At 39.9% G+C, this 72,089-nt stretch overlaps 1 non-coding gene across 1 annotated transcript; it reads right to left on the minus strand.

Annotated features, from left to right (window-relative positions):
* Window positions 1-43,248: 43,248 nt before the first annotated feature.
* TRNAC-GCA (transfer RNA cysteine (anticodon GCA)) lies at window positions 43,249-43,320 on the minus strand. Its single transcript has one exon. It is a non-coding gene; the product is annotated as a tRNA-Cys (tRNA).
* Between the last annotated feature and the right edge of the window lie 28,769 nt (window positions 43,321-72,089).

Raw genomic sequence — 72,089 nt, forward strand, 5'->3', positions numbered from 1 at the left:
TACTGTATAGCATAGGGAACTATATCTAATCTCCTGAGATAAATCATAATGGAAAACAGAAAATAATATTTTAAAAGGGTGTATATATACATGCATATACATATATATGTAAAACTGAATCACTTTGCTGTACAACAGAGATTGGCACAACATTGTAAACCAAATATATGTCAATAAAATTTTAAAAAGTTACAACAACAAAAAAGAAGAAAAATTTGCTAAAAGTCTCTTAAAATCAGAAATGCACCTACTGTTTATTATCAACTCCACGTTTAGAAATGCTTACCAGACATAACCATCCAAGTGCACAAATATGCATTTCAAAGATACTAACTTAGCTTGAATTAGCAAAAAGCTGTGAAAAAATGATTACTAAAAATGACTGATTCAGTGACATTAGTCATTTAATAGACTAATGACAACAGACATTAGTCTATGAGGCAGCTATTTTTAAATGAGGTCATTCAATACAGCCTGCTATGTTTTGCTTACCAAGATACATTGTTAGGTGAAAGCAGAAAGCTGCAAAATAATGTGATTAGGAAGTTACAGATTGTCTAAAACTGACTGTTTAAAACTTACAGATTGTCTAAGTGACTGACTGGGTGGAAGGAAGACTTACTTTTCAATGTTACCCTCTTCTATCTTTAGCAATTTAAACCATGTTTATATATTGTATCTTTTTTAAAAATATATTTATGAAAATATAAAATATTTCTGTATTCCTACCACACTATTTTTTCTTAAATCAAGAATGAATATTAAATTTCTTAAAATTGCTTTTTTAGCATCTATACTTACATATGCAGTGGGGGCTCAGTCATTTCAGTCTTGTCCAACTCTGAGACCCCAAGGACTTGTAGCCTGCCAGGCTCCTCTGTCCATGGGATTCTTCAGGCAAGAATACTGGAGTGGGTTGCCATGTCTTCCTCTAGGGTATCTTCCTGACCCGGGGACTGAACCCATGTCTCTTATGTCTCCTGCTTTGGTAGGCAGGTCCTTGACTACTAGCACCACCTTTAATTCATCATTTCCCCTTTAATTCATCATTTAAGACTGAATTAACTAAGACCCTGGATTATATTATTACATTTTCCAGTATTGAACTATTCTAGTATTTTCTGAATAAAGTTATTTGGTAACATTGAATTGTTTTAACAGGCTGCTAGAATTTCATCGTCCTTCTTTACTTATAATTTTTACATTAATATTCAAAATGAAATTAATCTAAAATCTAATGTTGAGAGTACATTCTTATATTTTAGAATTCGGGTTGTCCTTCAAAGATGAGGTTAAGAACATTTCTAATTTTCCCTGCAGTACAAAAATTTAACTAATATGAAAGTTATCTGTATTCTGAAGCTTTTATTCTAATCCAGCTAATAATAAACCTCCCTCTAATAATTTCTTCTATTAGTTGTGTCTTTCAGAGTGTTTGGGGTATTTTGGCAATTAACATTTTTCTTAAAAAAGCATTTATATTAGCCAATATAATATTATATATTTTAGGTATTATTTGTCTATTAATTTATGAAATGAACAAACTTTGAGTTTATAGCTCAATAAATGTATCTGTGTATACACTCATGTAACAGCATCCAGATAAAAATAAAGAATGTTTCCACCACTCCAAAACTCAGTTTCTTTTCCAGTCAATAGCCACCCACCACATGGGGTATAACCAAATTTTCAAATTTCTATCATCAACAGATAATTTATCAGGATTCACTATTATTGTGAGTGGTGGGGAAAGGCAAACATTCAGACAGGCTTCCCTTTGTGATTCTATACCTGAAGTAGGCTAGAAATTCACATCACAACCCTTTATCAAAAGCACTGGTTGTGAGATTTCCCTGTATAAAAAGAAAAAAGCCCAAACTTCCCCTGGGTGCCATCAGACCCAAAGGAAACCTGAGGTTTCATAGTAGCCACCTGTCTCATGTTCAGGCTTTGACGAAGTTCCCAAGGTCCTTTCCTGTGTCCCCTTCTCAAAGATTCCTCTAGCTGTGGCTTGGCATCTAAAAATGACTGGATCTTATGAAAGAACTAGCAGCCTGTGGAAAGTATCAAAGCAGATACACGGAGTAAAAAGGTCTTCAGGAACTTGCCTGCATTGTCTGATTTTGCGTGCTTTGTTTTGCCATTATTGTTTAACATTTAAGTGTAGACCTGTGCCTTCTTTCTTTGGACCTATTGACAATGTTGAAAGGGCTATAGGAAAAATACCTCATTTGCTTATCAAGACTTGTGCCCAGTGAGCAAGAGATTTAAGGCTACTGGCAACCAATCCGAGGTGTGTGTGTGTATGTTGGGAAATGCAGGGAGAGAGCAGTGCTGACAGTTTTCTCAGCGATATTCCCTCCAAACAATGCCCTAGTCCTTCTTGCTCCAAACTGTTTTTCTGAAACTCACTTGGGGAAATCCATCAACTGTTTCTTTTTTGCTGGTACAGATCTACAGGCTTTGTAAGCGTGGATTGACTTCTCTATTAGCTTTGACCAATCTGTTTTCTAATTTTCAGAAATTCTCCAAAGTTTCTGGTCTATATATGGTACTCTGCACCATGTTCTCAGCTCATAGAAATTTTGTTTATTTGTTTGATTTGGGGTTTTTTTTCCCCTTTGTTCTTGCATTTCAATATCCTTATAGAATTTTGACAGTGAAGAGAAGAAAGGTACCTGTTGATTCAGTTTACCAACTGGAACCTGGAAGTTTGTCATAAATAGACTTAAAATAAATAACCTAATAAGAGCAATTAGTTTGATATATTCAAACCTTTCCAGAAAACTCTCGGCTCTTGGTTCTTTTGAACTTAGGGAAGAGAATCAAATTAGATCTCATCTGATCAAAGCAATCAACTAATTCTTAGAAGAAGAAATAAGAAATTTATCATTATTTATCATTAAATTTATCATTATTTGTCATACTTTTGGAATCTTTAAGAACTCTCCAAAGGAAGAAGGCTTGATTCAAACCTTCATTTTCATCTCCTAAAACTCACCGAAATAAGCAGTCTCTTACCTTGTATCAAGTTTCAAGTTGTCCTTGATTTTCACACCATAAAAGATTAAAGATAATGCCACTAATTATAATATTTAAAAAGAGCCCTTCCTGAGAATGATCTGCCACTGGTATTGTGCTATATAAAGACTTTGAGAAATAGCTTTGATAATTTACACTCATTAAGAGGAGAATGCAGGAGATTAAAGGTAGCAAGGGTGAATATCCTCTTATTTTTGCAAAACTTGTGCAACCTTTTATTCACCTACTAAAGCTGTCATTATGTAACAATAAAAACAGAGGTGTGCTGCATATATGAACTCAGAGAGGGAATAAAGACACAAGGAGCTATTTTCTGTCAAGAGAACTATAGTGTCATAGATTAAAGGTGGAAAGGCAGCCATCATTTAACACAGCTCACATCTCCAAAGGATATTTATTCACAAATTGATTAGAGTTGGAAATGAAAATGATTCAGTTGGTGGGAACATTACAGCAGCCCTTTAAAGTGTGATGGAAAAGATGAAAAGGAGGCTCACTTACCCTTTCCTTAGTGTGCAGGCAGAGATCAAAAAGACCAATGTCCCATTGATAGCCCTAATGAGTCTGCACTTCTATTTAGCTTTTCAGTTATTTCCAGTGACTTGGGAGGCATGTTCTATCTGACAAACCTGACTATCCTGTTGCTGGAGGCAGCACTGAGTTTCACAAATCTTTTTTAGGTTGATTTGATTGAGTTTTCAAAAATATGTAATGGAAATTAATGATATCCACCCAGCAGAAACCTTTATCTTATCCACTTGCTTTGTCTCCACTGTTACTCATCCCCCAATCTTGACTGTCATCTTCTGCATCTCATCTTCTCTCTCGCTCCTGTCAAATCTGCCAGCAAAACCTATTGGTTCTATTCTGACTCTGACCACTTCTCTCTCCGTGCACTTTTTCCACTAGAGTACAACTCATTTTCACTGATGTTAGACCTGGAATCTCAATCAGAAACTCAGAGCTCAGAACCAGGTGCTGTCCAAGTCAAAGGGATATAACTAGTTAACACACTGATAATTTGAGAGTCAATGAGATTTTTTAGCTTTTGAATATAATTAAGAGAGTAACACATTCAGAAAACGGTCAACCCCAGAATAAAAAAAATCAAAACTTCTTTTAAAATAGAAAACACCATTTCTCCAAAATCAAATCAGTTACATTTTATGTTTCAATGAGAAAGTGGAAGATTCAGTGACTCTTACTTGATTTATTTCAAGTGCCAAGTTCCCAGCCAAAGTATCATGGGGATAAATCCACTGTACATGAAAATGATTCCTGAAAATCACTCTTTCAGTCACTCAGTTCAGTTCACTTGCTCAGTCATGTGCGACCCTTTGTGACCCCATGGACTGCAACACACCCGGCTTCTCTGTCCATCACCATGCCAGGCTTCTCTGTCCATCACCAGCTTCCAAAACCTGCTCAAACTCATGTCCATTGAGTTGGTGATGCCATCCAACCATCTCATCCTTTGTTGTCCCCTTCTCCTCCTGCCTTCTATCTTTCCCAGCTTCAAGATCTTTTCCATGAGTCAGTTCTTTGCATCAGGTGGCCAAAGTATTGGAGTTTCAGCTTTAGCATCAGTCCTTCCAATGAATATTCAGGACTGATTTCCTTTAGGATTGACTGGTTTTATCTCCTTGCATCCCAGGGACTCTTAAGAGTCTTCTCCAACACCACAGTTCAAAAGCATCAATTCTTTGGTGCTCAGCTTTCTTTATAGTCCAACTTGCACATCCATACATCACTACTGGAAAAACCATAGCTTTGATTAGATGGACCTTTGTCTGCAAAGTAATGTCTCTGCTTTTTAATATGCTGTCTAGGTTGGTCATAGCTTTTCTTCCAAGGAGCAAGCGTCTTTTAATTTCATGACTGCAGTCACCATCTGTGGGGATTTTGGAAACCAAAAAAATAAAGTCTGACACTGTTTCCATTATTTCCCCATCTATTTGCCATGCAGTGATGGGACCATATGCTATGATCTTGGTTTTCTGAATGCTGAGTTTTAAGCCAGCTTTTTCACTCTCCTCTTTCACTTTCCTCAAGAGGCTTTTTAGTTCCTCTTCACTTTCTGCCATAAGGGTGGTGTCATCTGCATATCTGACGTTATTGATATTTCTATTGGCAATCTTGATTCCAGCTTGTCCTTCATCCAGCCTAGCATTTTGCATGGTGTACTCTGCATATAAGTTGAATAAACAGGGTGACAATATACAGCCTTGACATACTCCTTTCCCAATTTGGAACCAGTCTGTTGTTCCATGTCTAGTTCTAACTGTTGCTTCTTGATCTGCATACAGATTTCTCAGGAGGCAGGTAAGGTGGTCTGGTATTTCCATCTCTTAAAGAATTCTCCACAGTTTGTTGTGATCCACACAGTCAAAGGCTTTGGCATAGTCAATAAAGAAGTAAATGTTTTTCTGGAACTCTCTTGCTTTTTCTATGATCCAACAGATGTTGGCAATTTGCTCTCTAGTTCCTCTGCCTTTCCTAAATCCAGCTTGAATATCTGGAAGTTCTTGGTTCACATACTGTTGAAGCCTTGCTTGGAGAATTTTGAGCTTGACTTTGCTAACATGTGAGAAGAGTGCAATTGTGCAGTAGTTTGAACATTCTTTGGCATTGCCTTTCTTTAGGATTGGAATGAAAACTGACCTTTTCCAGTTCTGTGGCCACTGCTGAGTTATCCAAATGTGCTGGCATATTGAGTGCAGCACTTTCACAGCATCATCTTTTAGGATTTGAAATATCTCAACTGGAATTTCATCACCTCCACTAGCTTTATTCATAGTGATGCTTCCTAAGGCCCACTTGACTTCTCATTTCAGGACATTTGGCTCTAGGTGAGGATCACACCATCGTAGTTATCTGGGTCATGAAGATTTTTTTGGATAGTTCTTCTGTGTTTTCTTGCCACCTCTTCTTAATATCTTCTGCTTCTGTTAGGTCCATGTCATTTCTGTCCTCTATTGTGCCCATCTCTGCATGAAATGTTCCCTTGGCATCTCTGATTTTCTTGAAGAGATCTCTAGTTTTTCCCATTCTACTGTTTCCCTCTATTTCTTTGCATTGTCACTCTTTGAATCATTAAAATCATCCTTCATGAGAAATAATTATTTGGTTAATTCTTATGGAAATTCCCACATTCATGTCTGCATCTTCTGTGAGCTTCATGATTTCCAACATACTCCATCATTTTATCTACCATTAAGAAAGAAATAAAATGCCTAAGATGAGGTATAAAGCTGAGATATAAATGGCCCATGCCCTCAAGGCAGGACTAAACAAGAAATATATTTACCTTCTTTAATCTTGGCACTGGGTTAAGAAAATTTTTTTTCTGGAAATTTGAACCATAAACTGGTATTCAAGCAAGTTTGTAGTCTAAATTCTCAGTATATGTGCAAAATCTTCAAGCAGAGAGTTTAAAGCGATTACAGGATGATAGTGCCCCCAGGTGATGAGCAGATTCTCTCTGGAAGAACACTACTTCCTTCTAAACTAAAATACCATCCTGATTTCAGAGATGTTAAAGTATGAAAAATGTATGTCTTAGACCAAATGAAATCCTTAATTATCTTGTGAATTTTTGGCCCAGCAAGTCTTCTGAATTTGGTCCCACTATAATTTTTGTAACTGTGAAAATTCAGTTGTGTAGTACCTCAAAAGCTGATAAGTAAGAGGCATATAGGTACACAAACAAAGAAAAATTTATATTAATGAGCAAAGAGCAAATTAAGCAAACATTTCATCAGTTCTTCAATCTCTCAAGTTCTCTATGATCTTTTCATCTTTTTTTTTTTTTCATCCATCTGACTTCTCCACTTTATACCTTGGTGAACAAAAGAGAAGTTTAGAATCATAATTTTATAAATAAATTCCACGGTGTGGAGGGAAAAGTGAATGGAAATGAAGCTGACTGCAAGAGGAGCTCACCAGGAAATGAGTTGTGCCTATAGGAAGGGCAGAAATATACCTTGATTGGAAATACCAGCTAACTCTAAGATAGACGGCAGAATTCTAGGCGAAGTTGTTCAGGAAGAATCACTCAGTCAGTGCTGGCTTTATATGAGCAAAATGGAAGATATTTAGTGACATATCCCTCTTATCCTTATAATGTTAAGAGAAAACCAAAGTAACTTTAAGCTTTCCCTGAGAATGGAGTATTATTCTTACCAAAATTTATATGTTCTACCCACTATGAAATTATGGTATCTAAAAAACAATACCTCTTCAAAATCTGGAGCTCAAATATCATCTCCTACAGGGAGCCATCAGTTGTCTACTACACACAATCCTGACCACACCTCTATTTCTTATCTCTTCAGAACTTATTTTAATTTTTATCAAATTATTTCTTGATTGGTAAGATCGTGACCTCCAGTCCTATTACTTCATGGCAACTAGATGGGGAAACAATGGAAACAGTGACAGACTTTATTTTCTTGGGCTCCAAAATCACTGAAGATGGTGACTGCAGCCATGAAATTAAAGGTCAGTTGTAAATAGTGTTGTATATAAATATATGCAGTATATGTATGCTAACACGTAGCCTGGAAGAAAAGTGATGACAAACCTACAGTTTATTATAAAGCAGAGACATTACTTTGCCAGCAAAGGTCCATATAATCAAAATTATGGTTTTTCCAGTCATCAGGTACAGGTGTGAGAGTTGGACCATAAAGAAGTCTGAGCGCTGAAGAACTGATATTTTTTGAACTGTGGTGTTGGAGAAGACTCTTGAGAGTCCCTTGGATTGCAAGCAGATCAAACCAGTCTATCCTAAAGGAAATCAGTCCTGAGTATTCATTGGAAGGACTGATGCTGAAGCTGAAGCTCCAACACTTTGGTCACATGATGAGAAGAACTGACTCTTTGGAAAAGAACCTGATGCTGGGAAAGATAGAAGGCAGGAGGAGAAGGGGACGACAGAGGATGAGATGGTTGGATGGCATCACCAACTCCCTGGACCTGAGTTTGAGCAAGTTCCGGGAGTTGGAGATTGACAGGAAAGCCTGGCATGCTGCAGTCCATGGGGGTCGCAAAAAGTCGAACACGACTGAGTGACTAAACTGACTGACTGATGAAATGTTTCTCAGCTGGCTTCAGGAAGTGAGAGTGAGGGAAAGATTAGAAGTTTGGGTTTAACAGATGTAAACTGTTGTTTACAGAATGGCCTTACAAATTATCAGTTGAATTCTAGATTTATGTTCAGTTCATTGTGTTCAGTTCATTATTATGAACGAATGAATGAAGAGTCATGCATAAAACAATGATGAAACTTTATGATCAAGGATTATGATTGATCCAATTAATCCAATCACAAGAAAGAAAGCAAAAATTGAAGTACAAACATTTTTAAAAGTAAACATTCCTATATCAAACAGAAGCAGGAAAATGGGGGGAAAATGAAGGTATTCAATACATAAAATTGGCTGTACCAATGATGAAAGTTGAGATGTCAAACTTAAAGACTGAGACAACTTAAAGATTAACAACCCCAGCAAGCCAATGCCACACTTAGGCTATAGGATCAAAAGAGGTATACTGCCAGAACCCAGGAACCAGGGCCACTCCACTGAAGCTGAAGCCATGGCATCTGGGAAGTGGGAGCTGGACCCATAAAGGAGACACAGCTGCCACCAGAGAAATCACCTGGTAAGGAGAGAGGAGGGGGAAATGCTGATTGCGGCTTTTCCCTTCCTCCTGCCCTTTATCCTCCTGCTAGTACCGAGCTGAACACCAATGACAAACACAACCTGCTGTCCTCAAGCACTGTCAGATGTAAGGCAAAGAAGAGGACAGGAGGAGAAATGCACAGGAGATTAAATTAAACAGGCCCAGTGCTGACTACTGCCTTTTAACAGTCCTTCCCTTGCCCCAGCCCAACCCCACTCATTTCCCACAGATAATCTCTTTTTATCATCTGTTTCATATCTTTCTAAACCTCTGTCTAATCTCTGTGGAAATAGAGAATTTTACATACATTTTAACACACAAATGAAATTGTGCTATATATGTTGTATATATGCTATATGTGTAAGCATATATATACTGCATATATTTATTTTATATACAACACTAAGCATAAATATGTATATGTGTTATATAATTTTGTTTGGGAACAAAAAAATTACATAATGCAATCATCATATGTTTTCTGGACGTTTTTCCTTTGATCAGCAATATGTTTCAAAGGTCATTCCACATGGTTACATATATATTTGCCCCATTTTTTTAAATAATTGCAGATTATTCCATTATTTGGATGTGCCATAATTTAGCTAACCAGTCTCCAGTAGATGGATATTTAGAGGGTTTCCAAATGCTTGCTATTATTAGCAATGTGGCAATGGGCATACTTTTAACTTCATATATACATGCACACATTTCTATAAGATAAGATCACAGTGACAGAGAGTAGCCTGTACAAAATATGAGATATGGTTTATAAGGCCAGTAACAGAGAGTTTGAATTATATGTGTACTATTAAATTATGTATTCAGTTGAATATCATCTGTCTCTACCCTTAAGAATGAGGGGCAACCTTTTTTTTGTTCACTGTGTTATCCCCAGTGGGCATATTGCAAAATCTATTCATCTGTCTATCTATCTATCTATTTATCTATCTCTATCATCTTCTCCTTTATTTTTTTGTATGAGTACAATCATTAAAACCACTTTCATAGCAGTTTTGTTTATGATTTAAATGTGGCAATGGTTTAGCTCTGAAATCTTCCCCTAGAGACCAAAAGGAGCGATAAGGAAAATGGGGAAGAAAAAACTCATAAAACACATTTTTAGAAAAACTAAGAGACAGAAGAAATCTGACAATTCCAATTGTATGTGGTGTGGTGCTCAGTTGTGTCCAACTCTTTATGACCCCATGAACTGTAGCCCTCCTCTGTCTGTGGAATTTTACAGGCAAGGATTCTGAAGTGGGTTTCCATTTCCTACTCCAGGGGATCTTCCCCACTCAGGAATAGAACCCATGTCTCTTGTGTCTCTTGCATTGGCAGGTGGGTTCTTTAGCATTAGCGCCACCTGGGAAGCCCTCAATTGCGTGTGAGGGGTATCAGAGGCAGAGCTGAATGATGAACCTCTCTGTTGGAAGTCGCAGAGGAGCCACAAAGAAGAACAGAAGTATGGAGGGGGCAGAAGAGCTCATGGATCTTGGAAATTTCCAGAAAACATTCCCTTCTAGAAGGAGAGGGTCTCACTACAATAAATTTAAATGGATCAAAGACTTGAATCTGAAAAATGAGACCATACAAACTCTAGCTAATGACTATAATGATTTATAAATGTAATATAATCATTTATAAATTCCTTTATAAATATGGAGTGGGGAAGATCTCTTCTAACTATGACTCAAAATCCAGAAGCCATTTAAAAAGTTTAGTCACTTGTTACATGAAATAAAACAGCTTTTTATAAGCAAAAAGACCCTGACACTCTAGAAGAAATACTTACAATTCTTACTTCAAAGAGCTAATTTCCCAAATACACAAAGATGTTCTAGAAAAATTAAAAGATAAAACAGTCCCAAAGCAAAGTAAGCCCAGAAGTTGGGCCAATGATGTCTCACTGCAAAAGAGATATTAAACATATGAAATCTATCTCACTCAAAGGAACGCAAAGAAAGGCAACATCAAGCTACCTTCTCACTAATCAGACTGGCACAGAGAAAAAGAAAAAAAAATCGGAATTACTTCATCAAGGCTGTGGGAAAATAGGCTCTCTCATTCATTTTTTGTGGGGGCTGTGATATATACCATGCTCCATTTTAGTTCCTCAACCAAGGATTGAAACTGTGCCTCCTATATTGGGAGCACAGAGTCTTAACACTGAACACAGTAAGGAAGTTCTTCTCACTCTTTATTGGAGGTTTCTCCAGCGGGACAATTTCTGAGAGGTCAGGGAAAGTAGAACTCCTTACAGTTCCTGTTTTTTGAAGTGGAAGTGTTAGTCGTTCAGTTGTGTCTGACCCTTTGCGACCCCGGTAGCCTCCAGGCTCCTCTGTCCAAGGGATTTTATCAGCAAGAATACTGGAATAGGTTGCCATTTCCTTCTCCAGGGAATCTTCCCAATTCAGGGATCAAACCCTGTTTTCAGGTATGAAAACATAATTTATTAATTCTTTGGTGTTATTTACAGTTTGGGGCTATTTTGATAAACACTATGAATATCCGTGTACCAGTCTCCTGCCACAAATGCCATTAGCTGAGTCATATGTGAAAAATGCACATTTTGATCCAACTACATAGGAAAATCCAACATGGCCTGATTTTTTCAATACTTGTTTAGTCAAATCTTCAGCAAGATTTTTCCATGTCTTCAATAACATTTGCTACCAAGGAAAGGAATGTTTTAGTTTGTCACTATATTGTTTTACCTATATTTTACCAAGCAGGAAGAATGAAGTGTTTTCCCAATAATTCGGCTTTTTGTATTCACTCTTAAGGAAGAAATTTCAGATGCTTCTCATTTTTTTATTATCATTTAATTTAAAATGATTAAGAAACAAATAAAATATTCCAAACCTTAAATATTGTTGAAAACCACTTTAGAAAAACCACCATTTGGGGGAAAGATTGTAGGTAGTTGTTATCACGTTTGCCTACACATAAAAGGTCCCCCGTTTGAAACCAGGCAGAAACAGTCAGATCTTCCCATTTTCCCCAGCTAGAACACTAAGCGGGAGAAGGCACTGGCAACCCACTCCAGTACTCTTGCCTGGAAAATCCCATGGATGGAGGAGGTGGTGGGCTGCAGTCCATGGTGTCGCTAAGAGTTGGACACGACTAAAGCAACTTAGCAGCAGCAGCAGCAGCAGAACACTGAGCACACATATTCACTCCTAAGGAAGAAATTTCAGAAGCTTCTCATCACTTTTTTTTTTTTTTACATTTCTTGTGCACTTTATTTCTATTACTATTACATCAGCTCCACCTCAGAACATCAGGCATTAGACCCTGGGGTGGGGGATTGATCCCTGGCCTTGAGCCCTATTGATATTTGGACCAGATAATTCTTATAGTGGAGAGAGCCTGTCCTATCTGTGCACCCCTGTGCTCAGCAACATCCACTTACCAGGTGCCAGTAGTGCGCGCGCGCACACACGCACGCACACACACACACACACACGCACGCACGCACGCACACACACACACACGCGCGCGCGCGCACACACGCACACACACACACGCGCGCGCACACACACACACACACACACACGCACGCACGCAAACCATTTAGGCATAACTAAAAACATCCCCAGACATTGCCAAATGTCCCTGCCCTGTGGAGAACCACAAAATCGGAAGCCACTGGTGAGAACTGTGAGGTCCCAGTCCGTCCATGGGCCTGGCCAACCCCACTCCTACCCCGAAGTAGCCAGAAGCCACAGAGGATGTGGAGGCTTCCCCGGATGTCACAGCGGGAGGCTGCCCGCAGAAGCTGGCCCCTAGAGGGGCAGCGCAGGAAGTCTAGCCCAGTGTCACAATAATGATTGTAATACCAATAGCTACAACTTATTGTTCGCTCTGCCGGGGACCCTGGGGCCGGCTTTCGGACCCTCCCAACTGCCTAGAGGGCAGGCATTCTTGAAGGCTCCGTCTTGCAGGAAATTCAGCAGGGGGAGGCCAAGTGACCTGTGCAAGGTCATGCACTAATTAGAAACGCAAAGGCAGGACGGGGACTTGTAATAAATTGTAACAATGGAACTGGGAGGTGCCGAGGCCCCACCTCTGAGGGGCCCTCCATTCCCCTGCGGTCTGTAATCCATCTGTAAGTCCTAATCACTGATTCCGACCCCAGGCAACGTTGAGGATGACCCCACCTGCGATAGAGTCGGAGCCCAATAGAGGTGTCCGGGGGAGCGCACAGCCCGCCCCCCAACACACACACACACCTCCGTCGGCTTCCAGAAGCATCCGCCGTCGAACAGGGAAGGCAAATCGTGGTTTTACTTACTACGCAGCTTCAAGAGAAGTCCAGCAGGAACCGACGGCCTCCCACCTCCCCAAACAGTCGGCTCCTCGGGAGCGGCCAGTTCGGCCGCCACCACGAGCCCTCGTGGTTAAGGCGAGCGTTTCTAGAGAATGACAACGAAACGGGATGGGAAGGGAGGCTTGAGAAACTGAGGCCGGGTCGTTCGCGGCGGGGGGGGAAGCGGCTGAATCTGCCCGCTGCACGTTAACGTTCACCTCCCTCCCTCTCCGCTGCCCCCCGCTGCCCCCCGCTGCCCACCGCTACCCTCCCGGCCCAATCCCGGCAAATCCCAGGTTGCCAGGCCGGGCTGGTGGCGGAAGGGGTGGGACGGAGGGACAGGGTACTGAGGCCCCCGAGAGGCCTCGCCCCCACTGCCCGGAGCTGGGGGGAAACGGGGATGTCCCTCATCACTTTTTATTATTAACTTTCATTTAAGATGGTTAAGGAGCAAATCAAATACTGCAAACTTTAAACATTGTTGAAAACCACTTTAGAAAAACCACTACTTTTGGAAAAGATTATAGAGGCTTGTCCTACTGCTCCAAATATCTGCTTTTACGTTTTGCTGATTTTTAGTTGTGGTTAATACCTCAAGGTCAGTGTATAACATGAGTAGAGGTTTTTGATAATGATCATGGATGCAAATCATATTTCTAACGGTCTTTAGAATTTGGAACTTGTCTTTGCTTCTCTTCCTTTCATACTTGATTAGATTTTCATTCTGTTTACCTCATATGGTAACTGATGAAGCACTCATTTGAGGGAACAGAAGAAGGGTTGGCTCAGCCATTTTCTTGTTCCCTTATACTTCCATTGTTAGCAACATCTTCAACCAACATTTCTTATTTAATTAAAATCATATGCTCTTATCTTTATATTACTTAACTGGTTACTCTTACACTGCAGTGTGGCAATAGCCCAAAAGTGAGGTCATGAGTGAGAGGTCATCCTGTAATTTCCACGTTCTCCCCTCAAGCCAGGGGAACTTGCTATAAGGAATCAGGTTATCCCTAAGGCAGATAGCACAGCCTAGCTTCATTAGGGCTAACAGCCGGAAAGCTTCAGATCTCAAGCCCTGCCCATCACATCTCTCTCTCCTCCAGTGTCTCTGTTTCTTATTCCATATCCTTTTCTCATCCTTCCTTCTGCTGACTTGTTTTTACTGCTTGAGCAAGCAGTGACCAAACATGACCCCCTCAGGGCTACTGAATTTTATGTCCTCAATTCAAGAGGCCAGTTGAGGCTATCTAGAATCCTCATCCAAATCTGTGGCACCAAATCCCAAATAGCTGAACTTGGGTCAGAGGCTCCACGCTGGGTCAATCAACTCTGACCAAGCCCATGCTTGCAGGTGGGTGAGACTGATTGTCAGAGAAGGGGGTTTGGGGATGGCAAGATATTCTAAAATGTGACTTTCACAAATAGCCCTAGCTTGCATCCTGATGCAGCCATTTGACTGTAGGAATTGTCCCTTCCATCCTTTCTTGTATCATTTCTTCTCCCATGGATGGGGCTGCAACAGGGATGGTGACATTCGTTTCTCTGGTTTTCTTTCTCTCCACGCCTGTACCTGAGCACTGGTTGACACATCTGTTCATCATTAATTGGTGAATGCACTGAGTCAGATCACATTTAGAGCCCATTTCTCTTTATGGTTACTTTGCATATCTTTATCCTTGTTCATCATGTATCGACTGTATAGTTTAACTTGAGGGTAATACCATTTACCTCACTTTTAAGTTTTGTGGAGAGTTGACTACAGAACCAAATCCAAAACACATTCTTTTCCCAAATTACCTTATTGTGCACATAAATCCTCAAGAGGGGTCAGAGAGATTGAAGAAAGTAAGTGTCACAAAATGATTCAGAATATGGTTAACAAGAAAAAAAATCCACGTCATCTCTTAAAGGTGAAAAACTAAGCAAAAAAAAAAAAAAAGAGGTGGGGCAGAGAAAGGAAATGGAAAACTCACTTGAAATAATTGTGATAACCCAAATGTTATCTATGCTCAATATTTAGGTGTGTTATATGTAGAAATAGATACAGAAATCACATTGGAGTTGGAGGTAGATATGGAACAGATAGCATAAACTCAGAAAGACTAGGAGCCACTGTGTAGGAGTTCCCTTTACACTATCTGTACCACTCCACTCAAAATAAGTTGACAACCACAAAACCTAGATTTTTGACCATGGCGGAGGCATTTGACAATCTGGAGAGAGAGAGAAAAGCCCATCAAAACTCCTGCTTTGATTCCCTATTTTGAATCAGAATCAACAGAATCATGACCTTGCTCAAGTGAAAGAGAATAAGTGATTTTATTTTCCCTCCTTATTAGAGAATTAACTCAGTAAATGACAATGTTTAACTCTATTTCATCCTGAAACAAGGAAGAATGAGGAAAAACTAGTTTACCTATAGACAAAGCCTATAGACAGGAACGGCAACGAGAGACTTCAAGATTTTGGAGCATTAAAAGTGATGCAAAGCCCATTTAATGGACACCCCCAGAGCTTTTTTTTTTCTAAGCACCGCAATTGATTGCCACGAGATTATGATGCCATTAAAATTCACTCTGCCCATAAACTAATGCTGCGGAAAATGCTGACGTTTATAGCAGTTCCTACAAGGGACATATTTCAGTGTGAAAGTAAGTCCTAATGTAAGAACTTTATCTCAGTAAAGCAACATCTAAGAAGGGGGGAGCAGGAGGAGGAAGAGAGGCCGTCTGGGAGTGCTGGGAGTTTTATTTCTCTCAATAATGGGTGTATGGATGCTAAATTTCAAAGACTTTTTAAAATAAATCTATTGGCCTTTGACAAAATCAATCCAAACCCCATAAACCAAGAAGTCATCCACTTGATATTAATGAGCCCACATTTGCATTTATTTGTCTCTTACACTAGACAAACCATTAATTTCGTGTTTATGCTTCCTTTGAAGTTTGAATGCTCATAGATAGATGGCCTCATCGAATCTCCTGCTGCTACATTAATATTTCGCTATAAATGATAAATTTTATCATTTTCCACAACACCCCTTTTTACTTTAAGAAAGCTGTGAAAATACAAGCAATAAGTCTTAAGGTCTGAAAGCACAGCTTTTTTTTTTTAATACTCTTCAGCAGAGATCATTAAAATAGTGATATCTTTAACATCAGGATACCTTTGATGGCCTCTACGATTTGGAGGCTGAGACGATGTATATCTCATCAACTAATCAACCTTTCTTGGATAAGGGATGGTTCGGTTGGCTAGAGCTGACACATAGGTCCATTTCTGACTGCACTCGTTGCCTCAAGTTTTTTTCAGAATTTATCTGACAATGTTTTAGTTTAAAATATGAGTCTAATTTATTGAATTTAAAAAGGAGAAGTATTTTGAAAGGTTTGAGGTAGAAAAGTTTACCACCAACAGGGTGTTGGGAATGACACAGTGCCAGGTGAGAGGGTCAACAGGGTCTAGATGGAACCCCCTAAATGGTATATAGGACATGATGTCATGGAGATGGTTACAATCAGTTCAGTTACTATGTTTGACAATAATGATGATGATAAGGAGTAGAAAGAAGATGATGATGATGGATGCTTGTTGAGCCCTTCCTACATGTTAGACACTGAGCTGTGAACTCTGCAGCCATCCTCTCAACAATCCTAAAAGATAGTTGCTACTATTATTCCCCGGTGGCTCAGACGGTAAAGTGTCTGCCTACAATGCAGGAGACTCAGGTTCAATCTCAGGGTTGGGAAGATCTCCTGGAGAAGGAAATGGCAACACACTCCAGTATTCTTGCCTGGAAAATCCCATGGACGGAGGAACCTGGTAGGCTATAGTCCATGTGGCCGCAAAGAGTTGGACATGACAGAGCAACTTCACTTTCACTTTCACTGTTATTCCCAACTGATAGATGGGAAGCCCAAAGGGATAAATAGTTTGTCAAAGGTATAACTGCTACATGGAATGGTAAGTCTATTTGCATCTCTGCCACCGTGCTGTTTTAGTCGGATGGTCCTATAAGTGGCTGAAACCTTTCATTTAGACCTATTCCAATCTTTTTCATTCTGTTTTCATAATAGAGGTAAGAAGGGATCACAGCGAGAAATTTCCAGGTGATTAACTTTGGTGACATCACCTATACTCATAGCCTAAGTCAAGTACAAGGAAGAACTGGCACATCTCTAGCCTTCAGTCCAGTGAATTTTCTTATAACCTTCTCTCTCTGTACATTTTCACTTCTCTTGTCCTTCAAATGGCCTCTTTTCCATTTTTGACAGAGCTCCACAAATCCAGTCTCATCCACACACTCACCTACCTGTCTGCCCCTCCATTTAAGTGTATTTGTCAGTTGCTTACATATAGTGTTTGCTATAATTCATGTTTTGCTTTGATGTTTCATTAAAATTAATATCTAGCTTTTCATATGTCTTATAAATACACATTCATATCCACTTCTTCTAGGTTAATACTATACATTCCACTTAGGAGGAGAATGGGCAGGAGTTCTTTCTTTAACCAGAATCCCCATGTTCGAACTGATTTAACAAAAGAAATAATTTGCAAAAAAATTATCATAATAAGAATGTTTGTAAGTCATTATGATGCTAGGTATTTGGTTTAACTTTTTTTTTACTTCTCTGCCAAATCTGTCTGATTATAGACTGGAGTGAAATGCTTAACATGCAAGCATAAGCTGTGTTATTAAAATAATGTATTGACCAGGAGTGAGAAAGGCACCTCATTGGTAAGAGAAATCCTCTTCTGAGAAATCCTGTTCCGTTTGGAAAAAATTGGTCATGGAATAAGTATTTTAGGTACTGATGGACTAGTATAGTCTATATGAGATGCAGAGCAAGGACATGAAAGGAAACAGCCAGCCTCCCTGGTTACAGGAAAGCCTACAAGAACAAGTAGCTGAACAGTGTTTTGAATGAAGGAAAACCATCAATCACAATAAGAAGAAAAGCTGTGACCAACCTAGACAGCATGCTAAAAAACAAAGACATTACTTTGCCAACAAAGGTCCGTCTAGTCAAAGCTATGGTTTTTCCAATAGTCATGTATGGATGTGAGAGTTGGACTATAAAGAAAACTGAGCGCAGAAGAATTGATGCTTTTGAACTGTGGAGTTGGAAAAGATTCTTGAGAGTCCCTTAAACTGCAAGGCGATCAAACCAGTCAATCCTAAAGGAAATCAGTCTTGAATATTCATTGGAAGGACTGATGCTGAAGCTGAAACTCCAATACTTTGGCCACCTGATGCAAAGAACTGACTCATTGGAAAAGACCCTGATGCTGGGAAAGATTGAAGGCGGGAGGAGAAGGAGATGACAGAGGATGAGATGGTTGGGTGGCATCACCAACTCGATGGACATGAGTTTGAGTAAGCTCCGGGAGTTGGTGATGGACAAAAAAGCCTGGTGTGCTGCAGTCCGTGGGGTCACAAAGAGTCAGACATGACTGAGTGACTGAACTGAACTGAACTGATCTCATTAACAGCTGTTGAAGTATTGAGGTTTACTAGGTGCCAGATACTTTTAAATTTATTTTTATTGAAGTAGAGTTGAATTGCAATGTTGTGTTAATTACTGTTATACAGCAAAGTGATTCAGTTATAGACATATACATATTCTTTTTCATATTCTTTTCCTTTATGGTTTATCACAAGATATTGAATAATGTTTTCCTGTGCTGTACAGTAGGTCCTTGTTGTTTTTCCATTCTCTATTTACCAGTTTGCAATCCCAAACTCTCTCTCCTACCCTCTCCCATCCACTTCCCTCTTGGTCCAGGTACTTTTAAAGTGTTTCATATTTGACCTCACAACTATCCCCTGAGTAGACACTATTGTTGTTTTTCAGTCTCTAGGTATTGTCTGACTCTTGGAAACCCCATGGACGTGCCTGCCTTCCCTGTCCTTCACTATCTTGCGGAGTTTGCTCAAATCCTGTCCATTGAGTTGGTGATGCCACCCAACCATCTCATCCTCTGTCATCCCCTTCTCTTCCTGCCTTGAATCTTTCCCAGCATTAGGGTCTTTTCCAATGAGTCAGTTCTTTGCATTAGGTGGCCAGAGTATTAGAGCTTCATCTTCAGCATCAGTCCTTCCAGTGAATATTCAGGATTGATTTCCTTTTGGATTGACTGGTTGATCTCCTTGCTGTCCAAGGGTACACTATGATTATCCCCATTTAGCAGGAAAAGTAAGACTCTACTCTGATAACTAGCTTGTACATGGCTATTTCGGAGTTGGAGCTGGTATTCAAACCCAGATACTCTGACTCCAGAAGCCCCTAAATGAGTTAACTTCCAGAAAAAAACTCATTTCAAAGCACGGGGGTCGGGGGAGGGCATTGTACTGCTGCCTAACTGAACACAAGCTAAAAGAAAACATGTTATAAGTATAGAATTTAAAATAAACCATTATATTTTGAAATAACAAGTTTAAGTAAGCCTGAAGGCATTGGACTTTCCATAAATACTGATGCTGACATGGATTTGAACTTGTCTCCACAGCAATGGAATATCTCCAGGAGGAGAGAGTGAAAGTCTGTGGGCTTGGGTCCTCAATTAGTAGAGGAGAACTCTTCTGGCTGGGTCCTGTCCTAAGCCATAAACAATTTATTAGTTTTGACCCAGGAAGCCTAAGCCCCTACCGGTCATCACTCTTCATGGAGTCCAAGCCTGAGATGGCCATTTTCCCCTTCCTCAATGATAATAGGATGAAAGAAATGCAGCAACCAAGAGCTTCTTTAATTTTTTACTTTCATCCGCTCTCTTCTTTTTATACCAACCATTTCAAGTTGTCCACTGGATATCCTGATTCTGTAACCAAAGCTGAGCTTCACTTTAGTCCATTCACTTTGGAGAGAAGAACAAAGAAAAGAGTGGGAAAACAAATTTTAATTTTTTTTTAAAGAAAGAAATGCTAACACACAAGCCTCAGTGGATACACAAGAGCAAAGTTCTTTTGGTTCCATAACAATCACCTGGAGAAGCAGGTGCCACTGTATTGGGCAAGGTTGCTGCGTGGGGCCCATTGTGTGGGACATAAATGAGTGTGTCAGCATCTCCAACAACAGAGCCTGTTCTGTGCTCAGAATGGCATCCATTGTGCCCATGTTGCTAGAAGGACTCAGGCTTGCCAATGGAAGACGCTCGTTCTCACCTTCCCCCAACCTCTGCTTTGCCATCCAAATCTACCGTTATGGATATAATGCAGACCTTTGGCATCGTGGTCCTTTTGCCATGTGCTTCTGAAACAACAGCTATTATTCTGCGCCTTGAAAGCATGGACACAGAGAAATAAAGCAGCCTGGAAGACTAGCCCAAGGCAGGAGCGTGAGCTCCATTTAAAGTTAAAAACACAAGGAAAACAAAACACTTCCAATGAAAAATGGGCTTTCATGCTTTTGTGTACACACATATGTGTATTGGTCAGAACATTTCATCATGTTCACAACAAAAGCAAGTGACCTGTCCTTGCTTTCAGAAGCCAAGAGAGGTGGAGAAGAGGGTCAGAGAAGAAGAAATTTTAAGCTTGCTATGAAAAGCTTGCTCCAGTTAATGGGCTCCAGTACACACCACAGAAGGAGGAAAGGTGTCTTTTTATGAAGAAATGGCCAGCAGGGAATATAATGTGTTTCATGGCTCTGTATAAATGAAGGATACAACCAGAGCATTTATTTCCAGCACCCCACCCTCACTCCTTCTGGGAGAGTAGTAACTGAAAGCAGGCAGAGTTCTACTTTCATTGAGGGAAATTCAGTATACACCAAAGATGCTGAAAGTGAAAGTGAAGTTGCTCAGTTGTGTCCAACTCTTTGCAACCCCATGGACTGTAGCCTACCAGTTCCTCCATCCATGGGATGCTGAAGCTACTACCAAGTGACTGATGTGCTTGAACTTGTCATCTAACTTTCTGAGAATCCCAAGTAATTTGAAAGTTTATGTGTCAGGGGGGAAATGTTCAGCATAACCTTGAGTCTGGAGTGACCTTGTGAAATTACAGGAGGCTCACCCTGCCTCTGGCATCACATGTTCTATGCACACAGCCCGGTGGTTTAGACATAGCCTTTTCTTAAAGTTGTCCAGGGCCCAAGACCTCAGACTTCCCCCAGTCATCCATGCTGGTCCCAAACTCACCTCCAGTGCTTGGCTCATGCCATCTCCTCTACCTGACATCTCTTTTCTCCTCTCCTCCCCTTCTAGATCTTACTCGGCTCTTCATAAGCCAGTTTTTGCCATCAGCAGTGCCCTCTAACTCCAAGACTGGGTGAGGTCCCACTGTTCCTACGGGCCTCTGTCCTATCAGAGAATCAACCAGGCTGCATTGAAAGTCTTTCCTATTCCCTTGGGAGATCCTGGGGTCACCCTTATCATCCTAACAACAGAAATAATAGCTGACAAAAAGCCCATGTTTGGTAGACACTGAATGAGTGAATACCTGTAGGCAAGAAGCTCTTTCTTATCCCAGTTCTAAGTCTCTTAACGTTGTCATTTAAAATCAAGAAAATCAATACAACATCTCTTTTTCCTTAGGACCAGAATGTCTCCTTCCACGTTACAGTATGAAGCAGACTGAGGGTGACTCTTTAGAAGTCACAAGTCAGGCTTACCTATCATAAGAACAAACCAAAGGAAGATCCCCAGGGGTGTGAGGTGGGGGAAGGCTCACTTTCTAATCACAAGAGCAAAGCTGAGGGTCATTCATCCTGCTTCAAGCAGAGGGTTTGGTACATGGACCCAGAGATAATCACTGAAACTCAGATCAGTTCATAGGAGTAAGTGGTATGATCTGAGCCCAAGGCAGAGTCCAGAACTCAGGTGCCAATCTAACTGGAGATGAGGCCCAAACTTTAGCAGACAGTGGGAAAGAGGAGATAACAGACTCAGTAATGGAAAACTGCATTGTTCAAGCACAAGAAATCTAATCCCTTGGGCAGAGGAGAGCATAAGGCTAGATTTGGAGAAGGAAATGGCAATCCACTCCAGTACTAGTGCCTGGAAAATCCCATGGACAGGGGAGCCTGTTAGGCTACAGTCCATGGGGTGGCAAAGAGTCGGACACAACTGAGCAACTTCACTTTCACTTTCAGAGCTAGAGGAAAAGTGGGAATACCCACACAATGGTTAGAGAAATACGAGCTTGACCATATGCTGATGAGGACGGCATTATCCCTTCCATCCTGCTCTCTCCAAGACAGTCACATACATTCAGGGGTTCAAGATGCCCAGTTACATGTCCTTCCTGACTGTGGAGCACACACAGAAAGACGCTGTTTGAAAGGGAAGCAAGTACTGATTTTAGTCATCAGTACCCAGAATCTCCCAATGCAGAGCTTTCTGGTCAAAATTGGTGTGGAGAAGAGAAAAAACATGAGGACAAAATGGCATTTTCTACTTTCAGCCAGAGACCCAGACTTTGGGACTCATTGCCCCAGATAGCCAGTGATCTTTCTGAGTCACAGAATAGGTTGTAAGTTTAACTGCATGCATGCCTCTAGCCAGCCTCTACCACGATGTCACAGGAAAAGGATTCAGGCAGTGAAAAAAAAAGCAGCAGGCCCAGTTCTGCTTTTGAAATACAGCCACCCTGCTCTCCAGTAAATGTAGCTCTTGAATGCCAGGATCTTACAAGGCAATTTAGCAAGGAGAAGCCCTCCTTTGACTAAGGCAAGAAAGTAGGAGCTATTGTTTCATGTTCCAGCTTTAGGGAGAAAAATTACATAGACCTTTATGTTCCCTCTAGTTTCATAATATAAATATAGGATGCAATTTGGTAGAGTTAAAGTATCAAGCCTCTACCAGAGTCAGAAATGAAGCATCTACACCAACATAAGGTGCATTTTATGCATGGAAGGTGATACACATAGTATGTGGCAGAAATAGGGAAAGATCTTTTTTTCCCCACCAAATCAATCCAGAAGACTATCAAAGTTGAGGTGGTGTGTTTAGAAGGTTTTATAATAACAACATCGAAGCTTGCCCACTTTGGTAAGAACAATTGCGATGGAACACTTCTATCATAAGCGGTACATAAGCAGAGGCAACTCAATGAAACCAGCAAATTTCACGTTAAAAACAACTTTGGCAACTGTAGCAGATGGTCTTCAAAATTGAGGATTAAAAAATGTTTCTATAAGTAGAGTCTGGAGACAATTCTATCTTTCCAAAGCTTCCAGAAATAATTCGTCATCTCCCTCCTCACCTGCCCTCACCTTGGGATCCCTAGCAGTATGACCTTCACCAGTCACTCGAGTCAGAAACCTGGGAGAGGGTTCCTGCTCTCCCTACCTTCATATCCAGTCTATATTCCAAGTCCTGTGAATTTCATCTTCTGAACACCTCACGCATTTATTTTCTCCCCTTCATCTCCGCTGATAATGAATGACTCTAGACCCCATCTTCTCTCCTCTGCCTCTTCCACCGCTTAACCTTACTCCCAATCCCATCTTCAATCTCTATCTGAAGTGAACACTCCCACATACAAATCAGAGGCATCCCTTTGCTTATAATTTTTTTAATGTTTTTTCATTGTTTATAGTAATTGCTTTAATCAAATCTACTAAATAAGAAATTTCCAAGGTTCAAAAGAAAATGGTTTTCAATAGGGATAGTAATAGTTCACTATTGGGAACAGATGAAGGGGACTGATGGCACATAGAAGGACTACTGAACTGAAATTACCAACCTGCTGTGATGGAAGAAAATACGTTTTCAGTGCTATTTGTAGAGTTCATAAAAACTTCTCCAACAAGGCTCAGCATTCTCTTGTTGGAGATGATAACAGATTAAAGAGATCTACAAACCACCATCAAATTAATCTCTGTAAATCATAGCACTAGTGGTGCCATTCAATGGCTCACCCACTACCCACCCAATTCAGGACCCTACACAAGACGAGCTCAACCTGTTTGCCCAGCTTTGCTTTCTATACAGCCAACCCCCCAAACGACTAGGCTCTTTGATGTTTCCTGTAACAGTCCTTTATTCACATGTTTGCTCACACTCCTCCAGCCATCTGCCAATCCCCTCTCCCAGTCATTCAGACCTGAAGTCCCTGGGACTGACCATTTTAAACATAGGTCTCCCCTCTGACTTCCTGCTAAAGTACAAAAGGAGTGTGTTAAACTAGTGTTTGTGATTAGCATTATGCCTTAGTAAGTAAAGAACGAGAATGGGAGTAGGGATTTGTTTTGTTTATGTGGATCGAGTATTGTGAACAAGAAGCAAAAGCAGCACCTTTATACTAGACATCAAGCAGTCACACAAGAATATTTTAATTCTGGTATTTTACCAAACTTACTAAGGAAGATAAGCAGTAGAATCAGTGAGATTTAGACCCCTGCTTCTACTAGGTGGGCCTTAGGTATATATCAACCAAGGAGAAATGAGTACCAGCTTCTAGAATAATACCCTGGAAAGAAAATCACTCTGAGAGGTATGAACCCTGGCCCCAAAGTGGAATCCCTACCTCCTGCATCCTACTTGATAGGAAAATGTGTTGATGTCTCTGAAGGTGGAGAGTCCTGCAGCTGTTGTGACCCAGTCTGAGAGATCAACCATTCTGTCTGTTACCAGCCACATGCATCCTGAACAAGATCCAAGGAAATTAGGAAGTATGCATATTGGTGTCTTTGCTTCTTTATTTGCTGTGCCAACAAACAGACCTTACTTTGGATTGGTTTTGTTTTGTTTAAAGTTTCTGATGCAAAGAATGCTTGATGAGATTGAGCCATGTGAGCAAGTTAAGGAGGATTAGGGTATTTAGTTTCCAGCCCCTAACTCCCCTAGATAATCCTAGCAAATAGCCTCATTGACCCTGTCTCTTCCTCCTTCTAGGGAACTTTGCACTTAGATCACAGAATGTCAGAGTTGCAAACAGCCTAACTCAGTCCCGTAAAATCTAACCTTTCACATTCTGGCCTCTTCTTAGGGCAAGATGTATTTGAAAGTACATTTGAAAACCAGTGTCTTCCAGTGAAGTTATGGAATGACATCTACACTCCCACTTGGTTGCCTAGAGTTATGGAAGCTCAGTCAGTCCATAGTCACCTGCTATGTGATGCACGGTGTTGGGGCTATTGATTGGAGAGTTAAAGGCAGTCCCTGCTCCCAAGGGTCAACAGGAGTGCAGTGATATGGGGCCTTTTCAGAGGGCAAGATCCCACAGGAGCAGGTTAAAAGAGTAGCGTGTACAAACAATGACAGAGGAAAGTAACCGAATGGAGCAGGTCAGGGAAAACTTCCTTAAAATGAAGGCATCCCAGCTGAACCATGAAGGAGGGCCCAGGTGTTCTGGAGAGGCACTCTAAGTCTGGAGACAGCAGGAAATGGCCATGTGTATGTATTAGAAGCATCTTCACGTCTTCCAGAGTGATCTCCTTCTGACCACAATCAATTCTTTAGTTAATTAGGATACTTATGGATTCTATGACCTAGAACTGGGCCAGATGGATGGCTCTGTCCCTTGATAAAGAAATATTAGGTTCTGCCACAGTTAGCTACACTCACTAGTGAAATGTCCTTCTCAATACTATGCTTATCACATCAATTTCATGCTCAAGAATTTACCAAGCTCACGATTGTCTTTTGGGACTAAAGTATCCCACTTTTCAATGTCATCTGCATGAGTACATGCCCAAATTTCTTTTTCACTCCCAACTATCATCCTTTCATCTCAGCCAAACCTGTTGCCTGACTAGCCTGTGTTTCAAAAATCCTTCTTTTCTCCTTTATAGCTTTGATCAGACTATCCCCATCATTTGGACAGGTAAGATGGGAAGGAGGAAGAAGGGAGAGGAACAAAAGACAAGTAGTGGAGAGAAAGGGAAGATGGGAGAAAGAAAGAGAAAAGAGAATATCTAATCCTTCCCAGTATACATTTCATGGTTCTGCTCCCCACAGTCAGGAGTCATTGGACACACTTACAGTAAGTTCTGAGTCATTCTTCCCCAAGGCAATTTATCTGATCTGGTCAGTTCTGTCGTGTGACTTCCACAGTCAGCTCTACCCTGCAGAATATAACAAAGGCTAAAGACAAGTTAGCTTTTAGCCAGAAACACGGAGAGCAGGGCAAATCCTCTTAGGGTCCCCATTCAGGACTGGGACCTTGACCTGGGAAATGAGTATTTCATTTTCTTTATTCCTAATTCTCAAAGTATATTCAGCTGCTCAGTTGTGTCCAACTCTTTGTGACCCTATGGACTCTAGCCCACCAGGGTCCTCTCTCCATGGAATTCTCCAGGCAAAAATACTGGAGTGGATTGCCATTCCCTTCTCCAGGGGATCTTTCCGACCCAGGGATTGAACCCAAGTCTCCTGCACTGGCAGATGGATTTATTTACTGCTGAACACACACATATACAAATCTTATTATAAACTGAAACCAAAATGCAACATACTGGGTTTTAGCAGGGTTATCTCCAAAGAAGTGAGTTTTCAAGTGAGTTCAAGAAACCAAAACTACATCCATTGCCATTCTCCTTTCCTTCTTGGATTTGGCACTACCACCAAAATCCTGCCCCTAGAGCCTCCTCACGTGTGTATACATAATGGCAAAGCACCAAATGAAGATGTGAATAATTCAATCAAAAGCCAAAGCCAATTCTGAATGGTTTGTCTTGAAAAAATTAACTGATTTTGCCAAATGCTCTGATGTTTTATAACCATAATTACACTTCATAATTTGTTGTAACACCATCACTTGGAGACAGAAATGCTGAATTAATTGCACCATTTTTGTGACCTCTTAGACTATCTCCATTAAGACCAAGTTAATTTCTCAACATGGGAAGATTCATTTTTCGTACAGAATAATATCAGTAATAAACCCAGAGCATAAGTGAGCAGTGTGCACAAATGGCTGCCATCAAACAGCTCTGTGATCACACCCTAGTTCTGCTTAAATGCAATTTATGTCAAATACATTAACGGAGGATGTGATGAGTATTTGATTTGTTTTGGCTTTGTGGGCAAATAGCATAATTTCTCAAGGACTTGTATGTGTGTTTATGACTAGCAAAACTAATAAGTAGGAGTGTCCACCTGAGGGTCATTTATGGGGTCAAGATAGATTTCTAGAAGATGGGCTTCTCTATGGAGACAACTGGGGAATCTCTTGTTCAAGGCACTCGAGTCATCAAGAATTCACTGGGCACATGCTAGTTCTGGGGACATCTCATTGTCCTTCAGGAATTTCCCTGAATATGTGCAGAGCAGCTGGTCAGTCTTGAGATGGTCCAAGCCCACCCCTTGGGCTTATGCTTTGACCCCAGTGTGTCTATGAGGCAAGCAGAGCTGCAGGTGGTCAGGCTATGAAGAGCGCTTTAGCTGATGGTTTGAGTAAGAAGGTTGTTTCAGAATATCATCCTGAAACAGAATGATATTACAGATTGAGAAGTGGCTCGTGTGCTGGACAGGGACTAACAGCTGTATTATTTCTCTGCATAGGATGCAGAATGGAAAAAGTTCTCATTTGTGGATACTACCAATAACTAAGGGAATGTACTTAGAGCCAATTAAGATAAATATTCAGTGCTCCATGATTTCTGAGGACTGACTGGCTTTACTTTAAAATATGTATTATTTTTCAAAAGCTAATACTAACCTGATTTGGTTTTAATGTAAGTAAGTAATGGGAGATACAAAATTCTGAGCAAATCTAATTTATTTATGGCCTCTTCTGAGTCACTTAGAACTAGTTCTTCAGATGCTATCTATTGTTTAGATTTTGTTTCCACTGCTGACGTTGAGTAAGATTGCTAGATGATTCTAGGATGATAGACTGTGACAAATTTATGTTATTTCCACTGATAAATTCTATTTAACTCTAAACAGTGAAGTTAGTTTGTGTCAACAAAATTGTTGATAAAAAGTAATACTATGACTTTAAAGGACTTACCTGGTGGCTCAGTGGTAAAGAACCTGCCTACAATGCAGGAGACATGGGTTTGATCCCTGGATGGGGAAGATCCCCTGGAGAAGGAAATGGCAAATCTCCAATATTCTTGCCTGGGAAAACTCATGGACAGAGGAGCCTGGCAGTCTACAGTTTATGAGATCACAGAGTCAGACATGACTTAGCCACTAAACAATAACAATAATGGATTTAAAAGTGAATTATCAAGGAATCAATCATTCAAGTGTTACAGTATTAGACATTTGTTTAAAAAAAAACTTGGTACAGGTTAGCAATCAGCATACTTTTTTCACTTAGTTCTCCTGAAAATGAGGAAATTAAGCTAAATATCTAACACATGGCAAAGGTCTGACATTACCATGATGCAGAGATTTCTGGGCATTGGCAGGGCAGCATCCCACCCTCACAGCCTGTAGAGTGGAGAACATGCAAATGTATAGAGGGAGAAAAGGATGCTGGCACAAGACATCCTCAGAATATGCCCCAAATCATGAAGTCTCAGGTTTGAAAAATGGGACCTTTTGATGAACTGTGCTCTGACTGAGGAATATCATTACTCTTTTAAAATATAGAGTTTCATGTGTGATGAGCAAATCTGCATGTATGTACTCAAAAGCAGAAGGAAACATGGAGATACTCAATGTACTACTAAACTTTGATTATGCAGGTCTTCTTGAGGTGATACAATTTGAGGTGATACAATCCAAACCTGGATGAAGTTGAGTTTTTTTAGCTCATGGAATGATATGATGCACAAGACAAGTGAAGAATGCAAACCAAAGATTTCAGATGAAATTTTCATATTGAAATAACTGTTTTAAATTATCCTTCAAACAAATCAGAAAAAGTCGTCTGTACAAAAGAAATGAGAAGCTCATTACATTTGCATGTCCTATATCTTAAAGTTAAACTGCCCAAAGCTTCAAGAATAAATGTAGCCAAGAATCCAGAAGTGAATCCTTCAGTCCTAAGACCAAGCCTCACCTTCATCAAGACACGCACCCTGCTCCCAGGGAACCATTGGTCCACACTGAGTCAGAACTGAGCACTCACTTGGAGATTACATGTTCATTTCTCTGAATCTGCAGTGCACTGGGAGCTCCCTGAGAGAAGGTACCATGTTTTTTATCTCTGTCTAATTGTGTTCTCTTGAAGAAGGAATCAATAATTGCAGGAAGAGGAGGAGAAAGAAAATAAAAAGAGGATGTAGGAGAAAAGAAGATGGAGACCAAATAAGGAAGCAAAGAAAAGTCCATGCAAAGAAAAAGTAGTACCGCCTTTAGGTTATTAATTTTATATGAAAACACATCATGGAAAATAGCATGCTAAGGGAAGGAGAGGTAGAGAAAGAGCAGAGACCGCAAACAAAAGACCTACACAAAGCAGGTGCTTTCTCCTCTATGCTCTGTTAATCTGGCCCAGCAGCCCAGAACCGCTTGGGGTAAACAACACACACAGGGCACAAGATTGTGTAGTTACCAGAAATAAGATACAAGGTGGCAGCTTAGTCATACAAGAATATAAGAACCTAGTTACTTAGATCTGGAATAAAGGACTTGCCTAAGGGAAGATTGAGCTCAGAATCTTAACTAGGGCCAACTTAATGGCTGTCATTGACAGACTTACAGAAGGGCAGAAGAACAAGCCAGGAAGGTCACTATATTTGCTTTTACTTTCTGTAAATCTTCAATTATTTTGAACTTTGCTAAACAAATTTTTCTTGAAGTGGTGGTAAGGCCCGGAATTGTAACACAGCTGATGTATTTCAAGATGGAAGGCAAAATGTGACCAGATGGGTTCTCTAGAAGCTGACACTTGAGGTGGAGTTTGAGGGACAAAATGTTTTTGAATCTCAATAAAGGAATTCAAAAGGAGGATGTAGAATTGGGCTGAGGGAGAAGCCAAAATGAAATGCAACCCTGATAAAAACCTTAGCCAACCCAAAGATAAGACCTAGAACAAATGTTACTGGCCATAATTTCCCATGTCAGGTCAAAGTGGCCAAGCTTTTATACCTCTGCTTTGCTCAACCACCAGATATAGGCTGTTCCTTAAAGGTTTGACCTCAGACAATGTGCTTCTCTATATATAGCAAGATAAATTTTACATCCTCCTTTCTGATTTGGATGCCTTATTTCTTTTTCTTGCCTGATTGCTCTGGCTAGGACTCCTATATGAGTAGGAGTGGTGAGAGGAGGCACCTTTGTCTTGTTCCTGATCTAGGAGAAAGGCTTTTAGCTTTACACTGTTGACTATGATGTCAGCTGTGAACTTGTCAAATATGGCTTTTATTATGTTGAGACACACCCCCTCTATACCTAATTTGCTAAGAGTTTTTATTATGATAGGATATTGAATTTTGTCAAGTGCCTTATCTGCATCTATTGAAATGATCATATGATTTTTATCCTTCATTCCACTTAGGTGGTGTATCATGCCTATTGATTTGTAAATGTGAACTATCCTTGCACCCCAGGAATAAACCTCATCTGATCAGGGTATAATTATCCCAATGCATCAGTGAGTTGCCACTGCCCTCTCGTGGTTGTAAGAAAGAGTAGTCCTTGGACTGATTACCTCCTGTGCTGGGCTGTGCTTAGTCGCTCAGTTGTGTCTGCCTCTTTGCAACCACATGGACTCTAGCCCACCAGGCTCCTCTGTCCATGGGGATTCTCCAGACAAGAACATTGGAGGGGGTTGCCATGCCCTCCCCCAGGGGATCTTCCCAACCCAGAGATTGAACCCAGATCTCCTGCCCTGCAGGCGGATTCTTTACCATCTGAGCCACCAAGGAAGCCCTGATTACTTCCTGGGGACATGGAAATATAGTCTTCAGGTCTCTGGACTATGTAACCAGTAAGCTTTATTGTTACATACTGTTAGGATCTACAAGGAAAGGCATACCAAAAACAATTTTCATAAACTGGGAAAATGTGGAACAAATATCCAGCTAACTTAAAGCAGAAAATAAATAAATCTCACAATCGCCATCAAAACTTGAAAGTACCTTAAATATATTAGTGACATAAAATATGCCAATACCCAATTAATGGGTAGACTCTGTGACCTTTGTAAGATTTCAGAAACCTCTTTGGTACATCTTAGCATGAGTCAAGATTTTGAATCAGAACTGAATTTCCAGCTTATCCTTACTTTACAGTGGCACCTTGTGTCTCCATTTCTGTGATCCTCAACACCTAGCACATGGTCTCACATTTATGAGACACTCTATTAAGTTTTATGAAATGGTTAAATGAACCCACACAATTGCATATGTTAAATGGCTCATTCTTTAGATATAATATTAACAGCTAATATTTAGTAAGCACTTAGCTATGTGCTGGGCATGGTTACATGCACTTAATATGCAATCACTCATTTGATTCTTATTATAACCTTATGACATAGATACAATCATTATCATTACCCCTTTATAGATAAGGGAACTTTCCCAGGCTACTCTAGAATAGGATTGTACTCGCCACCCCCCATGAAATTAGGCATGACTATATTTCTTGTTTGGGCCAATGAAATACGTGTGGGAGTGACATGCCACTTTCAGGAATAAGCTCTAAGAATCTGTACACAATTCCTTACAATTCTTTCCCCTTTCCAAGGTGATCATGGATGCACTTGTCAAAATGAACTTTTGTCAGCCTGGTCCCTGAGTGACTGATGAATTAAAAAAAACAATCCTTGTTGGACATGTATAAACCTATAGCATGGACAAGCAATAAACATTCACTTGGTTAAGTCATTGAAATTTTAGGCTTGCTTATTTCTTCACTATAACTTGGCCTATCCTGAATATCATTTATTGAGTATGTAACAAATACAATCAAGGTACTAAGTTCTTTACAGAGTTTATCTCATTTAATTGTCAAAACAGCCTTACAAGGTAGATGTTATTATTCCTCTCTTACCTTGAGGCTTGCCTGATATCTCAGTTGGTAAAGAATCTGCCTGCAATGCAGGAGACCTGGGTTCAATTCCTGGGTCAGGGAGATCCACTGGAGAAGGGATAGGCTACCCACTCCAGTATTCTTGGCCTTCCCTTGTGGCTCAACTGGTAAAGAATCCACCTGCAATGTGGAAGACCTGGTTTTGATCCCTGGGTTGGGAAGATCCCCTGGAGAAAGGAAAGGCTACCCATTCAAGTATTCTGGCCTGGAGAATTCCATGGACTGTATAGTCCATGGGGTCGCGAAGAGTTAGACATGACTGAGCAACCTTCACTTTCACTACCATTAGGCATGTAGCTTTAGAGATGTTACACAGTATGACCATTTCCCCAGTTGCTGAGTGGTAGAACCAGCAAATCATATGCAATCATCATTTATCACTTACCAGTTATTATTCACTACATGGCCTGCAGAGGAATGCACAAAACTAATATTATTTGTTTTTAATCAAGGAGGTTGCCATTTTGCTTGGAGAGGTGAATAAAGATGGGTAGCCATACAAAAAGGAAGATAGTGGTCTGTAATGGTCTGAATGTTCAAAGAAGACTTCATGGGAGGCTAGAGAGTTGATCAGCATTGGAGGGGAAAAAAATTTACGTGCATGGGATAGAAAGGATATCTCAAGCAGGGCTAACATCATAAAAGAAATGGATAATGACAAGAACAAGGAGCATGTTAGTAAGGAACAAGACCAGGTGAGCTAGAGCAGAAGGTTCAAGCTGAAATGGAACAGTTGATAAAATCAGAAAGGCAAAATCAAAAGAATATGGACAGGAGTGTCAGGTGGAGGGGCTTATTCATTTATCCATTCATTCATTAGATTAAAAAAATTCTGACTACCTGCAGTGTACCCTGCACTGCATATGCAGTGAGCATAGTTTATGGTCTAGGGAAAAAGTGATATTAATCAGATAATTACAAGGGAAGTAGAAAGTCAAGTAGGAGTAAGGGAAGAGGCCCCCATGAGGAGGGGCCTTGGGAAGTAATGAGTCAACGCCCACCTGGATCACAGAGCCAGTCAACCAGTGCTTGTCAACTTGCAAGGGTGAATAGAGAAGAAAATATTAGTATTAGATTAATTATGGTGAATTACCAGGCAAGATTAAGTGACTTATGAAACAGAAATGAGGGGCTGGTCATATGCTACAACAAGAGTATTTTATCTGAAATCACAAGACCTGCGTTCAAGCCTCCATGATAACATTTAAGTTCTGTGTGACCTTGGGAATATTACTTGAATGTTCTGTTTCTAGCTGTGTGACTCTGGGCAATTTATTTCATCTCATTTCCATTCCTCCATCTGTAAACTGAAGGCAATAAGCACTACCTCACCTAGACTTGTGCAGATTGAATGAGGTGGCGTGTGTATAACTGGCAAGTGTTTAGGTAATCGATAAATATTAATCATGTCTTTATAAAACTGTCAGAATTTTAAGGAAAGCTGTGCCTTTATATAAAAAATATTTTGAAGATATTTAAGGGCAAAAGAAGGGATTTCTATGGCATGAATACAGAACATGGGAAAGAATAGTGTACTACATATACTTAATTTGAAACAAGTGTTGGCGTGCTCTTCCCAATTTGACAGGACTCTTGGTAGCTCCTCAGCAGCATTTTTGGAAACCTTGTTGGTGCCAGTTCAGTTGACAGGCTGTTCACTGGACTTTACTAATGCATTACTCTTCCCAAGGCTGCACCTACTCTAAGCCTGGCACAGATTGCCAACAAGCTTGAGAAAAAATGTGCCCATTCCAAGGGACACTTGTATTGTAACTAGCATGGCTGGTGGAGGATGGTGATGCACAGAGATTCAGGTAGCCTCTGAGGACACACAATATTTGTCCACACAGATTGTCAGTCCCACCTTGGATGAAACTGCGCTAAGAATACAGGAAGACAAAAACAGCTGAAAGGGAGAGGGAGGCAGTTCTAGTTCCAAGCAGCCTTCCAACTCTATGGCATTCATCAGAACCATGGACACTACCCCCATCAAGAAGGAATATGGTAGCATGAGTCAACTTTCCCTAGTATATCCTGCTTATTTCTGATACTTTGGGGACTTTACTAGGCAGAAGTAACCTCCACCCCTGCCTGGTACAGCCCGGCCCAGAAGGTGCATGAGTGATGGGGGAGAAAGCTGCTGAATTTTAGCCTCACTTCACGCTGTAAATGTGATGAAACCATAAGCCCTGAAGAAGAAACTCACTGCAGAAAGAATAAGGTTAAATTGTTTAAAGCAAGCATGCGCCCTTCTGTTACCCTTCGAGGCCCTTGCATGCTGCTAAGCCTCATCTTCAAAGCAGATGATTAGAAACCTCACAATGGGCAGCACATATGCTCATACCATAAATGAGACCACTTCTGGGAAAGGATATCTGGATCAACTTCATGTCGTGAAACTAAGATGGCAAAGGCTACCTGCAGACCATGTAAGGAGAAATCCTGACAAGGTGTGTGTCCCCATGGGGAAGATGGGACCAGAGGCTTACTTCTTTGCCCACTAGTAGGTTCTTGAATGCAGTACCCAGGGCTCAGCTTAGGGCTTGACTTAGAAGTGTTCCTAGAAATGATACTAATGACCATTATTTTCCACTTAAAATCACTGTAATAAGCACTCCACATTATTTCATTTACTTTTCATTGTAATCAACATCTTCAGATTCCACATGTGAAAACTGAGGTTCTGAAAGGTTAAGTAACTTGTCCAAAGTTAAGCAGTGAGTAAGTGATAAAATATGTTCTTAATCAGGATATCTGACATTGGGCCTGTTGAAACCATGCTGAAAATTCCCCATGGTTATGGGTCCAGGAACAAAATTGTCTTCCCCTTGCCAGATATCAGGAAACACTGAAAGTCCCTGAAGAACACTTTTACCAAACAGAGATGCTGGTACAACATTTTTCAGGAGAGAAGTTTGGGAAATAAGTAAGAAGAAAATGAGAAAGCTATCTCTGGTTTCATGATTAAGGGCTCTGAAATGGAATTCAAGCATAATATGTGTAGTGATAGTAGTAGAAGCAGTAACAGCAGTAGTTGTCGCTGTTGTTTAGTCGCTCCGTCGTGTCCAACTCTTTGCAGCCCATGGACTGCAGCATGCCGGGTTTCCCTGTCCTTCACCATCTCCCAGAGCTTGCTCAAACTCAAGTCCATCGAGTCAGTGATGCCATCCAACCATGTTGTCCCCTTCTCCTCCTGCCCTCAGTCTTTCCCAGCATCAGGGTAGCAGTAACTAATAGTGAGAATCTACTACGTGCCAGGCATTCTTCCAAGATAGTGAAATTGACTAAAGTATATTAGTAATCAAAATACATGTAAACAAATTATATTATTACAATTACCAATTAAGTCATAGAGATTATAAGGATTTTTTTAAAAGATGAATCTAAAACAAAGATGGAAAAACAAAAGAATAAAAAAATACATAATGTAGATATTACCAAAAAGAAAACTAAGTAAGCAATATTAATTGCATAAAAATTAGGATTAATAAAAATAAGGGAGGACTACAACATAATAAAAAGAGGAACATTCAAATAGAAAATATGGAATAATAAATGCTGCAAATATGCACCAAACAGCATAGACTCTGAAGCAGATTATATTTTCCAAAGTTGGCCACAAAAATATTTCCCATCCCGCATATTCTTCTGCAGTGTGACCCCGCCACTCCCCATGAGGAGAGAATCTGCTTTCCCTGCCCTTGAAACTGAGTTGGCTTTAGTCTGGAAATCAGTAGGGTGGAAATCAGTAGGATGAAATAGAACTGATGCTATGAGACTTCCGAGGGGCTTGGTCAGATGAAGTCTTGCAGTTTATTCCTTGTTCTCTCGAAATGTCTGCTCTCCAGACTCTCCTCATCAGGGCAATCCCTCTCAGAACCCAGCTGAATGCCATGCTATGAAAAGGTCAGACTCATGAAGGGCCATGTGTGGGTCTCTTGGACATTAGCCTTGGCCTTTGAGTCACCACTGCTCAGGCTCTGGACTTCATGTGAGGAAGTTTCCAGGTGATTCCAGTGCCTACCCATTCAAGTCATTTGCATCTTCATTACTGAGGTCCCACAGGTTGCTGAGAAGAGACAGGCAATCCCCAATATTCCCTGCACAGATTCCTAACTCAGAATTCATGAGCATAATAAAAATATTATGTGTTTTACCACAAAGCATACTCTGTTTTACAGTGATAGATAACCAGAATAAGCTCTAAATATAAATCAGGTAAATAAATTACATGGGCTCAATATGTATAAAGTAAAAAGCTTGAAAGTTTCAAAGAAAATTTTAAAATTTACAATCACAGTAGGAAATGTTAATACAGCTCTATTAAAAAACAATAGATCACGCAAATTTAAAAAGTATAATAATAAAGAGCAATATAATTAGCAAGTTGATCTAACAGATATGATAATTCTGGACCCACAAAATAAATAACATATCCTTTACAAATTTAATTGCAACACTTATTTTTTAATTATTTTTAAAATTGATTTTGACATTGCATTAGGTGACAAGAGAAGTCTCAAATTATTTCAAGGAATAAAATCATTCAACACAGACAACATTTCTTGATATAACTAAATTAGAAATGAACAATAACAAAGAAAAGCTGGAGGTATTATGGTCCACAACTTCAGCCTATACTACAAAGTTATAGTAATCAAAACTGTATGATACTCACCCAAAAACAGGCACATAGATCAGTGGAACTGAATAGAGAGCCCCAAAATATATCAATGCATGTATTGCTGGTTAATCTATGACAAATAAGGCAAGATGTACAATGGAGAAAAGACAATCTCCTTAACAAGTGGTGTTAGGGAAACTGCACACCTAAGTTCAAAAGAATGAAACCAGAACAATTTATTTAACCATGTACAAAAAGAAACTCAAAATGAGTTACAGACTTAAATGTAAGACCAGAAACCATTCTAGAAGAAAAGATAACCAGTACACTCTTTGACATCAGTCTTAGGTATATTTTTTTGGATCTATCTCCCCAGGTGAGGGCAACAACAGGGAAAAAAAAAAAAAAAAAAATAGGACTAAATCCAACTAAAAAGCTTTTGCCCAGCAAAGGAAACCATCAACAAAGCGAAAGACAAACTACTGCGTGGAAGAAGATATTTTCCAGTAATATATCTGATAAGGGGTTGATATCAAATTATATAAAGAAATTATACAACTCAATATCAAACAAACAATTCAGTGTTGGCCAAAATGGCAGAGCAGGAAGACACTGAGCTCACCTCTTCCCAAAGGCACACCAAATTACAACTATTTATGGATCGGCTATTGGTGTGAATGACCTGAAAACTAGCAGAAAAGGTTTTCCACAACTAAAGATCTAAAGAAAGAACCACAGGAGATGAGTAGGAGGGGTGGAAATGTGGTACAGTCAAGACCAACACTCCCAGGTAGGGGACCCACAAATAGGAGTTTAATCACAACTGGAAAGGTTTTCCCCAGGAGTGAGGAATCCAAGCTCCATTACTGAGGACCCAAACCCTGGGATCCTGCACCAGGAAGACAAGCTCCCAGAACATCTTTCCTTTAAGGCCAGTGGGGCTTGAGTACAGAAAAACCAGAAGAAGGTAGGAAAAAAAGACTCTATTCTTACAAGATTCACACAAAATTTCATACATTCCAAGTCCCAGTGAAGAACAAATTAAAAACTTTAGGTACATTCTTTTTAAGTATGGCGAAATTCAAACAAAAGTAGAGAAGGGTATAATAAAACTCTGTGTATCCATTATCCAGCTTCAGCCATTATTCAGTTCAGTTCAGTTCAGTCACTCAGTCATGTCCGACTCTTTGCAACCCCATGAATCTCAGCACGTCAGCCTCCCTGTCCATCACCAACTCCCGTAGTTTACTCAAACTCATGCCCATCGAGTCAGTGATGCCATCCGGCCATCTCATCCTCTGTCGTCCCCTTCTCCTCCTGCCCCTAATCCCTCCCAGCATCAGGGTCTTTTCCAACGAGTCAACCCTTCGCATGAGGTGGCCAAAGTACTGGAGTTTCAGCTTCAGTATCAGTCCTTCCAATGAACACCCAGGACTGATCTCCTTTAGGATGGGCTGGTTGGATCTCCTTGCAGTCCAAGGGACTCTCAAGAGTCTTCTCCAACACCATAGTTCAAAAGCATCAATTTTTCGGTGCTCAGCTTTCTTCACAGTCCAACTCTCACATCCATACATGACTACTGGAAAAACCATAGGTACTTGACCAGACGGACCTTTGTTGGCAAAGTAATGTCTCTGCTTTTTAATATGCTATCTAGGTTGGTCATAACTTTCCTTCCAAGGAGTAAGCGTCTTTTAGTTTCATGGCTGCAGTCACCATCTGCAGTGATTTCTGAGCCCAAAAAAATAAAGTCCGACACTGTTTCCACTGTCTCCCCATCTATTTCCCATGAGGTGATGGGACCAGATGCCATGATCTTAGTTTTCTGAATGTTAAGCTTTAAGCCAAATTTTTCACTCTCCTCTTTCACTTTCATCAAAAGGCTTTTTAGTTCCTCTTCACTTTCTGCCATAAGGGTGGTGTCATCTGCATATCTGAGGTTATTGATATTTCTCCCGGCAATCTTGATTCCAGCTTGTGCTTCCTCCAGCCCAATGTTTCTCATGATGTACTCCGCATATAAGTTAAATAAGCAGGGTGACAATATACAGCCTTGACGTACTCCTTTTCCTATTTGGAACCAGCATTTGACTATCTTAGGGTGAAATATATTATATCATTCTATCCATAAATCCTTCAGTGTGTATTTCTAAAAGATAAGCATCTCTCTTTTTTAGGCAAACCACAATTCTATCATAACACCCAAAACAACTAACAATAATTCCTCAATAATTTTTATATAGTTAGTTAGTTTGAATCAGGATTCTGAACAAGGTCCATATATTGCATTGGGTTTATGTGTCTCAGTTATCTTTTAATTTGTAAGTTCAACTCTCTCTCTCCCTCTCTCTTTCTTGCTAATTATTTGTTGAAAAAAAGCCTGGTGTTTTCCTTGCAGAATTTCCTATTGCCTGCATTTTACTGATTCTGTCCCTATGGGGCCATTTAACATGTTCTTTGTTTCCCTGTACTTCCTATAAACTATTAGTTAGATGCTGAGATCTAATTTGGTCAGGGTTTGGATTTGGGGCAAGAATACATCATAGGTGATGCTGTGTACCTCCAGCACATCAACTCAGATTTTAGAAACCATCAGTGATTATTGCTCACCTTCGTTTGACCATTAGGAGCTGCAAAGTGGCGATCTCCTAGCTTGTCATTTTTCATTAACAAAAATTATTCTAAAGAGAGCTTTCCTTCATCAACTGAGGTATACTTTGCATTGAAGAAGCAAGATAAACACTGACACTTTCCCTTTACAGGGTTTTCAAAATAGTGATTTGATCTCCTAACATCAAAGATTCTATGAAGGATATTTTTAGTATCATTATGAATTCATGGATTTTAATATGTATGATGTATTTCAATCCTCTGCAGATATTTTTCTTTTTGATGGTCATATTGTGCCATCTTTGGCCAATGACAATGAATCCCTTTAATTAGGCTTCAGGGTCCTATTGTTATGACCTTGGTAGTCTTTGATAGCTTCTTTGTTATCTATTGAGACAGATGTTCCAGGCTCATTTTGTACATTTCCTGTCCCAGATCTGGACTAAGCAATTCTTCAAGAAGCTGTGATTCATTTCAGTGGGAATGATATTTAAAGAAATGCATTTTTAAATGGACACATTGGAAATAAATTAGTTATGTGGTCATTTCAAGAAGCTAGAAGCAAAAGTTTCTTTGGAACGAAGTGGAAGAAAATAGTAAAGTTAAGGGCAGAAAATAGGAGCTAAAAGATGGCTTATTGTAAAAGTAATAAATTGAATAATAAGTTGAATAATAACAAGACAGATTAAACTTTAAACAGAACTTTAACAAGACTGAGTAAGAATGAAAAGGCAGAAATAAACAATATCATGGTGGGGGAAGACATCTACAGCAGAGACTAAAAATCGTAATTTAACATTATAAATAATTTTCTCTAAACATATTAGTAAGCAAACGTTCTAGAAAAGTTCCTAGGAAAAAAATCTAAAAAGCAAAATGAAGAAGAATAGGAAGGCTGATGAGCCAAAAACCATGAAAGTAACTGAGTTGAAGAGGAAAAAAATCTCTTCTTCACTCCTAAATACCTAGAGCCAGGAAATTTGGTCAGAATATTAAGGAATATGCAAAATATTAAGGAATATGCAAAGTATTATGGAATATGCAAAATATTAATAAATATGCAAAATATTAAGGAGGCTTCTGCTTATCCCTTACCCTGGGGCTAGTATCTCCTGGGACTAGAAAAGAGCCTGGTTCACAGTAAGTACTCAAAGGTGTGTGCTAAATAAATAATCTTAATCACACATAAACCATTTCAAACAATGGAAAAATATGGAATGATGGAAATTAACTCATGGTGTTACTGATTCCATCTTCACACTGCTTTCCACACGAAAGGTCAAAAAATCGAGAGACAAGTTGTTGAGGCAAGGAATAGCAATTTTATTCCAAAAGCCAGCAGACCTAGATGAAAGACTACTGTCCCACAGAATCATCTAATCTGAGTTGGAATTCAGGTTTATTTTATACTAAAAGGGGACGGGGTGTGGTTGATTGTTGCAAACTTCTTGGTGTCAGAATCCTTTGGTCCTGCATATGTCCACAAATGTCTTGTCGCCATGTTCCTGTAAACCTCCAACAAGGCAATTGTTATTTTCTGCAACCTTCTGTTCTGCAACTTTTTATCTCTATGTGAATGGAAAACTGTTATACCATTAAAGGTAAAGCCTGAGAGGCAGAGCCTTGAGAATGTACTATTATGTATATTAATACACAATTATACAACATTCAGAAAACTAAGACCATGGCATCCGGTCCCATCACTTCATGGCAAATAGATGGGGAAACAATGGAAACAGTGACAGGCTTTATATTTTTGGGCTCCATAACCACTGCAGATGGTGACTGCAGCCATAAAATTAAAAGACGCTTGCTCCTTGGAAGAAAAACTATGACCAACCTAGACAGCATATTAAAAAGCAGAGACATTACTTTACCAACAAAGGTCTGTCTGGTCAAACCTATGGTTTTTCCAGTAGTCACGTATGGATGTGAGAGTTGGACCATAAAGAAAGCTGAGCACCAAAGAACTGATGCTTTTGAACTGTGGTGTTGGAAAAGACTCTTGAGAATCCCTTGGACTGCAAGGAGATCAAACCAGTCAAACCTCAAGGAAATCAGTCCTGAATATTCACTGGAAGGACTGATGCTAAAGCTGAAGCTCCAATACTTTGGTCACCTAATGTGAAAAACTGACTCACTGGAAAAGACCCTGATGCTGAGAAGGGTAGAAGGCAACAGAAGGGGATGACTGAGGATGAGATGGTTGGATGGCATCACCGACTTGATGGGCATGAGTTTGAGCAGGCTCTGGGAGTTGGTGGTGGACAGGGAAGCCTGGTGTGCTGCAGTCCATGGGGTCTCAAAGAGTCAGACACGACTGAGTAACTGAACTGAACTGACCTGAAAGGCAACATTCCTTTACAAAGTACAGGGTCAGCCAACTAAGCACAGGAAACAGAGCACAAAAAAAAAAAAAAAAAAAGTAAGAGCTGAAGGAATAGATCCACTATGGAGCAAGGATTCTTCTTCTCTGTTGCAGTGGGGGAACGTATAGACTCAGCACAAAAATGAGAAAAGAAAGGGAGTACGGGAGGAATTATAGATCAATTCATTTGTAAAACTGTAATGGAAATGGAGATGGAAAAATCATAGGTAAAATATAATTAAATTGAATATTATTGTATCATCTGATAAAATAGGGCATATCCCAGAAAGGAAGGAAGGAATACAAGGAAGTCTATTAATACCACAATGGCAGATTAAATGAGAAAAATTACATGATTAGCTTAGTAGATGCAGGAAAAGATTTACTGAAATTTAACAATTGATCAGGATTAAAAGTAATCCTAATAAAAATTATTATTATTTTCAAAAATAATTTATTTAATATGTGACAGAGTATTTATCAAAACCTAACAGAAATAGCGTGTTTAATGGTGAAATGTTAGAAGTTGTCCCTTTAAAATCAAAAACACAGCAAAAATGTCTACATTATTGCTTCTGTCCACCATGGTATTGAATACAAGCAATTCAATTCATACAAGCATAGAATTGAAAAGAGGAAATAAACCTATCTATTTGCAATTGAGAGAATTCAACAAGCTTGCTAGAGACAGGATTTATATATAAAAATCAATTGAAATTCTATGCAATAGTAATAATCAAATAGAAAAGATAATAGAAAAGGATCCCATTGACAACACCAAAAGATTAAAATCTGTAAGGAGTCTTGGAATAAATAGATGTGCTTTATGAAAAAATTATAAGATATTATTGAAGTACATGAAAGGAGACCTGACTAAACAGAGAGACACTCCACGTTCATAGATAGGAAGACAATCTCATAAAGATGTCAAGTCTTCTCCAAAGTAACCCATAAATTTAACCTAATTCCAATCAATATCACAATGCAGGTTTTATTTATGGAATGTGACACACTCATACTTAAATTCACATGGAAGAGTAAAGGGTCAAGAAAATCAATGATTATTTTGAAGAAGAGGAACAAGGTGGGTGGGTGAGGAGAGGGCGGGACTGAGGGATGGCAGTGGGGCAAGGGAGGAAGGTCCTTGCCTACCAGAGATCAAACTTTCTATAAAGTCATTGTGATTAAAAAATAGTCGTGCTTGTGCCAAGATGGAACACCCAGTTTGGCCACTTAGTAGCTATGTGACCAGGGCAAAATTCTTAGCCTCTCTGAATAACTTCTTTAATCCTATCTGGAGATGTATATTTGTACCATCTACATCATAGGTAGGTTATAGAAACTACATAAAATATCTGATGTAAAGTTGTCAGTTCAGGAGGAAATAGGAAAGACATAATAAAAAGTATTTAGATGTACATCTGAAAATTGAAAATAATAATTCATTTTTAACAAGCTTTATTGAAACATTAATTGGTACAACTAGAATTTATCACACTAAAGGAAGTAAGTCAGAATGAAAAAGACAAATATCATATGATATCACATATATGTGGAATCTAAAATATGACGTAAATGAAAGTGAAAAAAGTGAAAGTGTTAGTCACTCATCATGTCCAACTCTTTGTGACCCCATGGACTGTGTCCCACCAGGCTCCTCTGTCCTTGGAATTTCCCAGGCAAGAATGAGGAATGGGTTGCCATTTCCTTCTCCAGGGGATTTTCCCTAGCCAGAGATTGAACCTGGGTCTCCTGCATTGCAGGCAGATTCTCTACCATCTGAGCCACCAGGGAAGCAGATGAACTTATCTACAAAACAAAGACAGATTCAAAGACATAGAGCACAAACTTGTGGTTGTCAAGGGGTAGGGAGTTGGAGGAGCAATGGAGTGAGAGATTGAGGTTAGTAGATGTAAGCTATTACATACGAAATGGATAAACAAAAGGTACTATTGTATAGCACAGAGAGCTATATTCAGGATGCTATGATAAACCATAATGAAAAAGAATATTTGAAAAGAATGTACATCTATATATAACTGAACCACTTTATCACTTTGCACAGCAGAAATTAACACAACATTATAAATCAACTATACTTCAATAAAATATATCTTTTTAATTAATTGGGAAATTGAACTTCCACATGTCCTCAGGGACCCTCTTTACTTCCAGCCCTACGTGTCCAGTATTAAAAAATAATATCCAGAGACTCATGACCTGGCTTCCATTTTGTTTCTGATGCTGGTCTGCACCAAGCATAAGTCCTCATTCTCCTCTGAATCTAGAAGTTCCCATAGGTTTCTTTGCCCTAGGCACAAACACAGAACTCAGAAAATCCTTGATCCTTTCCCCGGGCCCCAGATGCAACCTTACAGGATGGAGATCACACAGCCCAGCTCTCCTGGCAATGGGCCAATGAGATGTTCAGGGTAACAGGAACAATGCTATCTAACTTTAATTATAAACAACTTTTTAACACTGTTGTTGTTGTTCAGTCACTAAGTCGTTCCCAGCTCTTTGCCACCCCATGGACTGTAGCATGCCAGGCTGTCCTCCACTATCTCTCAGAGTTTGCTCAAATTTATGTCCATTAAATTGGTGATGCTATCTAACCATCTCATCCTCTGACACCCCCTTTTCCTGCCCTCAGTCTTTCCCAGAATCAGGATCTTTTCCAATGAGTCAGATCTTTGTATCAGGTGGCCAAAGTATTGGAGCTTCAGCTTCAGCATCAGTCCTTCCAATAAGTATTCAGGGAGGATTTCCTTTAGGATTGACTGGTTTGATCTCCTTGCAGTCCAAGGGACTCAAGAGTCTTATCCAGCACCACAATTCCTAGGCATCAGTTCTTCAGTGCTCAGATTTCTTTATGGTCTGACTCTCACATCCATACATGACTACTGGAAAAACCATAGCTTTGACTTTATGGGTATTTGTTGGCAAAGTGATGTCTCTGCTTTTAAATATGCTATCTAGGATTGTCATAGCTTTCCTTCCAAGAAGCAAGCATCTTTAAATTTCATGACTGCAGTCACCATCCACAGTGATTTTGGAACCAGGAAAATAAAATCTGTCACTGCTTCCACTTTTTCCCCTTCTATTTGTCATGAAGTGATGGGACTGGATGCCATGATCTCAGTTTTTTGAATGTTGATTTTCAAACCAGATTTTTCAGTCTCCTCTTTCACCCTCATCAAGAGACTCTTTAGTTCCTCTTCACTTTTGCCATTAGAGTGGTATCATCTGCATATCTGAGGTTTTTGATATTTCTTCTGGCAAGCTTGTGATTAATCCAGGCTGGCATTTTGCATGATGTACTCTGTATGTAAGTTAAATAATCAAGATTACAGTATATAGCCTTGGCATACTCCTTTCCCAGTTTTGAACCAAACAGTTGTTTCATGGCTGGTTCTAACTGTTGCTTCTTTACCCACATGCAGGTTTCTCAGGAGACAGGTAAAGTGGTCCAGTACTCCCATTTCTTTAAGAATTTTCCACAGTTTCCTGTGATCCACACAGTCAAATACTTTAGCATAGGCAATGAAGCACAAGTTTTTCTGGAATTCCCTTGCTTTCTCTATGATCCAGTGAATGTTGGCAATTTGATCTCTGGTTCCTCTGCCTCTTCAACACCCAGCTTGTATACCTGGAAATTCTCAGTTCACGTACTGCTGAAGCCTAGCTTGAAGGATTTTGAGCATAATCTTGCTAGCATGTGAAATGAGTACAATTGTATGGTAGTTTGAACATTCTTTGGCATTTCCCTTCTTTGGGATTGGAATGAAAAACTGACCTGTTCCAGTCCTGTGGCCACTGCTGAGTTTTCCAAATTTGCTGACATATTGAGTGCAGCCTTTTAACAGCATCATCTTTTAGGATTTGAACTGGCTCAGCTGAAATTCCATCACCTCCGCTGGCTTTGTTCGTAGTAATGCTTCTATGTACCTCCTGCACTCTGTTTATCAGATCTAATCCTTTGAATCTATTTGACACCTCCACTGTACAATCACAAGGGATTTGATCTAGGTCATACCTGAATGGCCTAGTGGTTTTCCCTGCTTTCTTCAATTTAAGACTGAATTTTACAATAATGAGCTCATGATCTGAGCCACAATCATTTCCATGTCTTGTTTTTACTGACTTCTCAGTAAATAGATGATAGAGCTTCTCCATCTTTGGCTGCAAAGAACATAATCAATCTGATTTCAGTGTGGCTCATAGTGTCACTGAGTTATGCAAGCCCATTCCCCACAATAAGGCTGTGATCTATGAAGGAGTTTTTAATACTAGAAGATATTATACCACATGAATTCCTTAACAGTGGTTTTAGGTAATTTGGTTTGCTTTGATTTTTTTGTCTTAGACTTATTTCCCATATTTTCTATTCTTCTACAATTATCATCCTATTTTAGAAAAACCTAAGATACTTTGAGAGTATGAATAATATTAGATGACATATTTTATTTAGCATTTAAGGGAAAAGATACATCACGGTAGTACATTTCTTCCTTGTAGGAAGGAGCGATCAGTTTTGTCTGAGTTTCTTGGGCAGGGTCCAGTCCATAGTACAGACTCCAGATTTCATGACTACCATTGTCTTTCATTTCTTAAGACACAATATTCCTCACCAGAGCCAGAATTAGGTCAGAGAAACCACGACTTTGTTACTAAGGAACAAGGATTATAAATAATTTCTTTTAATTGTGTGAGCTTTAAACTTATTACATGTGGCATGCATGCCTCCAACAGCCAGAATAAAACTGAGGTTATTGACTCAAAATATCCAGTTAAAATAGGAGGCCAATATCAGCCAGCATGTGGATAACAACTAACACTTTACACTGCCTCTCTGAGGCCAAGAATTTCTGTTACAGCTCCAGTCTTCCCTAGTGTTGAGTGGGACTCTGGGACACAGTCCTGATTGGAACCTCCAGACCCAGATCCTTATACCTTTTACTCCACCACCATACACATGATCAGTGATATCCCCATGAGGGCCCAGACTCCAAAGATGTACTCTGATTATGGGCACTAGCAAGATAGGATAGGCTATGGTTTAAGAGTTAATGCCTAGCAGTTCCTTTCTCTCCTTCTCAAAAAAGTCGTTAAAAGCAAATAAGATTGGTTTTAAAGGTAAAACTCTAAAACTACTCTAATTTTTAAATGAATTAGATTGCACAAAACTTCACACCTGGGCTTCCCTGGTGGCCCAGTGGTTAAGAATATGCCAGTGCAGGGGACATGGGTTCGATCCTTGATCTGGGACGATCCCATAGGCCACAGGGCAACTAAGCCCCTGCTCCACAGCTACTGAGCCTGTGCTCTAGAGCCTGGGAGCTGCAACAAGAGAAGCCACCGCAACGAGAGGCCCGTGCACCACAACTAAAGAAAAGCCCAAGCAGTAGCAAAGACCCAGCACAGCCAAATATAAATAAATAAACAAATAACTTCAGACCTTTCTTACAGCAATTGTCAGTGTCACAAGAGCACAACTGAATGCTCTACACATTTGGCCTCACATGTCACCTCTTCTAGTGACACTGTCTTCCGGTGGCAAGAACAACGTTCTCTTCTCAGTCGTCACAAATCTCCAGGAAGAGCCTGAATTGTCTCTCCTTCCCCTCACGCCCTTGGTGGTGGTGGTCACTTTCAGCAGGTACCACACATCTCTGTCTCGCTTGGGAACACTCATCACATTTCATCAAACGAATTCTGAAGGTTGGCAATCAAAATCCTATCTGGGTTGAGTTTCAGGTTTCCTGGTTCAAAGAGGGAACAGGAATCTTTTGGTTCAGTGGCACTTTTCAAAAGAAGTTTAATTGAAGTCTGAAATGTTGCATAAATGGAAGATATGAGTTTTAATTGAAAAATAATTATAACCACTTAATCATTTTTAAATGAGGGCTGTAATTGCAGTCAGCGCACAATAGCCACATACAGTCACTGAGATTTGCGCAATAAAGCAGGGATGGTACAGCTTGATTTGCTAATAGCACTTCCACTTCTCCTCCCTTTGTCTCAAAGATTAATTCAGGCAAGGGCTATTAGTGCTGTTAATTGGTTCTGCAATTTAGACCTTGTGCTTGTGAATGAATGACTGATGTAGTCGCTCAGCCAATAAATGGGAGCACTCTGTCAACGCTCCCCATTGTCCAGCAGGGCATCGTCCCGCCAGCCCTTGGGGACAAAAGGCCCAGTGCCTCTTCTGGGTCACAGCTTCTGCAGGACCTGAGATAGGTCAACAAGATGCCTTTGAAATGAGGCTGACTTATTGAGTCTAATGGATATTCAACGAGCGCTCTTCTCCCTCACCAGAGGAAGGGTTTTGTTCTGTTCTGTTTGGAACCCTCCCCTCACTCCGTGATGAGGCTGTGAAGGAATAAGAGGCCCAGTTGTTATGGAGCTTTGGCAAAAGAAGGCACCAACTGTAACATTAGCTTGAAGATAAATGCACCCCAGAGCTCAGGAAGAAAACCTTCTTTAATTGCTGTGGCGCCTTCTTGGCATGGGCACAGCAACCCCAGGGAGGCTCTGGAGAGTTATCAGACATGATGGGGGACCACACCGATTGTGCCAGCCCCGGAGGACTCTGGGGCTAACTGCAAGCTGAAACACCACCAAAGAGGCAACCTGATTGAAGGCTCACTCACCAATGGTCATTTGCGAAGCCACGCTGGATTTCACCTTCGGAAAAATTTCCATCGCTCTAGGCAAGAGCCCCCTTGAGGACTGTAGCCCCCTGCCTCTCTGCCACAGACACTCAGATCAATGCTTTACAGAATGAAGACGTTGGAAATGAAGGGCACCTGCCATTTCAACTCCCAGAACAGCCTCAGGCCAGGAATTGGCAAAGAAGATGAGGGTGTGGAATGTCCTGCTGAGGGAAGGGGCCCCTGTGACACACTTGACATTGAGCATGGATGCTCTCTGAATTCTGTGCAGATCGTGTCCTGAGGTTACACATTCATGCTTCTCCTTACCCCTACCCTTCACCTCAGGAGGGGGGCATGCACTTCAGTGTGGATCCCATTCACAAAGTGATTCTTCTCTCCAAAACAGGAGTTAAAAATCTCTTTTATCCATACAACAGAAGCTATACCATACAGGCTCAGATGAGAGAGAGAAAGGGAACATCAGAGCACCAAGAAGCAGTTTCTGGAATAACAAGCTGTAATTTCCAGGCACCAACTCAGATGCTTAAGAGAATAACTGTCCATTCTTTAATTTGTTTAGTCGCTAAGCAGTGTTCGACTCTACTGCAACCCCATGGACTGTAGCCCCCCTGGCTCCTCTGTCTGTGGGATTTCCCAGGCAAAAATACTGAAGTGGGTTTCCATTTCCTTCTCCAGGAGATCCTCTCGACCCAAGGATGGAACCCGTGTATCCTGCACTGCCGGTCAATTCTTTACCACTGAGCTACGCTTCAGCCCCATTTCACTCAATGACCAAAACTCAGATCTTCTTCCTATGTTTTCCTGAGGATTGAATCCAAGCTCCAGAGCAGATATGGTGTCAAGGAATCAGGGAGGCGTTGTGTGTAGAGAATTTAAAAGCAATAATAAAATCTACTCAACATCAATCAGCTTTTTATCATCATCATGTGACAATTCTATAGAACATCAATGATAAATGTCTCCTCCCCAAAGATATCTTTTGTTGGTTTAATATCTAAACAATTGCTGTAGATTCTCTTGAGTATTATACATGTAGGCTCCAAATTGGGATATTTTTATTACTTTTCTTTCAATAAACCTTTTCTGCCTGGAAGTTAATTCAGAAAATTTCCTGCTACCCATTCGGCCCTGACACACTCAAACTTAGCTACATGCATTCGTTTTAAGAGTAAATATTAAGGGTTCAGAATCATTGTGTTTGCTTCAGGCATAGCTCATTATTTCCAGCTCCTGTGGTACTCCATGTCCCTGCATTTAATCAGGAGATTTGAAATAAGTATGATAGCATGTTTGTTGCAAAGACAAAGAACAAGTGTTTCAATTCGGTCATTCTATGAGACCACTTGGAGTTTTTCTTGGTTTAAAATTTAAAACAGTATGCAAAATTGAGTAATTTTTTTTTTTAAACCCTAAATATGTATAAAGTATTAATTCATTCCTTTTCCCCTTTCCTGTATTGTACTATGTTTTATTTTGACATATTACTTACTGACATAATTATACACTTGAGAAAAGAACTTCATTATCCACATTTTTTTCTTTGACCATTGTTATTAATTGTTTCCATTCATGATTATACTGAAAATAATTTGGTCATATAGAGGGAATGAAATGTTGACAAGTGATCCTCTGTGGGCGCAAATATGCTGGGCACACACCATTGTTACAGTGGACATAATGACCACTGAAATGGGACCTGTTTTTGGTCTCTCTGATTTGTGAAATTTTTGTGTCTAAGGATGATTGAGAAAGTTATGGGCCTTGCTTGGGATGTCACCTATGAGCAGGGAAGAACTCTTCCAAGACTGGGCTTGAGTGGGCACTGAAGAGGCAGCTTCCCAGGAGATGCAGTAGTAAAGAATCTGCCTGCTAACACAGGAGACAAAGAGATCAGAGTTTGATCCCTGTGTTGGGAAGATCCCCTGGAGAAGGAAATGGCAACCCACTCCTGTATTCTTGCCTGGAAAATTCCATGTATAGAGGAGCATGGCAGACTACAGTCCATGGGATCACACAGTCGGACACAACTGAACACATACTCAGGCACACACATATGAAGGAAAATTGCCTTGGGTTTGCATCCAATGAACTCAGCTCCTTCTCTGTATTTTGCAAAACACACTGGAAGAAAACCCTGAGAGTTACTCTCAGGATTACAGTAGGCCGTTAATACTGAATGGAACATGACAGAAAGAGCTGGAATGATCAATCAGCCAACAACAAATGTCACCACTTCACCTCATATAAAGATATGTGGGGACACAAGAAAGATGCGGAGACACACAGAGAAGGTCCCCAGAAACCTGGTCACTGCCAAAGGACTAGGAATGACCATTCTATGTGTTATCACAGATAAAGATGTTCAAAAGCTCCTTCATGAAGAGAACAATGAAAGTCGTCACAGAACCTATCTGTATGTGCTTAATCAGACAGATACATTTATATTTAACTCTCTAGCCAAAAAAAAAAAAAAAAAACAAACCAAGTTTAGTCTCATTAGCAAACTTCTTTTTGGTCTTAAAAACATCCTTCTGGAAATGGAAAAAAAAAAAATCCTGAAATGTTGTTTCAAATAGATCTGGATGGCCTGGCTTTTAGAATCAATGAGTGGGTACCACACAGAGGCAGCTCCCTCCCCAAGCAAAGGCCACATTAATAACCTTATTTCTGTCGGAGTGAGCTTCATGCTACACTCACATTCTTCTCCCAAAATAAATAGAAATACCATATAACCTTGAGTTACACAGAAGATAAGAATCTGAAAAGCACTCTAATCTAAAACAGTAATTAATCTTATATATAATTGGAAGGTAGAGACCTCTGCCCACCAACTTGACATTAATTTCACTAAAAGAAGATATAAGACACAACCTTGTAATGGAATTATTAAGCTGATTAAAACTTTACTCATCAACATGAACAAGCAAATCAAAAGAGAAGAAATAAAAATGTCCAAAAATGTTCACTAATACAAAAAAAGATACTTACTTGGCAAATAATAATCAAAGAATTGCAGGTTAAAATAGGGCATTACTTCCAACTATTCTTTCTTGAAAGAATGATAATCCTCATTTTTTGAGAATATGGAAAATTGCCATTTAAGCATACTGTTTTTTAGCAGGAGTATAAGTTGATCTAACTTTTTGAGAGACCAATATGTTCAAAATTTTAAATGTATATCTTTTTTATCCTCATACCAAATGTTTTACTTCAGGGAGTTTATCCTAAGGAAATAATGAAACAAGGGGAAGGAGTTAATGTTCTGAGGTATCAATATCATTGATAACATTATAAATAATTGTAATTTAAAAATTAGAAACAACTAAATATAGGGAGGCCTGGCGTGCTGCGGTTCATGGGGTTGCAAAGAGTCGGACACAACTGAGCAACTGAACTGAACTGACTGAAATATACATTATATGGGATAGATTATAAACTAACTGAATTTTTCCCTTTATTGGAGTATAGTTTATTTACAATGTTTCAGATATAGAGCAAAGTGATTCATATATATGTATATATATAAAATACTCTTTTTCAGATTAGTTTTCATTATTATAAGATACTGAATATAGTTCTCTGTGCTATATAGCAGGTCCTTATTGGTTATCTATTTTATAAATAGTAGCCTGTATCTGTTAATCCCAAATTCTAAATTTATCCCTCCCCCCCTTCCTCTTTAGTTTTTTTCCCCCATGTCTGTGAGTCCATTTCTATTTTATAAATAAGTTCATTTGTATAATTTTTTTTAGATTCCACATATAAGCAATATCATATGATATTTGATATCTTTCTCTGCCTGGCTTACTTCACTTAGTATGATAATCTCTACACCCATCCATGTTGCTGAAAATGGCATTATTTCATTCTCTTTACGGCCAAGTAATGGTCCATTGTATATATAGCACATCTTCTTCATCCACTCATCTGCTGGTGGACACAGAGGTTGCTTCCACATCTTGGCAACTGTGAATACTCCTGCTATGAATATTGGAGTGCATGTATATTTTCAAGTTAGAGTTTTCTCCTGATATTTGCCCAGGAGTGGGATTGCTAGGTCATATGAGATCAATTACAGTATATGCAAATGATGGAATACTATACAGTGTTTTAAAGCACTGGGTAAATTTTGAGGCAACAGCATAAAAAGTTATCCCATTAAGAATGCTACGTATGACCTGTACATTGAATAGTTACCACTGTTGACATAATAAAAATGCAATTTTATTTTGGGTCTGGTATTGCCAGTATTCTTACCTGGGAAATCTCAAGGACAGAGAAGCATGGTGGGCTAAAGTCCATGGGGTCTCAAAGAGTCAGACACAACTTAGCAATTAAACAACAACATTGTCATTTTAATGTTTGGTCAGTGAGTGTAAATTTCTTCTGCAACTAGGTGAAAGCTGCCCATGATTTTTCTGCTCACTCTTGGGTGACAATCTACACTCACTTTAAGATACAATTACTGTCTCAAGTGAAAAATCAGAACGTCTGATTCACGATATTAATCAAAACTGCAAACTTGATTTAACAACGATTATATATGAGATCTAATAAGATATTAACCTTTTGGCATTTGTCTTCTGGCTTTGTTTTTGATAGGTTTGCTGTAGAGCAAATCTGTTTCGGGCTAAAAGTTTGCAGTTGAAAAGGAGGGTACAGTTGTCTTCGGTGCTCTTCCTTCTTCTATGGCGCCGTTGCCTCCCAGGAGTCCAGCTCCTTGGGGTTGATTGAAGTGGGAGGCAGGGTGGGGAGGTGGGTGGGAAGAGTGGTGAGGGAACAGGAAAGGCCTTACTTGAACTGGACTCATGTTAAACTCATCACTTGATCAAAGATACTGAATCTGAAACCAGGGTGGAGCAATAGAACATCAAGGACAGAATCTAATTTGAGATTCAAGGGAAGCAGATAGTGCTGTTGGTTAAGCTGGCCCAACTTGGGCAGAGAAAGGAGCAAAGGACATCCCAAGCAGCAGGAAAGTTATGGAGTGACTGGGAGGTGAGAATGAATGGCCTGTGCAAGAAGCAGCAGGTCGTCCAGGGAATTAGGAAAGAGGGGACATAGGAAGAGATGGGGATGGGAGGGAGCATGGCTACCCAGTACTTACTCTGCCTTATATATCTCACCACCTCCTGGGCAAAGTGTTTTATATTGTCTTCTTTAACTGAGATGACTGAGGCTCAGAGAAGTTGAGTAAACAGCAAAACATAAAGTGAAGCCCAGAACCCCTGATTCGAAATCACCAGTTCCTTCCACATGTCATTGGTTCCCAGACTACCCACAAAACCAGTATTAGACTGGCTTCTCAGGATCACCTGGAGAACTTCTTTTAAGGTTGTTTTTTAAGAATTAAACTTATTTATTTTTAATTGAAGGATAATGGCTCTACAATATTGTATTGGTTTCTGCCAAACATCAACATGAATCAGCCATAGGGATACCTATGTCCCCTCCCTCTTGAAACTTCCTCCCGCCTCCCTCCCCACCCCATCCCTCTAGGTTGTCACAGAGCCCCCATTTGAGTTTCCTGAGTCATACAACAAATTCCCATTGGCTATCTGTTTTACATATGGTAATGCATACGTTTCCATGTTACTCTTTCCATACACTCCACCTTCTCTTCCTTCCCAACCCCCACCCCATGTCCATAAATCTGTTCTCTATGTTTGTGTCTCCATTGCTGCCCAGCAAATAGGTTCATCAGTACCATCTTTCTAGATTCCGTATGTGTATGTTAATGTATGGTGTTTGTTTTCCTCTTCTGACTTACTTCACTCTGTATAATAGGCTCTAGGCTCATCCACCCATTAGAACGGACTCAAATGTGTTTATTTTCATGGCTGATTAATAGTCCACTGTATATACGTACCACAGCTTCTTTATCCATTCATCTGTCGATGGACATCTAGGTTGTTTCCATGTCCTCAGTTCAGTTCTGTTCAGTTCATTCACTCAGTCATGTCCAACTCTTTGGACACAACTTATGGATCACAGAACGCCAGGCCTCCCTGTCCATCACCAACTCCCAGAGTTTACTCAGACTCATGTCCATCAAGTCAGTGATGCCATCCAGCCATCTCATCCTCTGTCGTCCCCTTCTCCTCCTGCCCCTAATCGCTCCCAGCATCAGGGTCTTTTCCAATGAGTCAACTCTTTGCATGAGGTGGCCAAAGTGTTGGAGTTTCAGCTTCACATCAGTCCTTCCAGTGAACACCCAGGACTGATCTCCTTTAGGTTGGACTGGCTGGATCTCCTTGCAGTCCAAGGGACTCTCAATCTCAAGAGTCTTCTCCAACACTGTCCTAGCTACTGTAAATAGTGCTGCAATGAACTTTGGGGTACATGTGTCTTTTTCAGTTTTGGTTTCCTCAGGGTATATGCCTAGTAGTAGGATTGCTGAGTTATATGGTGATTTTATTTTTAAGGAATTTATTCATTTTTAAGGAATATTTATTTTTAAGGAATCTCCATACTGTCTTCCATAGTGACTGTATAAGATCGTTTTTTAAATTTCTGTTTCTGGCCGCACCACACAACATGCGAGATCTGTTCCCCAATCAGGGACCGAACACGTGGCCCCTACATTGGAAACACGGAATCTTAACCACAGGGCTGCCAGGGAAGTCTCCTTTAGAATTTATAATTCATAATCCCTTCATCCAGACCTACTGAGTCAGAATCTCTGGGAGGATCAGGAAATAGGATTTATATGTTAAGTTCCTTAGGCAATCCTGTGGTACAGCCAAGCTTGGGGACTTAGATGTGTCACATGACCTCCAACACATCTGCAGGTTGGAGAGGAAATGAAGCTTTATTTTCTGAGCGTCTACCTCACGTTACTTTCTCAGGAGCATCTCCTGGGCACTAAGTATATCATCACCAAGTATATCATCACATGTTGTCCTTCCTCGACATGCTTATGAGATTGACTATCTCCACACTAGTGAAGAAGCTGGCAACTGTCATGGGATGCTCTGATAGGGTTCTTGGCTTGTACGCAGCAGAGCTGGGAATGCGATCGCAATCTCTAGGACCCCTGGTTTGTACCTGGTCTTTGTACCTTACCACACTGCTAAGGGAGGGAAGACCTTATGAAGACGGGACAAGGTAGAAGAGATCAAGATGCTGCAGATGAACTGGATAATTATGGATCAATTAACAGAGAGTTCTGCAATAGCACCCAGGCTGTGAGAAACCTTAGCTGGGAAAGCAAGTGTGAGGGGAACTAAGGAACAGGTCCAGCCCCTGCTGGTGGATTCATTCAGCTTTTCTCCAGTCCCTGGCTAGCGAAGACCATGCAGCTTTAGAAGACTTTATTCCGAGAGGCTGGCTCCCTCTTGTGGCAGCTGTCACTCATTACTGAATGATCTGTGACCGGACAGCCTTGAAGAGCAGAGGTGAAAGCCTGGCTGCACACTGGAATCATTTGGGAGCTTTTAAAGCTCATGCCCCAGGTCAATGAAATAAGATTATCTGGGGAGATCTGGACTTGAGATGTCCACCACAAAGGCACAAGCCACATGCACACTTAAGTAAGTAAGTGTTAGTCGCTCAGTCGTGCCCGGCTCTGCAACCTCATGGACTACAGCCCACCAGGCTCCTCTGTCTCTGAGATTTTCCAGGCTAGGATACTGGAGTAGGTTGCCATTTCCTTCACCATGGGATCTTCTCAACCCAGGGATCAAACCCAGGTCTCCTACGCTATAGGAAGATTCTTTACCAACAGAGCTACAAGGGAAGCCCTTGAAATGTTGCTAATTCAAAATGAGATTTAAGTGTAAAACACACACTGGATTTCAAAAACAACACAGAAAGAGAATGAGAAATAGCTTATTAATAATTTTATATTAATTATATGTTGAAATGGTATTTTGGATATATTGGGTTAAATAAAGTATATTCTTAAATTAATTCACTTACCTCTTTAAAATGAAGCTCTAGAAAATTTAGTTACATATGTGATTCATATTTGTGACTCAGATCATACATAAGCTTGCCAGGCTTAGGAAATACAAATATTGGATGCCCAGTTTAATTTGAATTTGAGATAAACACAAATAAATTTTTAGTATATTTAATAAAGACTTAGTATAAATATGTCCTATGCACTATTTAGGGCATTCATATACTAAAAATAAAGTTCATTGTTTATCTGAAATTCAAATCAAACTGGAAGAAGAATGTGGTCTGAGAACAAGCAATGTAAGTCTTACCTGGATTCTTGTCAGAAATGCTTAAGACTCCCCAGTGGCTCAATGGTAAGGAATCCACCTGCAATGCAGAAGATGCAGAAGACCTGGGTTCTATCCCTGATTCTGGAAGATCCCCTGGAGGAAGGCATGGCAACACACTTCAGTATTCTTGCCCGGAGAATCCCATGAACAAAGGAGCCTGGCAGGCTACAGTCCATGGGGTTGCAAAGAGTAGAACATGACCGAAGCGACTGGGCAAGCAAGCCTCACCCATAGCTACTCAAACAGAATCTTTCATTTAACAAGATCCCCAGGTGATTCATGCAAACATCAATGTTTGAGAAGCACTTGGCTTGAGAGCCACCAGCAGAGCAGAGGTGTATCAGAGAAGGAAGATGGGTCTGCCCAATGCCCTTGGCCAAAGCAGACAGTCCTGGATTCCAAACTGAATCAATCCACCTTTCTCCACTATCCCTACAATGACCAAGATGTAAAGGTCAGTTGAGTAAATAAGTGTGAATGTGGGAGTAAATGAACAAATGAGTAAATAATAGAATGTGTGAATGAATGAATAGGTGAGTAAGTAGCTGAATGGGTGACTCAAGTATGTGCATGTTTGAGACAGTAAATAAATTCAAGAGCAACCAGAAGGAAGATTGAATGGAGAATTTCATAGTGAACCCTGGACTACACAAAGCCCAGCAGAAGGGGGCAGATGGCTCAGAAAGAAAAGAGACCCAAAGGGTTGTCCCTTCCTGGGCCCAGGAGCAGACCACAAAAGGAGGTTCACTCCTCCTGCAAGACCCCCCACCTGCAGCCTAGAAAGGGTGAGGAGGAAGGTTTCCCTCTCCAGGCCAGCTGACTTGAAATTTCTGTGGAACCTGAACATGTAACCCTTTGCCCACCCAAGGGGCCCACTGATCTGACCTGTCACTAACTGGCTCCCGCTAAGAGCACAGCTGAAAGTGCAAGAGATGTTTTGATTTCCTTTAATTCTGTAAAGTGGGTCAGGTTTTAATTAATCATTTCTTTTCCAAAATAGTCATTTCTTTCTTAATTTTCTTTCACATTATAAATGTAATATATGCCCAGGTAGAAAGCAGAAACTGAAAGCCTTCTATAATCCCGTCCTCCATAGATAAGAACTATTAACATTTTGAGTATATCCTTCTAGACATTTTATGCTTTTATCTATGCAGATATATTTTAATAAATGAAACCATGCCAGACATAATATTTTATGGCCTTTTCACTGAAAATCTTTCATATCAATCAAAATATATACATCTATCTAGTTCTTATGAGTGACTGTATGTTGTACCATCATATGGATGCCCCATGATTTGTTGAACAAATCCCCGACTGTTGGACATTTAGATTGTTTCTAAGGTTCATTTCTCCTACAGGCAATGCTGTTCATTCCCAGCATTATCTAGTGAATTTCTACTCATCTTTCACATTTCAGCTCAGTTTCCACTTCCTCAAGAGAAACTTTTCCTGAATTCCTCAGATAAGCCAATCCTCCTATTCTGTGCTATAGCAGCCCTGTGAGCTTCTTCTTCATGCCTCTTATCACTATGATAATTTTAGGTTTATATTAATATTTTCCGTGTGATTTTTTAAATGTCTGTCTTCCTATTATTCTACCAGCTCAATGAAAGCAGATTCCGAGTGTTTTATTCACCATTGTATCCCCTGCATGTAGCATGGTGTCTGGCTCAGAGCAAGTTCTCAATGTATACTGGAAGGAAGGAAGGGAGGGAGGGAGGAAAATAAGGAGGGAAGAAGGGAGGACTAAGTGAGTGGTAGAGTAGAGTAGAGAACGGATCAATTCAAGAGCAAATAGAAGAATGATTCAATGGAGAAGTGCATAATGACTCATAACTACACAATACCCAGTTGAATGAGGCAGTGGCTCAGAAAAAAAAAAAAAAAAGTGAATGAATGAATAAAAATGATTAAATAAATGTCCCTCTGTCTACCTGCCTAAATTCTGGCTTTACCAGTTCTATCTTCTTAGGAACCTCAATCTCTCAATTATCCCCTCCCTCTTCCATTCCTTATTCCTCTTCTTCTCTCCTGCTTATCAGCATTTATACATTCTAGCCAGGCTTTCTCACTCATGGGTATATGGCTCAGACAGTAAAGAATCTGCCTGCAAAGAAGGTACAATGGAAAAAAGACAACCTCTTTAACAAGTGGTGCTGGGAAAACTGGTCAACCACTTGTAAAAGAATGAAACTAGAACACTTTCTAACACCATACACAAAAATAAACTCAAAATGGATTAAAGATCTAAATGTAAGGCCAGAAACTATAAAACTCCTAGAGGAGAACATAGGCAAAACACTCTCTGACATAAATCACAGCAGGATCCTCTATGACCCACCTCCCAGAATATTGGAAATAAAAGCAAAAATAAGCAAATGGGACCTAATTAAACTTAAAAGCTTTTGCACAACAAAGGAAACTATAAGCAAGGTGAAAAGACAGCCTTCAGAATGGGAGAAAATAATAGCAAATGAAGCAACAGACAAAGGACTAATCTCAAAAATATACAAGCAACTCCTGCACCTCAATTCCAGAAAAATAAATGACCCAATCAAAAAATGGACCAAAGATCTAAACAGCCATTTCTCCAAAGAAGACATACAGATGGCTAACAAACACATGAAAAGATGCTCAGCATCACTCATTATCAGAGAAATGCACATCAAAACCTCAATGAGGTACCATTACACGTCAGTCAGAATGGCTGCTATCCAAAAGTCTACAAGCAATAAATGCTGGAGAGGGTGTGGAGAAAAGGGAACCCTCTTACACTGTTGGTGGGAATGCAAACTAGTACAGCCGCTATGGAGAACAGTGTGGAGATTCCTTAAAAAACTGGAAATAGAACTGCCATATGACCCAGCAATCCCACTCCTGGGCATACACACCGAGGAAACCAGATCTGAAAGAGACACGTGTACCCCAATGTTCATCGCAGCACTGTTTATAATAGCCAGGACATGGAAGCAACCTAGATGCCCATCATCAGACGAATGGATAAGAAAGCTATGGTACATATACACAATGGAATATTACTCAGTCATTACAAAGAATACATTTGAATAAATTCTAATGAGATGGATAAAACTGGAGCCCATTATACAGAGTGAAGTAAGCCAGAAAGATAAATACCAATACAGTATACTAACACATATATATGGAATTTAGAAAGATGGTAACGATAACCCTATATGCAAGACAGAAAAAGAGATACAGATGTACAGAACAGACTTTTGGACTCTATGGGAGAAGGTGAGGGTGAGATGATCTGAGAGAACAGCATCGAAACATGTATATTATCAAATGTGAAACAGATCGCCAGTCCAGGTTGGATGCATGAGACAAGTGCTCAGGGCTGGTGCACTGGGAAGACCCAGAGGGATGGGATGGGGAGGGAGGGGGAAGGGGGGATCAGGATGGGGAAGACATGTAAATCCATGGCTGATTCATGTCAATGTATGGCAAAAACCACTACAATATTGTAAAGTAATTAGCCTCCAACTAATAAAAATAAATGGGAAAAAAAAAAAAAAAAAGAATCTCCCTGCAATGTGAGAGACCTGGTTTCAATCCCTGGATCGGGAAGATCCCCTAGAGAAGGGTTGCAACCCACTCCAGTATTGTTACCTAGAGAATTCCCATGGATAGAGGAGCCTGGTGGGTTACATTCCATGGGATAGCAAAGAGTCAGACAGGACTGAGCGACTATACTTTCCTTTTCTTGCCTTCTCACCCACACTCGTATTCCTTCAACCCCATCTCCCTTTCTCATCTCTTTTTATGGTCAAACTTATGGAAAGAGACATATACTGCCATTCTCTCCTCTTCCTCACATCCTATGCACTCTGCCACTCACTACATATGACTTTCTTCCCTCTCACTCAAATTATCCTCAGAAGAGGACAGAAGAGGACCAGTGGCCTCTTTGTCATTCAAACAACTTGACACCACTCGGCCCTCTAGTGGCATTTGCTTAACCTCTAGTGGCATTTGACACTGTCACGCTCTCTCTTCTCCAAATACTATTTTCTCTTACCTTCTATGACTCCATATTCCAACTTCCTTCCACCTCTCTGACCAACCCTTCCCAGTCTCTATGCTGATGCCTCTCACTCTGCCTGTCCTCGAGTACTGATCATGTTCCTAAGATTCTTGTCTTTGACCCTCTGAGCTACAGATTCTACATTTTATTTCTTGTGATCTCATTCCTCTAATGACTGTCTCATCTCTTTCATCAGGTGCCATCCTGTTCAGCGCAGTTCAGTTTCTCAGTCGAGTCCGACTCTGCAACCCCATGGACTGCAGCAAGCCAGGCCTCCCTGTCCATCACCAACTCCTGGAGCTTACTCAAACTCATGTCCATCGAGTTGGTGATGCCATCCAACCATCTCATCCTCTATTGTCCCCTTCTCCTCCCGTCTTCAATCTTTCCCAGCATCAGGGTCTTTTCCAGTGAGTCAGTTCTTTGCATCAGGTAGCCAAAATATTGGAGTTTCAGCTTCAGCATCAGTCCTTCCAATGAATATTCAGGATTGATTTCCTTTAGGATGGACTGATTGGATCTCCTTGCAGTCCAAGGGACTCTCAAGAGTCTTCTTCAACACCACAGTTCAAAAGCATCAGTTCTTCAGCACTCAGCTTTCTTTATAGTCCAACTCTCACATCCGTACAAGACTACTGGAGAAACTATAGCTTTGACTAGACAGACCTTTGTTGGGAAAGTAATGTCTCTGTTTTTTAATATGCTGTCTAGGTTGGTCATAGCTTTTCTTCCAAGAAGCAAGCATCTTTTGATTTCATGGCTGCAGTCACCATCTGCAGTGATTTTGGAGGACAAGAAAATAAAGTCTGTCACTGTTTCCATTGTTTCCCCATCTATTTGCCATGAAGTGACGGGACTGGATGCCATGATGTTAGTTTTCAGAATGTTGAGTTTTAAAGGTGCCATCCATATAGTGATAATTTCAGAAACCCATACCTCCAGGTCCCTACATCTAACTATCCAGGGGACACCTTTTTATATACGACCCACAGATATCTCAAAATCAACTCCTCCTCAAATGAACTTACATGTCTCCTTTCTCCAGCCTCTAAAGAGGTTCTCCTTCTAGCATGTTTTTAATTTTAATAAAATCTATCATGATACACTGAGCATTTAAACTAGAATAAGGGATCTTTCTTAACACCTTATTCTCTTACTCTCCCCAAATCATTCACCAATAAAACAGTTTGAAACAGCTGTTTCAGCCCTGCCACCTTTGAAACAGCTACTGCATATTGACCCACTCAATGTCATCCCAGTTACTTTCTAGCATGACTTCTTTTTTTTTTTTTTTTCCAGTGGGTTTTGTCATACATTGATATGAATCAGCCATGGAATGGATTTACATGTATTCCCAATCCCGATCCCCCCTCCCACCTCCCTCTCCACCCGATTCCTCTGGGTCTTCCCAGTGCACCAGGCCGGAGCACTTGTCTCATGCATCCCACCTGGGCTGGTGATCTGTTTCACCATAGATAGTATACATGCTGTTCTTTTGAAATATCCCACCCTCACATTCTCCCACAAAGTTCAAAAGTCTGTTCTGTATTTCTGTGTCTCTTTTTCTGTTTTGCATATAGGGTTATCGTTATCACCTTTCTAAATTCCATATATATGTGTTAGTATGCTGTAATGTTCTTTATCTTTCTGGCTTACTTCACTCTGTATAATGGGCTCCAGCTTCATCCATCTCATTAGGACTGGTTCAAATGAATTCTTTTTAATGGCTGAGTAATATTCCATGGTGTATATGTACCACAGCTTCCTTATCCATTCATCTGCTGATGGGCATCTAGGTTGCTTCCATGTCCTGGCTATTATAAACAGTGCTAGCATGACTTCTTGTACAGAGATTGTATATTTCTCTTGCTTCCTTGCCACTAGGGGGAACCTATGTAATTAAGGTTCTCCTTATTAGATGAAGTTGCATGATACTTTGTTCAGAATAGGGTTATGTAAACGAGTCAGGACATGGGACATCCACGTTGCCAGTGTGGGTAGCAGCAGAGACACAGTAGTTCTGAATTTGGGTAATAACAGAAGCAGCTGTCTGGCCATAGCAAAGGGATTTCCCTATCATCTCCTCTAGAGGTTTCTCTGGAGTCTCAGCCTAGAGTCTGTTCCATGAGTCTTCCTATATGTTCTGCAAGCTACCTAATACCTTATAACAAATTCCATCCTACTTAAATCACCTGGAATGTATTCTGTTTGAAGGAACTAAGAGCCCAGACTAATACAACCTTTTAAGTAGAACTCAAATCCATCTACTAGTCTCCACTGGCATTGCCACTCCTTCAATCCAGGACACCATAAGTTCTTCCCTGGCTTGCTCAAAGGCCTTCTGGATTGTCTATGATTAGTAGTTGCCCATTAGTTGATTCCATTCTCTATATGCAACCAAAGTAAGTAAGTAAGATGTAAATATGAGCTTGTCCCACTACTGTTAAACTCCTTACAAACTCCTCAAAGGCTTGCCATTACACTTGGGATGGAGTTCAAGATCCTTAACAACCCTATTAGACTCTCCATGTTTCCTCTGTGGCCTACAAGGCCTCCATGTCCTGGCTTCTGCCCAATTCCCCAACACCCTGGCCCCTCTTTCCCATTTACCTCACTTTGTGCTGCAGCCATTCCCAACCTCCAGTACCTGGTCCTCTCATACTCACTCTTTTTAAAAATTATTTATTTGTTTGTTTATTTGGCTTCATCAGGTCTAGCTGCAGCAGGTGGGGTCTTTCACTGCAGTGTGCACTCTAGGTATAGCATGCAGTCTTAGTTGCTCTGAGGCATTTGAGATCTTATTTCCCTGACCAGGGATCGAACCCATGTCCCCTGCATTGCAAGGTGGGTTCTAACCACTGGACCACCAGGGAAATCCCCTCTCATACTTACTCTTCATTCCCAGCCTTTGTGCAAACTTCCCTGTACCAAAAAACACACTTTACCTAGCTCTTCACGCTTCCCTCTTTTATGGCTCACTTTCAACCATCCCACAGTCTCTATTAATTGCTATTTCACTCAGGAAGTTGCCATAAACACAAAGATTAGATGTAATTTTCTGGAGTGTCACTCTGTACTTCATCTATTTTGTGTTTTTGGTAATTTGATAATTGTGTAAATCCTGCCTCTAGACCACGAGCTATCTTCGAGCCAAGACCACATTTGCATGATTTACCATTGAATCCCTAGCACCTTGCAAAATTATTAGGATGCTCACTAATTTTTTAAAATAAGTTAACACTTTGGTAAACATCAAACATAGATTGTACTAATCTTTCAGTGTCTTGGTTTCTTCATCTGTAAAGTTGGAATATTTAAGTTTCTGTCTCATAGGGTTGTGGTGAAGATTAAACTAGGTAATACCTCTGAAGTTCTTATAATGGTGCCTGGTACAGTGTAAGTTCTCAGTAAATGTCAGTGGTCAGTATTATTATTTCTGTACATAAAGAGGGTCTATGTGAGTTAGTATCATAGAAATTGAGGAAAAAGCTGAATTTGAGGTTTCAGTATACATGTTATGGGAGAGGAACAGCTGCAAGGGAGAAGGGTCCCAGAGGCAAAATTGATATGAGAGCATAAGACTGTAGAGAAATTGCAGAAACTGCAGGTTGGGCTTTGGAGACATATGAGCTGTAGAATGAGTGACAGAAGTAGTCTTATTTAGAACGCAAGAGGCTGAGTGCTCCAGGTAACCACAGCACACACACACAGGCATATCCACATCCTGGGGAACAACAAGCCTTCAGGCAAAAGGCAGTTTCATTTTAAAATAAGAAAAAAAAACCTTTTTTTACTCCATTAACTTCTCCTTACCACAAACAAATTCCAGAAACATCATTCTTACTCAAGCATACACAAAAAAGTGTACCTTACCCATCAAGATACTTGGATTCTTAGTCTATAAACACCTATTTTATGGTTGCTGGTGATACCATATCTTCCCCAAGAATAGTAAGTGGATAAGTAATTTAACTTTGTGTGATTATATTGTTAATTCCAGTGGTGCACAGAAAAAAATACAGCCTGTCTTGAAGGAGTATTAGAGACTCTATCACTAGTGAAATAGAAAACTGCTTACCATTTAAATGTTAGTTATTTTTTAAGTTCTACCCATCAAAATTCCAAAACTCAGAGATTCTGGTTTTTCATATATCATATTGCAGATAAAAAGTGAACACTATAAATAAACTAAATACTCAACAGTAGGGGAAAGGTTAAACAAACATGGTTCATCCACATGATAGAGCATTAAAATTTACACTTACTATAAATTTTTGATAAAGTATTTTTGAAAGATATAAAGTTAAATTAAAAAGCTTGATTAAAAACTGTATGTGTAATATGATCCCAAAACATATACTCAAGGAAAGAAGACTAGGAGGAAATAAAGCCAAAATGTTAACAATCAGGGCTTCCCTGGTGGCTCAGTGGTAAAGAATTCTCCTGCCAATGCAGGAAACACAGATTTGATCTCTGATCCAGGAAGATCCGATATGCCATGGAGCAGCTAAGCCCTTGTGCCACAACTACTGAGCCTGTGCTCTAGAAGCCGGGAGCCACAACTACTGAGCCCATCCACAGCAACTACTGAAGCCCATGCAACAAGAGAAGCCACCGCAATGAAAAGCCCATGCACTGCAATGAACAGTAGCTCCCACTAGCGGCAACTAGAGAAAAGCCCATGCATCCATGAAGATTCAGCATGGCCAAAAATATACAAATAAATGAAACTATTTTTTTAAAGGTTAACAATCATACATTTTAGAGATAGTCACAGTTTATTGTTTTATTCTGTCTGCTTTTCTTGGGTTTTTCTTGAGGGGGGATTTTTTTTTTATATTTATTTAATTGGAGGATAACTACTTTACAATATTATGATGGTTTTTGCCATACATCAACATGAATCAACCATAGGTATACATGCATCCCCTCCTTCCCTAACTCCTCCTCCCTACCCACCCCACCCTTCCAGGTCATCACAGAGCACCACTTTGGGTTCCCTGCATCATACATCGAACTCCCACTGGCTATCTTACATACGGTAATGCTTATGTTTCAAACCTATTCTCTCAAATCATCCCACCCTCATCCTTCTCCCACTGAGTCCAAAAGTCTGTTCTTTATGTCTGTGCTTCCTTTGTTGCCCTGCACATAGGATTGTCAATATCATCTTTCTAGATTCCATATATATGCAATAATAAATAATTGTCTTTCTCTTTCTGACTTACTTCACTCTATATAATAGGCTCTAGGTTCATCCACTTCATTTGAACTGACTCAAACGCATTCCTTTTCTATAGCTGAGTAATATTCCATTGTGTATATGTACCACAGCTTCCTCATCCATTCATCTGCTGGTGGACATCTAGGTTTCTTCCATGTCCTAGCTATTGTAATTAGTGCTATAATGAACGTTGGGTACATATCTTTTTCAATTCTATTTTCCTCAGGGTACATGCCAGTAGTGGGATTGCTGGGTTGTTTGGTAGCTTTATTCATCATCAAAAAGTTTATTTTTTTATTTTTTCATTTTATTTTTGAAAAGGTTTTATTTTTTTTAGAGCAGTCTTAGGTTCACAGAAAGATTGAGGGGAAGGTACAGAGATTCCCCATACAACCTCTTGCCCCCACACAGACAGTCTCCCCCATTATCAACATCCCCCTCAGAGTGTTACATTTGTTACAACTGATGAACCAACATTAACACGTCATTGGGGTTCACCCTTGGCATTTTACGTTCAATGGGTTTAGTCAAATATAAGCCAATACACAGGATCCTACAGATCAGTTTCACTGCCCTAAAAATCCTACGCTTCACCTATTCATCCCTCTTTGCATTTAAAAAAAATTATTCTTTAACATTTTCTACATTTTGCACTACTTTTATGATAAGAAAAAAATACTGTCATTTAAAGAAACTCTTTTGTGAAGGACATTACAGGTTGGAGCTTTCGTTTTCATGACTCAGAAATATTATGAGAATATTTTCAGCTTCCCTGAATAAAAGCACCAAAAGGTGAACATGCAGTTTCTGTGTGGAGTATCAGGAGGAGTCAGGGAGTCTCTGAACCCAGGCTAATCAAACAGAAACCAGCCCTCCCACTTGTTTGCCCTCTTGCCTCATTCCCTTTCCAAGAGCAAGAAACAGTATCACTGCTTCCTGATTCTGAGTGTCGGATCAGATAAAGTGTGTGCCAGTGGAAATGAAAACTCTCATGACCATATCACTCCAACCACTTGCCATATAGGGCTTTTCTTCTCATCTTATTGCATACATTAACTAAAAGTGACTCACTTTATATTATTTTTTCATTAAAAATTTTCATTTAGATCAAAAGAGGGCGAAGAAATCTGCCTCAATTCATGTACACAACCCTTTTAGTATGGAAAAGTGAAAGTTGCTCAGCTGTGTCCAACTCTTTGAGACCTCATGAATTACACAGCCCGTGGAATTCTCCAGGCCAGAATACTGAAGTGAAGTTTCCCTTCACCAGGGATCTTCCCAACCCAGGGATTTAATCCAGGTCTCCTGCATTGCAGGTGGATTCTTTACCAGCTGAACCACAAGGGAAGCCCAAGAACACTGGAGTGGGTAGCCTATCTCTTCCCCAGCAGATCTTCCCAATCCAGGAATCGAACCGAGTCTCCTGCATTTCAGGCAGATTCTTTACCAACTGAGCTATCAGGGAAGCCCACAGTATGGAAATCAGTCACTATATCCTTTAATAGGAGTGTTCTTTTTTGGCCATTTTTAGAATATAACATTTGTTGCTCACATGGTTTTATAAATTACAGCTCTTCTTCTCATTTTGAGTTTGGAAATACCATACAACTGAATACAAAGAGGAACCAAAAGTACCAAAACTAACCTTGTGATTCACTGTTCATGTGGCACAAACCAGTTTTGTACATAACATGTAGCAGCAGCTTTTAAATGCCATTTATTATTGTTTCCTACCTAATGCCCATGATGAAATTACTAGGATCACCTTCCTTCTGGAGGAAACAGAGGAACAGAGGGTGGAAAGAACAGTGAAACTTTTTGAAACTGCCATCTGACTATCACACTTCAGTTCAGTTCAGTCACTCAGTCGTGTCTGATTCTTTGGAATCTCATGGACCACAGCATGTCAGGCCTCCCTGTCCATCACCAACTCCCAGAGTTTATTCAAACTCATGTCCATTGAGTCGGTGATGCCATCCAGCCATCTCATCCTCTCTCATCCCCTTCTCCTCCCGGCTTAATCTTTCCCAGCACCAGGATCATTTCAAATGAGTCAGCTCTTCACATAAGTATTGTGGCCAAAGTATTGGAGTTTCAGCTTCAGCATCAGTCCTTCCAATGAAAACTCAGGACTGATTTCCTTTAGGATGGACTGGTTGGATCTCCTTGCAGTCCAAAGGACTCTCAAGAGTCTTCTCCAATGCCACAGTTCAAAAGTGTCAGTTCTTCGGCACTCAACTTTATTTATGGTCCAACTCTCATATTTATACATGACTACTGGAAAAACCATAGCCTTAACTAAATGGACCTTTGTTGGGAAAGTAATGTCTCTGCTTTTTAACATGCTGTCTTGGTCATAATTTTTCTTCCGAGGAGTAAGTGTCTTTTAATTTCATGACTGCAGTCACCATCTGCAGCGAATTTGGAGCCCCAAAAAATAAAGTCTGCCATTGTTTCCACCTCCATCTATTTGCCATGAAGTGGTGGGACCGGATGCCATGATCTTTGTTTTCTGAATGTTGAACTTTAAGCCAATTTTTTCACTCTCCCCTTTCACTTTCATCATCTTTAGTTCTTCTTCACTTTCTGCCATAAGGGTGGTGTCACCTGCGTATCTGAGGTTATTGACATTTCTCCCCGAAATCTTGATTCCAGCCTGTGCTTCATCTAGCCCAGCATTTCTCATGATGTACTATGCATATAAGTTAAATAAGCATGGTGACAATATACAGCCTTGATGTACTCCTTTTCCTATTTGGAACCAGTCTGTTGTTCCATGTCCAGTTCTAACTGTTGCTTCCTGACCTGCATACAGATTTCTCAGGAGGCAGGTCAGGTGGTCTGGTATTCCCATCTCTTTCAGAATTTTCCACAGCTTATTGTGATCCACACAGTCAAAGGGTTTGGCGTAGTCAATAAAGCAGAAACAGATGTTTTTCTGGAACTCTCTTGCTTTTTTGATGATCCAGCGGATGTTGGCAATTTGATCTCTGGTTCCTCTGCCTTTTCTAAAACCAGCTTGAACATCTGGAAGTTCACGGTTCATGTATTGTTGAAGCCTGGCTTGAAGAATTTTGAGCATTACTTTACTAGCATGTGAGATGAGTGTAACAGTGTGGTAGTTTGAGCATTCTTTGGCATTGCCTTTATTTGACATTGGAATGAAAACTGACCTTTTCCAGTCCTGTGGCCACTGCTGAGTTTTCCAGATTTGTTGGCATATCAAGTGCAGCACTTTCACAGCATCATCTTTCAGGATTTGAAATAGCTCAACTGGAATTCCATCACCTCCACTAGCTTTGTTCATAGTGATGCTTTCTAAGGCCCACTTGACTTCACATTCCAGGATGTCTGGCTCTAGGTGAGTGATCACACCATCGTGATTATCTGGGTCATGAAGATCTTTTCTGTACAGTTCTTCTGTGTATTCTTGCCACCTCTTCTTAATATCTTCTGCTTCTGCTAGGTTCATACCATTTCTGTCCTTTATTGAGCCCATCTTTGCATTAAGTGTCCCCTTGATATCTCTAATTTTCTTGAAGAGATCTCTAGTCTTTCCCATTCTATTGTTTTCCTCTATCTCTTTGCCCTGATCACTGAGGAAGGCTTTCTTATCTCTCCTTGCTATTCTTTGGAACTCTACATTCAAATGGGACTATCTTTCCTTTTCTCCTTTGCTTTTCACTTCTCTTCCTTTCACAGCTATTTATAATGCCTCCTCAGACAGCCATTTTGCTTTTTTGCACTTCTTTTTCTTGGGGATGGTCTTGCTCCCTGTCTCCTGTACAATGTCATGAACCTCTGTCCATAGTTCATCAGGTACTCTGTCTATCAGATCTAGTCCCTTAAATCTATTTCTCACTTCCACTGTGTAGCTTCCCTGGAGCTGTGGAAAAAACAGCCCTTTGGGTTTTTTTGTTTTGCTTTTTGTCCTTTGTTTTGTTTTTGTTTTCACAGCCAAGAGTTTCGTGTAGTGATTAAATCTCAGCATCATGTCCATAAATCAAAGAGAAAAAAAATAAAGAGATAAACTTGCACTTCAGAAAACCTTTCAGAAGATCCGTGTGTGTGTGTGTGTGTGTGTGTGTGTGAGAGAGAGAGAGAGAGAGAGAGAGAGAGAGAGAGAGAGTTTGTAAAAGCAGTGAGATAAAGGAGAAAGAGAATCAAACAAAATATATACAAACAAATTAGCTAGACATGCAAACTAAGCTATGATTCACCCAGAGTATAAGCAAATCACAAATTTCACAGTTTAATATTGGAGGAGGGGACAGAACAACAAAGAAAAGAAACATCTCTCAACCTCACAAATAAAATGTGGCAAGACTTTATTGTCTACGAGGGTATAGATGAAAGCTAAGTAAACATCACTGCACTCTCTTCTACTAGAGCTCTCTCCTGGTAGGACTAACAGTATGCTTTGCTTTAGCATATCTCCATTCTTCCAAGTGAAAGATTGATTTCAAATTCTTAAATGAGATGATTTCCCACAGTACCACATTCCACAAGTTCATCTCACTTTCTTGATCATGCCCTTTGATGCACAAAAACTTTATATTTTGATAAAGTCCAATTTCTCTGTTTTCTTTTATTGTGTGTGCTTTTGGTGTCATATCTAAAAAACCATTGCTGACTCCAAGATCGCAAAGATTTATGTCCATGTTTTCTAACAGTGTTATAGCTTTCACACTTACACTAAGGTTTTTGGTCCATGCTGAGTTAATTTTTGTATATAGTGTGAGTAGGGGGTCCAACTTCATTCTTTTCCATCTGAATATCAAGTTGATCAGCATCATTTGTTGAAAAGACAATTCTTTTAAATTGAATTGTCTTGACACACTTGTCCAAAAAAGTTTTCTCACTTACGACATTATGGTGAGGGTTTATTTCTGGATTCTCAATTCCATTCTGTTATTCCTGTACTGTATTGTCTTGATTACTGTAGATTTGTAATAAGTTTTGAAAATGGGAAGTGTGAACTCTTCAATTTTGTCCTTCTCTTTCAAGATTCTTTTGGCTATACTGGATACTTTGAATTTCCGTATGAATTTTAGGATAAGCTTATTATTTTCATAAAGAAGTCAGCTAGGATTTTTTAGCTATTGCATTGAATTTGAAGATCAATTTGAGAAGTATTGTCACCTTTAAGAATATTAAATTTTCCTATTCACAAACAGGAGATAGTTTTCCATTTATTTCAATCTTTTTAAAATTATTTCAATAATGTTATATAGTTTTTAGAATATAAGTTTTGTATTTCTTTCATTAAATTTATTTTAACCATTTTGGTTTTTTACTCTATTTTTAGATGAAACTGTTTTCTTAATATCTTTTTCAGATTTTTCATTGCAAGAATATAGAAATACAATAAATTATTATATATTGACTTTGTAGCCTGTAACCTGCTCAACTCATTATTAGCTCTATTAGTTCTTTAGTGGATTCCTAAGAATTTTCTGTATATGAGATCATGTCATCTGCAAATACAGTTTCACTTCTTCCTTTTCAATCTGACACCAGTTGAATAAAGTGATGGCAATAGACATCCTTGTCTTGTTCCTGATCTTAGAGGGAAAGAATTCAATCTTTCACCTTTAGATTAAATGTTAGTTTTTAAGAAATACTTCTTTATCAGATTTAGGATATTTGAAATCATTTTCTTTACTGTCTACAAAATTTCTTTACAATTTCCTTAGTTATAGATCTGCTGATGGAGAATTCACTCATTTTTTGTCTGTTTGAATGCTTTTTCTTTATCTTCAGTCCTGAAAGATGTGCTTGCCAAATATAAAATTGTAGGTTGGCAGCTATCTTCTTTCAGCACCTTGGAGGTATAATTCTACTGTCTTCTGTTTCTCCTTGTTGCTGACAGTCTAATTTCTGCTCCTTTTGAATCTCTTATTCACTGACTGCTGTTTAAAACTCTCCTTATTTTTGATTTACAGTGATGTCAAGACATGTTTAAGAATATATTTCTTTTGATTCATCCTTGCTTGAGATTTGGGGGCTTCTTGAATATGTCCACTGGTGTCTTTCATCAGCTCTGAAAAACTCTTAACAATTATCTCTTCACAAGAAATATTGTGCAAAGGAGAATTGGAGTTTGCTTTATGCCAGTTACCTGGGGCTATTTCCAGTCCAAAACCACCTTAAATCAAGTTATCTGGAATGCCAGGGAATTTTTTTTAAAGCTTAAGTTCTAAATTTCTGGTTCACCCTTATCTTGAGGGTATAGATTTTTGAATTCCCAGTTAAACGGGGATAGTCCCTTGTCTCCTTACCTTTACCTTTCATGGAACTTTGATTTTTGTCCTCCATATACAACTCACAAGTTCGTCAAAACGAAGGTTCTAATTTTGAAGGGTCAGCAAATGCCT

This window comes from Dama dama, chromosome 19 (assembly GCF_033118175.1).
Source record: "Dama dama isolate Ldn47 chromosome 19, ASM3311817v1, whole genome shotgun sequence".
Lineage (NCBI taxonomy): Eukaryota > Metazoa > Chordata > Mammalia > Artiodactyla > Cervidae > Dama > Dama dama.